General features: G+C 34.1%; 4 protein-coding genes and 1 pseudogene across 4 annotated transcripts in view; all 5 read left to right on the top strand.

Annotated features, from left to right (window-relative positions):
- Nucleotides 1-16474: 16474 nt before the first annotated feature.
- On the top strand, nucleotides 16475-20349 carry LOC140890250 (uncharacterized; the record flags this gene model as incomplete). Its single annotated transcript, XM_073298011.1, has 2 exons — nucleotides 16475-17213; nucleotides 18686-20349. Coding segments are annotated over exons 1-2 (2403 nt in total), but the record flags the coding sequence as incomplete, so codon positions are not given.
- Nucleotides 20350-20358: 9 nt separating this feature from the next.
- Nucleotides 20359-21240, top strand: LOC140890249 (probable LRR receptor-like serine/threonine-protein kinase At3g47570). Its single transcript, XM_073298010.1, has 2 exons — nucleotides 20359-20766; nucleotides 20894-21240. The coding sequence occupies exons 1-2, from the start codon at nucleotides 20403-20405 to the stop codon at nucleotides 21238-21240; spliced, it is 711 nt and encodes a 236-aa protein (XP_073154111.1). The 5' UTR covers nucleotides 20359-20402.
- Nucleotides 21241-30008: 8768 nt separating this feature from the next.
- On the top strand, nucleotides 30009-38678 carry LOC140890933 (uncharacterized; annotated as a pseudogene).
- Nucleotides 38679-62008: 23330 nt separating this feature from the next.
- LOC140890932 (uncharacterized) lies at nucleotides 62009-68904 on the top strand. Its single transcript, XM_073299107.1, has 3 exons — nucleotides 62009-62878; nucleotides 66160-68241; nucleotides 68380-68904. Exons 1-3 carry the CDS (start codon nucleotides 62083-62085, stop codon nucleotides 68721-68723), a joined length of 3222 nt encoding a protein of 1073 aa, XP_073155208.1. The 5' UTR covers nucleotides 62009-62082; the 3' UTR covers nucleotides 68724-68904.
- A 2209-nt stretch (nucleotides 68905-71113) lies between these two features.
- LOC140891481 (uncharacterized) overlaps nucleotides 71114-72089 on the top strand; it is a 4153-nt gene continuing 3177 nt past the window's right edge. Inside the window, exon 1 of the mRNA XM_073299990.1 lies at nucleotides 71114-71928. Coding sequence (XP_073156091.1) covers nucleotides 71163-71928 — 766 coding nt within the window. The 5' untranslated portion in view covers nucleotides 71114-71162. The remainder of the gene's footprint in view (nucleotides 71929-72089) is intronic.

Below are 72089 nucleotides of genomic sequence, written 5' to 3'. Positions count from 1 at the left end.
ATTAACTATTTTCAGTGCATGCGAATTTTATTCATTTTATTATGCAGTATTTTTAATTAAATGTTTGACTCAGATATTTAGTTTATTTTTAAAGAATGCATTTTTATTTAAGTATTTAATTGTTTATTTATTTATTTATTTAGTTTAAATATTTTTATTCTGTGCGTATATGTATGGGCATATATGTACATATTTTATTTAGTAAGTATATATATAAAAAAAAAAATTTTCCGCATATTTATTTATTATAGAGTTAGGGTCGTTTCAGTTGGTATCAGAGCACGGTCCTTGGAGGGGTCATTACTGCTATGCGAGCTCAGAAATCCATGCTACCGGTCTGTAAGTTTTAAGTGTTTATAGCATGATTTAATTTTTAGAATTTAAGTTAGTTTTAAATTTTAAACCACTTAGTTATGCATGACGATTTACGTAAAGAAATATGTGGTGGTGCAAAATGCCTCCGAGACCAGTTAACAGACGTGGGGGACCTCTACCTCCACCTCCACCTCCACCGCCACCTCCGCAGAACCCTTTATCGGCATTGGAACAGGCCAATGCTACTATGATGGCGGGGATTACTGCTCTGTTGGAGCAGCAGGTTGCACGTCCCAGACTGTCCCATGAGGAGGACGTGGCTGAGAGGTTCCAGAAGAAGGGACCCAAGGAGTTTGTTGGTAACACCGATCCTTTGGTGGCTGAGGGATGGATTCGCTCTCTTGAGTCCATCTTTGATTATATGGGGATCACAGACACCGACAAGGTGAACTGTGCGACATACATGTTGAGAGGGGATGCAGCCCTTTGGTGGGAGGGTGCAGCTAGGGGAGTTCATCTTCCTACACTGACATGGACAGAGTTTAGGCGTATCTTTTACGCCAAGTACTTCACATAGGATGTGCGCAGTCGCATGATCCGGGAGTTTATGAGTCTCCGACAGGGGGACAGGTCTGTTGTAGAGTACGTGAGCCAGTTCGAGCGGGGCTGTCGTTTTGTGCCTATGATTTCAGATAGTTCACCTGATAAGTTGAGGCAGTTTGTGGAGGGTTTGAGGGCGGATATCAAGCATGATGTGCGCATGGCAGACGTCCTTACATATGAGTCTGCAGTCAGTAGAGCCTTGCGTTCCGAGGAGGGTCGGAGAGAGATCCAGAGGGAGCAGCAGGGGAAGAGGCAGTTTCAGGCTGGGTACCAGCGACCATCTTCGCAGCCTCCTGCGAAGAAGCAGTATACAGGGCCGGCTAAGGGCCCGAATCAGCAGCAGAGGCCACAGCAGCAGAGGACGCAGCAGCAAAGGGGCGGGGCTCCTAATGCCATAGCTTATCCTACTTGCCCGAAGTGTCAGAAGATGCATTCGGGACCTTGTCTTTAGGGAGCGGGAGTGTGCTACCATTGTAGGGAGCCAGGGCATCAGATTGCTAACTGCCCCAGGAAGAAGAACACCGCTGGTAGGGTGTTTGTGATGCAGGCTGAGGAGGTAGATCCAGACACTTCCTTGATCACCGGTATATCTTATCCCTAGCATTTTAATAATTTTCCTTTGGTTAAGAATTTAGTCTTTAATTTGGAATTATTGTTATTTGGGTTATTTAACTGCATGTTAGAATAGGAAGCATATTTTACTTTTGATTAGAATTAAGAATTTGTAGTGACTCGCTGGGGAAAAATTTAGTAGGGGTATGAAACTGTTGGGAATTTTCTGCGTGCAGGGAGAATTCTAGTTGGAGGCAACTCCACGTTTGCGTTGCTAGATTCAGGGGCTACGCATTCGTTTATCTCCCTGGAGTTTATCAGGCGGGTAGGCATCACGCCTGAGAGTAGTGACAGTGGGTATGATGTTACTATGCCGTCAGGGCAGATTATTTCTACCTCGAAGGTTATTCGAGGACTGGAGTTAGAGCTGCAGGGACACTCCATTCGAGCAGATGTAGTAGTTTTGCCTTTGAGTGGTTTTGATCTTATTCTGGGTATGGACTGGTTGACAGTCAATGGAGCTTCGATTGATTTTCGTCGGAGATCAATGTCAGTGAGACCTACAGTAGGCGACCCGTTCACTTTTCATGCATCTCAGAGTAGTGATATTCCTCAGGTGATATCTCATATTCAGGCGAGGAAGTTGTTGAGACGGGGTTGCCAGGGGTTTCTAGCGAGTATCGTCACGACTTCAGAGCCATCCAGCAGATCATTATCAGAGTTAGAGGTGGTTCGTGACTTTCCGGATGTCTTTCCGGAGGATGTTGCCGGAATTCCACCAGTGAGAGAGGTGGAGTTCAGCATCGACTTAGTGCCAGACACCGTGCCTATCTCTAAGGCACCATACAGGCTTGCTCCTACCGAGATGAAAGAGTTGAAGGAGCAGATTCAGGAGTTGTTAGAGAAAGGCTTTGTTCGTCCTAGCTTTTCTCCGTGGGGAGCTCCGGTGCTATTTGTGAAGAAGAAGGATGGCAGTATGAGACTGTGCATCGATTACCGGGAGCTCAACAAGGTCACAGTGAAGAACAAGTATCCACTGTCGAGGATAGAGGATTTATTTGACCAGTTGCAGGGAGCTTCAGTGTTCTCCAAGATCGATCTGCGATCTGGTTATCATCAGTTGCGTGTTAGAGATGCAGATGTGTCCAAGACTGCTTTCCGGACACGATATGGGCATTACGAGTTCTTAGTAATGCCATTTGGGATGACCAATGCTCCAGCGGTTTTCATGGATCTCATGAACCGAGTCTTTCAGCCGTATTTAGATCAGTTCATCATAGTCTTTATTGATGATATTTTGATCTATTCTAGGAGCATCGAGGAGCATAGACAGCATCTTCAGACGGCCTTGCAGACTTTGAGGGAGCATCGGTTGTATGCCAAGTTCAACAAGTGCGAGTTTTGGCTTGAGCAGGTGGCATTTTTTGGCCACATTATTTCGAGAGATGGGATTGCAGTGGATCAGTCTAAGGTTGAGGCAGTGCAGGATTGGGGTATTCCGAAGAACGCTTCAGAGATTCGCAGTTTCTTGGGTTTGGCCGGATATTACAGGAAGTTCATCAAGGATTTTTCCTCTATTGCAGTACCCTTGACTTCCTTGACCAAGAAGAATGCGAAGTTTATCTGGAGTTCAGACTGTCAGAGGAGTTTCGAACGGCTGAAGGAAGCACTCACTACTGCACCAGTGTTAGCGATGACAGTACCACACGAGGAGTTAGTGGTGTACACCGACGCGTCTAAACTTGGTTTAGGCGCAGTGCTTATGCAGTGTGGTAAGGTTATTGCGTATGCGTCGAGGCAGCTAAAGATTCATGAGCAGAACTACCCGACGCATGACTTGGAGTTGGCAGCAGTGGTCTTCGCTTTGAAAATCTGGAGGCACTATCTGTATGGCGAGAAGTGCAAGATTTTCACAGACCACAAGAGTCTCAAGTACTTCTTCACACAGAAGGAGTTGAACATGAGACAGCGCAGATGGTTGGAATTGGTGAAGGACTATGATTGTGACATTAGCTACCATCCGGGTAAAGCTAATGTAGTGGCCGATGCTTTGAGTCGGAAGTCGTCAGTGGTATCATGTTTGACCGTACAGTTACCACTACAGAGCGAGATTCAGAGATTCGGCTTGGAGTGTTATCCGAGTGGCCATGCACCGAGCTTGTCAGTGCTGACGGTGCAGCCAGTTCTACGAGATCGGATTAGAGAGGGACAGCCTACTGATGAGGAGTTACAGCGATGGAGACAGAGAGATGAGGCTAGAGGTAATCTCTTGTATACAGTGGAGGATGGTATCGTTCAGTACCGTGGGAGGATGTGGGTACCGAACGTCGATCAGTTGAGAGCTGAGATTTTAGCAGAGGCTCACGCATCTCCGTACTCCATTCACCCCGGAAGTACGAAGATGTACAAAGATTTGCAGCTATTGTATTGGTGGCCCGGAATGAAGAGTGACGTCGGGAGAGTGGTGTCAGAGTGCTTGACTAGTCAGCAAGTCAAGGCAGAGCATCAGCGTCCAACAGGACTTCTTAGACCTCTTCCTATTCCGGAATGGAAATTGGAGAATATTACGATGGACTTTGTGGTTGGCTTACCGAGGAGTGCCAGAGGTTGTACAGCGATTTGGGTGATTGTGGATAGACTCACCAAGTCAGCTCATTTCTTGCCGGTGAGGACTACTTATACTTTGACACAGTATGCAGAGCTTTACATCAGAGAGATTGTTAGACTGCATGGCATATCAGTGTCTATTGTGTCAGACAGAGATCCGAGATTCACATCAGCATTTTGGAAGAGTCTGCACAACGCTTTGGGGACGAGACTTTTGTTCAGTACCGCATTTCATCCCCAGACAGATGGTCAGTCTGAGAGGGTGATCCAGGTTCTCGAGGATCTTCTGAGAGCTTGTGTCATTGATTTTCGGGGCTCTTGGGAGACTAGACTGCCATTAGTGGAGTTTACCTATAACAACAGTTTTCAGTCGTCTATAGGCATGGCTCCTTATGCAGCATTGTATGAGAGGAGATGCAGATCTCCTGTGCATTAGGATGAGGTTGGTGAACGGATTTTACTGGGTCCTGAGATTGTGCAGCAGACAGCTGACATAGTGACTCAGATTCGAGATAGGATGAGGACTGCTCAGAGTCGGCAGAAGAGCTATGCAGATGCCAAATGACGAGATTTGGAGTTCGCTGTAGGTGATCACGTATTCCTGAAGGTGTCACCTATGAAGGGAGTAGTGCGTTTTGGCCGGAGAGGCAAGCTTAATCCGAGGTATATAGGGCCATTCGAGATCTTGGAGCGAGTTGGCACGTTGGCCTATCGTTTAGCTCTACCTCCAGGGCTAGAGGCAGTGCACAACGTTTTCCATGTATCCATGCTTCGGAGATATGTCTCCAACCCGTCGCATGTGTTGGATTTCGAGCCCTTACAGTTGCCACAAGATCTAGTGTATGAGGAGAGGCCATTACGGATCTTGGCAAGGGAGGAGCGGAGGCTTAGGACGCGAGTCATACCGATGGTCAGAGTCTAGTGGCTGAATCACTCGGAGGAGGAAGCTACTTGGGAGACCGAGGCTGACATGAGGACTCGCTACCCGGAGTTGTTCGGGTAAGTACTTTAATTTCGAGGACGAAATTCAATTTAAGGGGGGGAGAATTGTAACACCCGGTATTTTTAAATACGTAAATCCGCATGCATAATTAGGATAATTAATTATTTAAATTTTAGATTTATGGGTTAAATAATTATGTGAATTATTTGTGCATGATTTAATTTATTTTTAAGCATTTAACCCATAATTAGAAATTTTTATGATTTTTAGTATTTTAATTATTTGATCGCGTAGACGGGACCGTGGACGGACGAGATGACAACTTTCTAGCCAAATTATTTTATGAGCCTTTTTAGAGCCCTAAAATATTATTTTGAGTTTTATTATCTCAAAATTCTTAGTATTTAATTTTATATAATTTTAGGAGTCCATTTTTATTCAAAATAAGCCAAAATATTGACTTTTTAGTATTTTTAAAATTCCCTAAATTTATAATTTCGGGATTTTCATATGTTTAACTTAAATTATCAGATTTTTACTTTTATTTAGAGTTTTAAAATTTTATGTTTGTTTATTTAAAACTTTTAATATCCTAAAAACCTATTTTATTAAAAACTCTAACCTAATCTACCCAAACCCATCGACCAAAAGCCATCAGCCGCCTCCCTCCCCTCCATCTTCATCTTCTTCCTTGATCAACAAGCCTAGGAGGTTCCATAGCTCAATTTTCTTAAAGCTTCGAAGGTGTGTTCGTCCCGTCGTCCCGGAAACGTTCTACGTACGTTGCTCAATCGATTTCTTCGGTGCAAGGCATGATTTCTTCTCTATTTTCGTACAATATCAGTGATATAGTGTGTGTGTGTATGCATCGATTTTTTTTATTTATGATTCTTTAAGAAATTCTATCGGTTTTTGAGGTATGCATATGGTGCTTGAAATTGTTGATCATGTTCACGTTTTTTTCATGCCATGGATCGTTCTAGATGCTGGTCAAGGTTGGGAGGATGTCTAAGGTGGGTCTAGGCTCAAGGGGCTCGAAGGGCTCGAGCCAAATGAGCTTAGAATCAAGCCAAGGGGCGATCGGCTCCATGGGGTGCGCAGCTAGGGTTTCGAGGAAGAGGGCTCGGCCTTGGCGGTTCAGGCTGCATGGGGCTGGGGACTTGGCTAGGTTAGGACCGCCCAGACGTGGGCTACGTCTGGGCGGCGGGGCTCCGGCCAGGGGTGGCCGAAGCAGGGCGGCAGCAGCCCTAGAAGGGCTGCTGCACGCGGCGGCCAAGGAGGAGAAGAGGGTGTGTTCGGGTTTTAGGGTTATGGTTGGGTCCGGGTCGGGTCAGTAGGTTAGTGGGTCGGGTTAAGTGGGTCCGGGTCCGGGTTTTGTGGGCCGGGCTCGAGTCTTTTTATTTTTAAAGTATTTTATGAATTAATTGGTTTTTGGGCCAATTAATTAGAAATAAAATTATTTGGACTCCCAAATAATTTTATTTGGACTTTTAAAATTTTAATTAAGTTAGTCCATTAATTTTATGGGCTTTTGAGCCCATAAAAGTTATTGGGCCAGTCTTTGGGTTTTTGGGCCCATTGGGCCAGTTTAAGTGGTTATTGGGCCTAGAATGTTTTATGGGCTTTGAATTAATTTAATTGGGCTTAGAATAATTTTATTGGGCTTAAGTATGTTATTGGGCCAGTCTCAGTGTTAATGGGCCAGATTTAAGTAAATGGGCTTGAGTGTTAGGGCCAGCAGTCCAGTACAATCCATGAGAAATTGCATGTGTCCTGAATATATATTTAATTATTTTTATGCATGGAAGTTATTTTAATATTTATATGTAGTAAGAAATTAAATTAAATATATATGAAGGGCACATATTTTATTTAAGTACATGCATTCATGAAATGATATTTTATGCATGATTTAATGTTTAAGGTTGAGCAAGAAAATATTTTATGTTGGAAGTTGAAGTAGTGTGACAATTTAAGGGGGATTCGTCCCCATATGATTGAAGGGCAGTTTACTGCCAATTTAAGAGGTGATTCGTCACCGGCCACGTACGTTGGTTTCCACGCTGATCAGTATTTAATGTATGATTTAAGGTTACACTACGGATACAACCATGCGATGTTAGAAAACTTAATTGCTCAACAATGTTATGTATTATGTTATTTTAAGTTAATTTAAGTTATGATATGTTATGTATTTTTGAAGCATGCTCATTCATGTATATGTATGTACTAGTATTGAATTATTTTAAATTATTTTCAAACCCTTGTTATGTTAGCATGTTGGGCCTCTAGGCTCACTACACTGGTATGGTGCAGGTGAGTACATAGAGGATGATGTAGCTCCCACCGGAGGCGAGGATGTATGAGCGGACATGCAGTGACCCCGTGACCGTGAAAGATGTCTGAGTCACATGCATGTTTTATTTTTGTCGGCATGATACATTTTATATTATTTTTCAGTGATTGTGAGTTTTGAATATTTTATTAACTATTTTCAGTGCATGCGAATTTTATTCATTTTATTTATGCGGTATTTTTAATTAAATGTTTGACTCAGATATTTAGTTTATTTTTAAAGAATGCATTTTTATTTAAGTATTTAATTGTTTATTTATTTATTTATTTAGTTTAAATATTTTTATTCTGTGCGTATATGTATGGGCATATATGTACATATTTTATTTAGTAAGTATATATAAAAAAAAAAAATTTCCGCATATTTATTTATTATAGAGTTAGGGTCGTTTCAGAAGCGATGGTCGGAGATGATGGATCAGGACTCGGAATCAACAAGTTCGACGGTACATATTTCACGTTCTGACAGTTGCAGATTAAAGATTATCTGTATAGCAAGAAGTTGCATCAACCTCTATCAGGAAAGAAACCAAAAACTATGGAGGTTGTTGACTGGGAGCTCCTTGACCGACAGGTGTTAGGAGTGATATGATTGACCCTGACAAAGAACGTGGCGCATAACGTGGCGGAGGCAAAAACCACGGAGGAGATGATGACCATTTTGTCAGACATGTAGGAGAAGCCATCAGCAAACAACAAAGTACATATCATGAAGAAGTTATTCAACTTGAAGATGGGATAAGGTGCTTCTGTGGCTAAGAACATCAATGAATTCAACACGATTGTCACCCAGCTGACATCGGTGGATATTAAATTTGACGATGAGATTCGGGCACTTATTCTTTTGGCGTCTTTACCAGACCATTGGGAACCAATGCGGGCAGCGGTTAGCAACTCTGTTGGAAAAGGAAAACTACAACTCAATGATGTTAGAGATCAAATCCTTGCTGAAGAAGTTCGGAGGAAAGATTCGGATGAAGCAACATTATCAAGATCTGCTCTAAATCTTGATAGCAGAGGACGAGGCAGAAGTGGTGAAAGAAGTTCTAACCGATGGCGTGGTAGATCCAAGTCAAGGAACGGAAAAGACAAAAACATCTTTGAAAAGAATATGAAGTGTTGGAGTTGTGGTGAGACTGGTCACCTAAAAAAGAACTGCAGATCAACGAAGAATAATGCCAATGCTGTCACTAATGAATTACATGATGCTCTGCTATTGTCCATGGAAAGCCCTGTTGATTCTTGGGTTATGGACTCGGGATCTTCGTTTCATACCACTGGTGATCGCGATGTATTTAATAATTACATCGCTGGAGATTACGGAAAAGTTTTTCTGGCTGATGGAAAACCATTGGAAATTGTTGGTATGGGTGATGTACGGATGAAGATGTCAAATGGATATGTCTGAAAAATCAACAAAGTCGGGCATGTACCAAAATTGACATGCAATCTGATCTCGGTGGGACAACTCGACGACGAAGGCCATAATGTGACCTTCGATGATGGTTCCTGGAAAGTGAACAAAGGAGCCATGATTGTTGCTCGAGGAAAGAAAAATGGAACACTTTATATGACTTCCAATTGCAGAGATACATTAGCAGTTGTGGATGCTGGAGCCAACTCAAGTATATGGAATTGTAGACTTGGACATATGAGTGAGAAGGGAATGAAGATGCTGGTGTCAAAAGGAAAGCTACCAGAATTAAAGACTGTTGAACACCAGCTATGTGAAAGCTGTATCTTTGGAAACAGAAGAAGGTGAGCTTTTCAAAAGGCGGTAGAGAACCGAAAGCAGCAAAGTTGGAGTTGGTTCATACTGATGTATGGGGACCATCTCTTGTGACATCCCTTGGAGGCTCGAGATACTATGTCACATTCATTGATGATTCGAGCAGAAAAATTTGGGTTTATTTTCTGAAAAATAAATCTGATATTTACGAGACCTTTAAAAGGTGGAAAGCCATGGTTGAGAATGAGACCAATTTGAAGGTGAAGTGTTTACGGTCTGATAATGGTGGAGAATATGAAGATGATGAGTTCAAGAAATATTGTGCACAGAACGGGATCAAGATGGAGAAAACCATTCCTGGTACACCTCAATAGAATGGTATAGCTGAAAGGATGAACAGGACCTTGAATGAGCGCGCAAGGAGCATGAGATTGCACTCCGGATTACCAAAATCATTTTGGGCTGATGCTGTTAACACTGCAGCATATCTGATCAACGGACCTTCGGTACCCCTTGACTGCAAAATACCTGAAGAGGTTTGGAGCGGCAAAGAAGTATATCTTTCTTTCTTGAAAGTGTTTGGATGTCTATCCTATGTTCATATTGATTCAGCAAGCAGAACAAAACTTGATCCAAAATCGAAGAAGTGTTTTTTTATTGGTTACGGAGATAATGAGTTTGGTTATCGTTTTTGGGATGACCAAAACCGAAAAATCATTCGGAGCAGAGATGTAATCTTTAATGAGCAAGTTCTGTACAAGGGCAAGTCAGACATTGGAGCTGGAAATGAAAGTCCTGAAGTCAAGAAGACTGATGAAGTTCCATTAACAGATATTCCTGTGAATGAATCGAAAAGTAGTAACCAAGGAGATAAAGAAGAAACTGCACAAGATGATGACCCACAAACTTCGGAAATTGAACTCAGGAGATCTTCTAGAACAATCAGACCACCTCAGAAATACTCCCCTGCACTTCACTATATTTTGCTGACTAAAAAAGGTAAACCGGAGACCTATGAAGAAGCAATGCAAAATGGTGATTCAACCAAGTGAGAGTTGGCCATGGAAGATGAGATGGATTCACTGTCATCCAATCAGACGTGGGAGTTGACAGAACTTCCGCAAGGCAAAAAGTCTTTACATAACAAGTGGGTGTACCGGTTAAAAGAAGAGCATGATGGTAGCAAGCGGTACAAGGCAAGACTTGTTGTAAAAGGATTCCAACAACAGGAAGGAATTGATTACACAGAGAATTTCTCTCCGGTGGTTAAATTAACCACTATCAGGACTGTACTTGGACTAGTGGCAAAGGAAGACTTACATTTGGAGCAGTTGGATGTAAAGACTGTGTTTCTTCACGGTGACCTAGATGAAGAAATTTATATAAAGCAGCCACAGGGATTTGAAGTACAAGGAAAAGAGAAAATGGTGTGCAAACTTAGAAGAGCTTGTACGGTTTCAAACAAGCTCCAAGACAGTGGTACAAGAAGTTTGATGGATTCATGAGTGAAAATGGTTTCCTGAGGTGTCAAGCTGATCACTGCTGTTATGTGAAAATTTTGACGGTTCTTATATCATACTACTGTTATATGTAGATGATATGTTGATAGCTGGAGCTTGTCTGGAGGAAATTGATAAACTCAAGAAAGATTTATCAAAGGAATTTGCCATGAAGTATTTGGGTGCTGCAAAGAAAATTCTTGGAAAGAGGATACTTAGAGATCGGGTGAATGGAATCTTGAAATTGTCTCAAGAAGAGTATGTGAAAAAGGTAGTTAACAGATTCAATATGGATGAAGTTAAACCAATGAGTACTCCTTTGGCTAGTCATTTCAAACTAACCAAAGCACAATCACCATCGACGGAGCAGGAGCAGGCTTATATGAATAAGGTTCCTTATGCTTCTGCTATCGGAAGCCTCATGTACGTTATGGTATGTACAAAACCAGACGTAGCACGTGCAATGGGATTTGTGAGCTGGTTTATGAGTAATCCAGGAAAGCAACACTGGGAAGAAGTTAAGTGGATTCTCAGGTATTTGAAAGGAACTGCTAGTTGTTCTTTATGCTTCAGGAGGTCAAAATTGGGCTTACATGGTTTTGTCGATGCCGATATGGGTGGTGACCTGGATGGCAGGAAAAGTACTACTGGGTATGTGTTCACATTAGGTGGTACGGTAGTAAGTTGGGTGTCTAAGCTGCAAAAAATTGTTGCACTTTCGACTACTGAGGCTGAGTATGTTGCAGTTACAGAAGCGAGCAAGGAGATGATATGGTTGAGATCCTTTCTGGAGGAATTGGGTCAGAAGCTTGAGGGTAAAACATTATACTGTGACAGTCAGAGTGCTATTCATTTAGCAAAAAATCTTGTTTATCATGCTAGGACAAAGAATATACAGGTTCGTTACCATTTCATCATATCAGTTCTGGAAAATGGAGTTTTGAAGCTTGAGAAGATTCCTGGAAGCAAGAATCCAGATGATATGCTGACGAAAATAGTAACCACTGACAAACTAAAGTTGTGTTCGACTTCAGTTGGTCTCCAAGAGTAACATTGGAGATATGAGCAACTGCACTAATAATGTGAAGACATGATTGAAATCAAGTCTTCAAGTGGGAGAATTTTTAAGCAATTTGCAATATCCAAATAAAAAGATGGGGCCCACGCGTTGATTAAAGAAATAAAAAATCTCTCATCCCACATCGAAAGTTTGAAGAAAGAAGAATGAAGGAAACATTATAAATAGAGTCATCTTCCTTCACTTATTGTATCCCAAAATCAAAAGTCTTTTAGCTTTGATAAAAAGAGAGTACATAGAAAAAAAAGTGTATTTTTTTCTTGAGTATGGGAATTCTCTTGTGCGAGTTAGAGAAATTATTTTCTCGGTATACTCGGGTTGGGAGTGAGTAATATTGAGTGTGTTGGTGTAATACACTTGTTGTAATATTTCTTTTAGTTATAAAAGTTGCAGTGCTCCGTGGACGTAGCCTAAATTTGGGTGAACCACGTAAATCTTTGTGTTCTTGTTGTTTTTCTATTTTATTCTGTCATCGTTTCAAGTGTAATCGCCCAACACGAGGCTCTCCAACAACGTCTACTCTTACACGATTTTCTTAGAAATCAAAAAAGGTAAGTGGGCTTTCATATTTCTGAACAAATCTTGAGCGAGTTTAAGTTTTTCTAAAATAAATTACATATGCTTTTGAAATTTCGAAAGGCATGATACGTATATCCGTTTCACTTTGATATGTTATTTTGAATTCATTGGATATTTGTTATATTATTCGAAGCATGTTAGAGTTATTTGGATTGCACTGTTAAGAGTCGATTTAGAAATGGTTAAGAAATTTCCGATGGTTTGATTTGATATGGCCCTGATGCGATGGGTTATAATAACCGTTCCTTTGGCTTTGCCCCTTAGAGGATTAACATATAGGAGACTGATAAGTAAACCATGGAAAATGAGATAATTATCAATGCAAAGTTTGCTTTGTATTTGTGTTAGATTCAACATGCTTAATTTGTTTCGAGATTATAATATATACATATGTATACTTTGGTTTTTATCATGTCCGATCGGCCCCCACTTGTTGATTGTTTACCAAAACACTCACCCTCTTACCTTCCTTCCCAGATACCAAAGATCAGTTGGAAGAGGATGAACAACATGCATTCTGGGGTTGGTGATCACGTTGTGGAGATATTATTAGTATATTTTGTGTTTTAATGTCGCTTCCGCTATTATCGTTTTTTTTTTCTTATTTTGCAAATACATTTTTGGTTATGTAAAAGACTGGTTGAATACTATTTTCTATACTACATAGTTTGTTGTTTTACGTTTCAAAATGTTAAACAACGCCAATGACACGTCTCGGTTTCGGGACGTGACACCAATGGATTCGTCGAAAAAGATATGTAGGGGAGTCGTTAAATTCAAAATTTATGGGTTGGGTGTGATAGCTATTTTTAAATCAAAAAGGCTTATTGGACAAGAGTTAGACCCTTGAAGTTGGCTCGAGTTCATGATGCGAATGCGGAGTGTCATGATGCTAAGTGTTAATGTCTATCACTTAGTTATGTTAGTGCATAACATAGACATAGTCGGATTGGCTAAGTGTATAAAAAATTTGGCACATTGTGGGAATGTCTGCTGCATAAAAGCATTGGCAGCATGGAGCTTGGTTGGGTGGACTAATCTTATTTCGAGTTGGACCAATGTTGGACATGTTGGTGGGCGTTTGGTGACATGTGGAGGCAGTTGGAAGGTAGTTTTGGACGCTTGGAGCCTGCACTAACAAGTGGCATTCAGACAGCATGCAAGTGTGTAGTAGTTGCACTTGGCCTCACGCATGTGCGACACCTGTTCTAGGCGGTTACTCGAATTTTTGCTATCATTTTTTATTGCATTTTTGTTTATATGTTTTGCCATGAGTTGCACAAGGAATTCATGAGTATGAGCTTACATTGTGTGCAAACCTTGGCTTTTCTTATTGTATTTTGGCTGCGTATGAATGCAAAGGTTGGGTTTTAACCCGTAATCTGTGTGCCTCTTTATATTGTTGTGTATTTTTGGTTTGTTTGGCTTTGTGAGATCATACATTACTAAACTTAAACACAAACTCGTGGGCAGATGCTGATTGAATTAGTGCGACAATTCAAGGCACACAAAGTTAACATAACTCCAAACTAATAGTTGCATGTCGCTGCGTTCTTAGCCCTTATGACAACAAGGCTGATTGCTTTTGTTTTTCAATCCTAGGGTTAGGGATTGTTCTTGCCCCATTTTGTTTTTAATCCTACTCCAGCTTTTTGCTTTTCTCTCTCTTTGTAATTTTATTTTGGTTGGCAGTATGCTTTCGAAGTTAAGTTTAATATTTTCGAACTTTTTTGCTAATGTTGGGTGATGGTTTTAATTTATTAAATTTCCCAAAAGTTGTGAGTTGCCAAGTGATTTCCATCCATATCGATCGGCTTTACAACTTTTCTTAAAAATTAAAAGCTCTTTCAAACAGCTTATAAGCTATTTTAGAGCTTTTAAGCTCTCAAATTTTGTTTGGCAAAAATTTTTAAAAACAACTTATAAGCTGTCAAAATAAGCTGTTTTAAAAAAAGTAAGAGGGAGGTATTGTTTCAAAAAGAACTTATTTTAATATTCTCTATCTTACCTCAAAAAAAAAATATTCTCTATCTCTATAATATCCTTGAATATTTTCATAAATCTCCATTATATCCTTCACCCTTAAATGTTAAATATTATTTTTAAAAAAAAATTACAAATCACATAAATTTTTCTAAAGTAAACTATTAGAACAATTTTATATTTTAATAAAGTTTTATTCTAAAACTATTTTCGTATGTGTATAACTCGAAACATTATTTTTATAGAATTATACCCTTTTGGATAATTTTGACAATAAAAAAATCTTATAATATCAAACATATCAACATTTTTAGGTTGTTTAAAATAAGTTTACCCAAACACTTTAACAACTTATTTTTAAAATAAGTTCTAACAGCTTATAAGCTCATAAAATAGTTTTTAAGCTCTAGGAGCTTACAAGCTCTTTTTAATAAGTTAAGTCAAACACCCTCTAAATTAAACTTGGAGAAAAAAACACATCTAGAACAAGGAATATAGTTGCATTGTTATTGCATTTCTATTGCTTTCTTGTTATTTTCTTTTCTCTTTTTTTTTTTAATTTGATAAATTTTTTTGTCATTTTCTATTTCTTCCAATGCCGTAATTCACTTTGTGGTGAAGATTTGAAATATTGATATTATTCTTAATGTGAGAAATTGATTCCGTATTTCGACATATATATATATTATATATATATATATATATGTTAATAATTACATTTTATACTTAGGAGACTAATTATAATAATATATATATATGTTAATAATTACATTTTATACTTAGGAGACTAATTAATTATTATAAAATTTTAATTTTTATATTTTCTAATACCATATTTCAAGATTGATGGCTTGACGACAAGAAATTCCTTAATATATTAATACGTGCGTTGCGTATATGATATATCATAGGCTGTTAAAAAAAACATTAACTAATGGGACCGGTTGGTGTTAGGTGAAGGTCGCCTCAATTATGAAATTAGCCGTAACAATTAATTTTAAAATTGACGGTGACATGAGAATAATCATCCGCATGGATTCACATTGGCAACCCTTGAGAATAATCTATACTGTGTATGAAGCCCAAATAAAATTACATTTTTATCATATATATCTATCTACATACAATATTTTAATAAGGTTAAAGGTTTTCGAGCTATAAGTAACTTATTTTTAATTTATCTATAATATAATATCTTATCTATTTTTAAAAATTTTAAAATTACTAAATGTTATTTTATATTTATCTATAAACTTTTGAATATTTTAATTAATCATATCAACATGAAATTAACACGAAAATTAATTAACACAAAAAATTTATATATATACATGTATCGCGTGCAAAAGACACTAGTATTTATTATGTTAACAAAAGTTATGGCACATTGTTATTATTATTATTATTATTAGGGAAAGCAAATTTTTTCTATTAATTTTTACTATATTGAGTTTTGCTAAATCCTTAGGTTGGGTGATAATAAATAATAATTCATTGTTGTAGATCTTGTGTTTTGCTTTATAAAACAGGTTATCGACCACTTGCTTTGAAGAGTACTTCTCGCCCGCGGTACTGAGCAGTGGAGTGCTTGTCTAAAACAACGTATAATTGTCTGGTTACATTAAAAGCTGTCACTCACCCGGTCATATTCTCACTCGACTGGTCACCATACGATTTACTCGTCAGCTATACACAGTTCTCAATCGTTCATCATTATAAGCATACCTTCACAACGGTTTTAAGAGATATCTCCTGAATATTCAAGCTACACAGAGCTGTCTTTCACTTTTCAGAAAAAGTATATCGTCAAGAGACTATTTAATTACTACCATTATCTCGTACAAAACATGATATGTAAAATGATATGTTCGTAAGCAAGTACTGATATATTCATCCAATATCTCGTACAAAAAATGCATCCGAAGCCTTTTCTCTCGATGTAGTGTAGAATGAGCCGATATGTCTAATAAGAAATTGTTTAGTCTTTGTTTTGCCTAGTAATAAAAAATAGTTAGTCCTTCTTCACTGTAGTACTATTGATGTTAATTTGACTTACCTAGTAATAAAAAAATAAAAATAAAAATAAAAAAAGCAAAACATGATTTAAAAAATCTTTGAAAACGACAAGCATCCATCTATATACGGGCAATCAATCAATGTTCAACTCAACTAAGCTAGCTTTGTGTACGTAGTCTCATGATATTGTGTCCCAGAAATAAATACAAAATAAAATGATCATAAGAAAAGTTTTGATAGTAGTGGTACTCTGTCTCAATTTGATTATAATTTGCGGGGGGGCAGACGATGAGTCATCCCTTCTGGCCATCAAGGCTCATTTAGCCTCCGACTCCTTGGCTAAAAACTGGACGCAGGGGACCAACTTCTGTACCTGGATTGGCATCATCTGCGGCCGGAAGCACCTCAGAGTCACTGGTTTGAATCTCTTCAACATGGGTTTACAAGGAACCATTCCACTACAAATCAGCAATCTGTCTTTTTTGACATTCTTGGACATAAGCAACAACAGCTTCAGCAGCCAAATCCCAGATGGGATCTGGAATCTGAGACGGCTCCGTGTTATGAACATGAGATACAATCAGCTTAGTGGTCCCATCCCGTCGAGTTTGGGTTCGTTATCCAATCTTGAATCTCTAAACTTGCGAGGGAATTCTCTCTCTGGCACAGTACCATGGAGCAGATTCTACTTTTCTAAGCTCAGAGCAATTAATCTGAATCAGAACCGATTCACTGGAACACTGCCTACAGACATTTGCCACCAATTACCAAACTTAGAATATTTACTGGCTAATGGAAATCAAATACATGGGGGCATCCCAAAATCTTTAGGTGAATGTGCACAGCTAAAAGAACTGGACTTGGCAAGCAATAGCTTCAGCGGAAGCATCCCCATCAATGTTGGAAACTTGTCTCTGCTCCAGTTTTTCTCTGTTGGACAAAATAAACTGACAGGTAAATGCTATTCATATTTTCATGTAGGATTTTTACGTTTTGGGGAATTTAATATTCTGAAATAAATATAATTAATTATTACAAAATATAAATATAATATTTAACAATAGAAATAAATTATTTTTTCCAAATTTAGAAATACCTATGTCAAAATTTTTCAATATTTAGAATATTAAAAATTAAAACTTTAATCATTACAACACAAATATTAACATAAATAGAAAAGATTCATAAAAAAAAAAACATTTTCTATTTACATGTAATTGATTACGCTCGAAATTTTTTTTTATACAGTTTAAGACTAATCAATTATTAAAGTAATGCTGAAAGCTTTTATCAAAATTTATATCAATAAACATTAACGAATAACTATTGAAGCATTCATCTTCTATTTTATTCTGTAATCTCGTATTTTCAATTTTAATAGTTTAACAAAAACATTCAAGGTTTACTGTTATCAAATGTTTTTTAAACTAGACTTGACTGGCCCGGGCGGACCCAAAGCATAGGCCACCTAGCCCGGGTGGATATTAATTTATAATAAATTTGAGTATAATTTATTAATAGCCCATTCACTCAATTTCAAAAATAAAATACTCCAACTAAACTTATAAAACAAAGTGGGTTAAAGAAAAAAAAGATCAATTAAGAGTCTATTATATTAATAGCTCCTAACCTAATTTCAAAAATAAAGAAATCCATTGCAACCATAAAACAGAGTGGGATAAAGATAAATAATTTTTTTTTGTTCACGTCTATTATTTTTATACGTAGAGGGATAAGAATGTGTGCGAAATATAGATATGAATTAAGCTTGAGAGAATAAATGAACCAAATTATTTAATTTTCTTTTGTTTCATATTTCTTTTGTTTGTTTGTTTTTTTAACTTTGTTTATGATTTATATAAAAAAATAAGTAATATAATGTTGAAAAATGGTTATTATTTAGAAAATAATTAGTGCTCATTTTATTATTTGATAGATATAAATTGAAAGTATTATTTTATTTTTAATAAATAATTAAAATCATTATATTCCATTTTAATAAAGATTTATTTTATTTTATTTCTTTTAGTTCATAATTATAATGTTGGATTTAATTTACTGTAAAGAATCAGGACTTCAAGTTTTAATATTTTAAGATAATATATGGTAGAATTGAATATATTATGTATTTTGGAAGAAATTATATATTAATGTATTAATTTTTAATGATTCATGTATATTATATTTTACTATAAATTAATGTACTATCTATATTTTTTCAAAGTTTAAATAATTTTTTAAGTTATTTTAAAAATCTGAATCGCACGTTATATGAAATGATATTACAATTGAAATGGAAGTTGCAACGAACCATGCATGAGCTCAATGAAATAGTTAACCTTGGCTATTTATGGCCTACTGTATGTAAAAAATCATATTATTTATGCAACAGAAAGTGTATGCAATGGAATTTTCTTTATGAACAGGCACAGTTCCATCGTCGATTGGCAATTTGTCAAATTTAGAGCATTTAGCTATAAGGGAAACCAATATCCAAGGAAACATTCCCTTGGAACTGGGACGTTTATGGAGTTTAACATGGCTGGATTTGACATCCAACATATTGAGCGGTGACATCCCACACTCTGTTTTCAATCTCTCCAAATTGCAAGTAATTGGAATGGTACACAATAATCTATCTGGCACTGTCCCTCCTTCCATCGGCACAAGTCTTCCGAATCTTCAACAACTTTTTCTTGGCGTAAATCGATTCCATGGAAGCATCCCGACTTCTATTTCAAATCTCTCCACACTCGTTTCTCTCGATCTCTCTTCCAACTCTTTCACTGGCCTCATACCAATATCTCTCAGGAATCTACGCCTGCTTCAAGTTTTTAATTTGGAATTTAATTATTTCACCAACAATTTATCCATACCAAGTCAAGATTTTTTGACGTCGCTTGCAAATTGCAAGAATCTCAAGATAATTAGCTTTGACCATAATCCCATAAGCGGAATGCTTCCGAAATCTATTGGGTCCAACAATCTTTCTGCATCTGTAGTTCGTTTACTTGCCCATTCTTGCGAGATCAAAGGCAGAATCCCGGAAGAAATCGGGAATCTTAGCAGCTTGATTGGGTTAACAATTGCAGATAATGAGTTAATCGGTGTGATTCCTGAGACTCTGCAACGTTTAACCAACTTGCAGCTATTTGCAGTGAATGAAAATAAGCTGGAGGGTTCCATCCCTCTTGGCTTTTGCAATCTGAAAAACATGTATGCTGCAAATTTTTCGGAGAATATCATGTCTGGAAATCTACCAAGTTGTTTAGGGTCTCTACCATTCCTGAAAATAATAGATGTTTCGGTTAATGCCTTCAATGCTAGCATTCCCACTACTTTTTGGTTGAATAAGGGGATTCAACAAGTATATTTGTCTAAAAACTTTTTCGATGGTTCCATATCCGAAGAAATAGGAAATATGGAGAGCTTGATGGAGTTATATTTATCTGAAAATCAACTCTCTGGAAGAATTCCAACAAGTATCGGGAAGCTTCAGAGTCTAAAACATGTAGCATTATCAAATAACAGGTTCGATGGCGAAATACCGGATTCTTTTGCGGACTTGAAGGCCTTGGAATACTTGGACCTATCCCTCAACAATCTCTCTGGTTCAATTCCCCTATTGGTGGAGACACTTCCAAATCTCGATTACTTCAATGTTTCCTTCAATCAACTCAGCGGTGAAATTCCAAATGGAGGGAATTTTGTCAACTTTACGGCTGATTCTTTCAAAGGTAATAAAGATTTGTGTGGAGCTTCTCGACTCAAGGTCAAGCCATGCAAAGAAAATATTGTCACGCAAAAACCATCAAGTAACAAGAGGCTTTTAAGGTTCATACTGCCACCGATTCTTTCAATTGCTGTTGTTGCCACAATCGTAATCTTGTATCTAAAATGTGGTGGTAGAAAGACCATATTTTTTCCAACTCTGCCCAATGTGCCTAGCAGCATACTCAACAGAATATCATATCATGAAATTGTTCGAGCCACCAACAACTTCGATCAAGGAAATTTGATTGGAAGTGGAAGCTACGGCTTGGTGTATAAAGGGTTGTTTTCTGATGAGAAGACATATGCTGTCAAGTCTTCAATTCAGACACGCAGCGAGCACTACAGAGCTTTGACACGGAGTGCCGAATAATGAGTAGCATTCGTCATAGAAATCTAGTTAAGGTCATTACCAGTTGCTCCAACCTCGATTTCAAGGCTTTGGTGTTGGCATATATTCCCAACGGAGACCTCGACAAATGGCTCTACTCACCTGAATTATCCTTAACTTTTGTTCAAAGATTGGGAATCATGATAGACGTCGCATCCGCAATAGAGTATCTGCATCTTGGGTATTCCTTCCCCATCGTGCATTGCGATTTGAAGCCAAGTAATATCCTCATGGATGAAGATATGATTGCATACGTAGGTGACTTTGGCATAGCCAAACTCCTCACAGAAGAACAGAGAATGGAGCAAACTAAAACTCTGGGTACAATTGGGTATATGGCTCCAGGTAATTCAAATTTAAGTATCATGCTATCCAAATTAATTGGTCGAATATATATTATATAATACATTTCATCCATAATTTAGCTACGGATTTTTCATATGTTTCAATGACGGCTTGTTCGTATTGTCAGAGTATGGATCCACGGGTACAGTTTCGACCATGTCGGATGTTTATAGCTATGGGATTTTGTTGATGGAAACATTTACAGGAAAGAAGCCAACCGACGAGATGTTTTCGGCTGAGTTGACATTAAAAAAATGGGTGTCTGAATCTTTTCGCGGTGATATAATGCAGATAGTCAACAACCCTTTGTTGAATTCAGATGGAGAGATCGGTATAAGTAAATATGAGAAGTGCTTGATCATATCGATCTTACAGGTCGCCCTAGAATGTGTAACAGAGATTCCTAACTTGAGGCTTAAAATGAACGACGTTGTATCGAAGCTCCAGAAGATCAAAACCGAATTTCTTCCCTAGATAAACTGAAATGGTTGGGATTATAAAACTTGTACTTTTCGTTTCTTGATTGTGTTTTTTTATGTGTAGTATGTAAGGGAAAAATTTCCAGTAAACTTAAACACAGAATCATCATGCTAAATCATTAAGATTAAATACTGTAAACTTAAGCGGAAGCGTACCTTAATTTTTACAATTGACTGATGTAGATCTGCGTGATTTGGCCTTCCAGATCAACACGATTTGCCTTGAGAGTTCCTTCAGTTCTCTCACGCTCTCTATCTATCGATGGGAATAGAATAGAATGACTGTGTCGATTTTAGACGTCGTGTGATCTGGGGACCATAACCCTATATTTATATTTTGGAATTCTATTTAAGCCCATCAATCAAATAGAAAAGCCCACTAATATCTACACATTAAATGCCACATCATATTAGATACATTAAAGCCCAATTAAACTGAAACCTTATTTAGATCACTTTTATGGGCTAACTTTATTTGACAGTCCACAATACATAATTATTTACATATAAGCCCAACATTGGATTTATGATCCAACAATCTCCCACTGGGCTATATGTGAAACTTTATAATTATGTTTTGCAAAATAACCAAATGAGCTCAACTTCGCTGTCATTACCGAAATGTATCTACTGCTAATCCGGTCCATCAATCATACTAACATAGGATCAAAGAGGCTTTTGTCACATTCATCGTAACTCGACCCATCAATGGTCACATATGTCAGATAACTGAACGACATGGATTATGATGTGGATGTGTAGCATGGAAATTTCATGTAACGTGATCTTAACATGCCTATTTCCAACTGGTCCACCCTTAACTTTAGTGAGATCAACCAAAACAGAGTCAGAGTGTGAATAAACCAAAACCTTTATTTCTGCAGAAATAACTTTTCCTTATGTATCCATAAATCAAAAACTGAATCACTGAAATATGTCTATAAAAGCATTTAAAATTACAAACTCCCACAAAACTGAATATCTTTAATTGACTTAACACCCATATAAATAATGTGCACACAAAACCTTTTGGGTGATAGTCCCTTAGCAAATGGATCCACAAACATGGAGTTTGTACTGAAGTGCTTTATAGACAACTATTCACCCTGGACTCTTGCTTCAATAATCATAAACTTGATTGGATGCTTTATAACACACTATAAAATCTACTGTCATTACAAAAGAGACTATAACAAGTGACTTTTTAGTACTCTTTTGTGAGATAACACCTTTTGGCAGTAGTTTAAATAGTCCAACATAGTTTTCACACTATCTAGACATCCCTTAAATCAGAGTCAGTATACCAAATGATCTCAAAACCGATCTGACCTCTGATATGTGAGCATATAATTCCTTCTATTTTCTGTAAATTTCATAATACGTAATTGACTATTTTTTAATAGTCTACTACTAAATTATTTGAATATTTGTCCAACATCCCATTCACGTATATAAAAGCTTTACGTGTATATACCTTAGTAATACATTAGATTCTCTACTGCTAAGTCATAAAGAATCTTTTGTATTTATTTTCTTTAAATCATTATTAAGGCAATGATTGAGACTAAACTGTCTCCCTCAACTTAGGGTATCAACTGGTTTACAATCTTGCATCCATATCGTTTTACAACTTTCTCGATATAGCTTTTCTGTGATAATCCAAGAATACATCGAGAGCAATCCCAATGTATCTGGATACCCAGTACAAAAGATGCATCACCAAGATCTTTCGTATCAAAACTCTTAGCTAGAAATCTCTTGGTGTCATGCAACATATCTATATCGTTGTTAACGAGTAGGCTATCATCACATACAAAACCAGAAAAATATTTACTCCCACAGACCTTATGATATATACAATCTTCGACCAAATTCATCTCAAAACCGAACGAGATGATCACATGATGAAATGTAAAAATATCATTTATTAATTGAAATCTAGTATTATGTCAATATATTCCTGAAGAGTCTTTCAAAGAAACCAAAGAGAAAGATCTGTACAATTATATCATCTTACTGTGTAAAACCTCATTAATGACAAGACGAACCTTATATCTTTTCACACTACCTTTTGAGTACTCATGGTTTTAAATATCCATTTAGAACCAATGAACTTCACACTTTAGGCAATGAGACAAGATATCAAATGTCATTGTCTTTCATAGATTTTATCTCTTTATATTGACATCAATCCATTTCGAGAGTTAGAATTTTTATGACTTGATAGAAATTGATAAAATCATTTTCTATCATGTCAATGTCGACATCCTCAAAAAACAAGCATTTTCCTAACTGAAAATCAAATTAATTGTGGGAACATAAAACTTTTACCCCTTAGATCTTTAAGAATCACTTTAATCAACTTTGTTAAGGATATATGCTGCAGTCATTAGTGTTAATTTGTCCATAAATGAGATATAAAAGTCATATCTAAAATAATTATCTATGAACGTTATAAATTATTGGGTCATTCCAAAAAGTCATATGGAAGACCCACTAATATCCATATTTATAAGTTCATAGACATCCAAATTCTTGTTGACTTCAGATCTCCTTTAATTTGTTTGTTTTCCCTTTATACATTTAACACAAATATCAAAATATGTTAAATTTAAAGGATTGAGAATTTCGTCATACATAAGTTTCTTTATTCTCCATCTGGAGATGACATAATATCTCATGTTACGACGTAACTGAATTCTCATTTACTGAAATTTTATCTTTGAGACTTTTAAATTTAATTGCAGGGACTCATTAAATGAAACAATTGTATCAACCGAAAAAAAGATTATTGTAACGAGATGAAAAACCAGAGCCAACCAATTTTGAATCATGAAACAACCTAAATTTTCATTTCTAAATGAGCAAGATAAACCGAATTTGCCCAAAATAGAAATAAAAATTATTTTGCCTGAAAGTCGGTACAATAAATGTTTCATTCAGATTCAAATAAAACTCAGGTTTTAACAATAATCTAAAATTTTAAATTATTTCAACTTTAACTGTTTTGTCATTGTACACCGATGAATCTTTCATCATCATTTGAACTTTAGCAATAATAATAATAACCCCGCATAGACACACTGATGATAGCACCAAAATCTATCCATCATATGTGACATCAAAGATAAATTAACCTTAAAACAAACCAAATTTAGAAACTTTATTTTCATGAGCCTTTTAGCTCTACAAAAGAAACAATATTATTTTCCGATTAACTCGGTTTCTTTTGTTGTTTCTTTTGAAGTGCTATATCTGCAGCTTACTTTATCCTTAATCATTTATCTTTATACCTCATTGAAAGTGAAGTTGTCAAGAACGTACAAAATTCACCCTTTCATTCTTGACAACCCTCATTTTTAATATTCTTAAGGTGATTCTTAACTGTAGTTATATCTCTTCGACATATTGCCCTAATGATTCCTAAATGACTACCTTAATGATCATCAAACATGCAATTTAATTTCTCATATCTTTCTATCTCCCTCCTTTTAAAAGAGGTACTCTGATTCAAAAAAGGTATGCTTAAATAAATCTTTATTGCAATATCTTTGATCATTATTCCAAAAACTATCAAGATGTTTACTTTTTCATAACTGGAAGTAACGATAATCTTTGAAAGTCAGAATAATGTTGATGTGGACAATAAAACTAGCAGAAATATTCAAATAATAACTGAACAGAAAATTATCAGTAAATTAAATATGCTCACAAAAATGCCCCAAATAATTAGTATTAAATTCAAATAAAGGCAATCTCCATCTCAAGATACCGGGCACTCCATTAATATTTCATCTTTGGACAAAATATTAACTTGTAAATGATATCTTGGTGTAGTAATCAAATACTGATCATAAGAACATATCAAATAATAAACCTTCCTTTGGGCCGATTTATTATTCATATGTAAAACCAAATAATAATCACATATTTATTACCACAACTGCACATGTAATTCTGTTAAATAATAACCTTCCTTTGGGCCGATTAATTATTTACATAAGTTACATGTACAAAACGTTTTATATTTTAAAACAAACTAATTTCCACAATAGAGGTCACTTTGGCGACATATTGCTTCAATCAATTTATCCCAAAATATATATACCTTAAATTTTCCTTTATTCAAATTTAATATCAAAGAAAATTGACTCTTTTCTTAAAAAATAAATTTTAAGTATTTTGGTCAAATTCAATTATTTAACCATTGATCGTACGATCAATGCCGACTGGTGGGCAAATCAGGCAATTTACTGGTCATGGGTGATCTTTTCGGGTTGAATTCCCGTATATTAAAAAATTAACTGACCCATGTATATTGACCCGATAAACTTAATCCATAGAAAATAATCAATTAATTCAAATAATGCAAACCTCATAAGGGATACCGAAAATTGATAGTAAATACACATAAAAACTGAATAACTATCACAATTTTACCCTTATTTAAACACATATGTAATCATATTAAATATTAATCTTCCTTTGGGCCGATTAATACTAATAAAAATTACATATACAAAACTTTTTATATTTCAAAATAAATTGATTTTAATCAACTCATTTTAAAATATATAAAAATAACATTATCATTATTTGAATAATTGAAAATTTAAATCTTTAAACCCAAAATAAAATATTGAGTTTATAACCAAATTAAACTTTATCAAAAAATATGTGATGGGTTAGAAAATTTTCCTAAAATTTGTAATATTTTCGTTTCCTTAATTTAAATTTTTTTTTTTCAAAAATTCAAAAAATGGCCCAAAAAATGAAAAACCCTAACCCATCATCATCTTCATCCACGCCGCCACCGCCGCCGCCCCTTCCCAGACAAATTCAGACCGGCCAGTGACAGCACACAGGGCGGCGACCATAACTGAACCAAAACCGGTCCCGATTGCCCAGAGAACGGCCGGAATTTCGGCCCCGATTGCTCTGTTTCGCGCACAAATTCCAGGCGCAACTTCGGCATACAAATTCGACTACTTCGCGGCATTTTCTGGCCAATAAACAGTACCATGTGAGGCGCCTTGACATGAGAAAAAAACCGCCCCATCATATGCCGCCGTAATCGGCCTGTAAGTCGGCCGATTTAAGCCAAATCCGGCGGCCCTGAAACCCTAATCAGGAATTCGAATTTTTTTTTTTTTTTAATTTCGAAAATTAATCCGAAAATTAAAAAAAATAATAATTATAATAATCTGGACTGAAAAAATTCGAATTCGATTTTCTATTTTCGATTAGACCAAATCGAATATAAACCGTATCTCAATGATTTAAACATGAGTGGCTCTGATACCACTTGTAAGGAAAAAATTCCCAGTAAACTTAAACACAGAATCATCATGCTAAATCATTAAGATTAAATACTGTAAACTTAAGTGGAAGCATACCTTAATTTTTACAATTGACTGATGTAGATCTGTGTGGTTTGGCCTTCCAGATCAACACGATTTGCCTTGAGAGTTCCTTCAGTTCTCTCACGCTCTCTATCTATCGATGAAAATAGAATAGAATGACTGTGTTGATTTTAGACGTCGTGTGATCTGGGGACCATAACCCTATATTTATATTTTGGGATTCTATTTAAGCCAATCAATCAAATAGAAAAGTCCACTAGTATCTACATATTAAAGGTCACATCATATTAGATACATTAAAGCCCAATTAAACTGAAACCTTATTTAGATCACTTTTATGGGCTAACTTTATTTGACAGTCCACAATACATAATTATTTACATATAAGCCCAACGTTGGATTTATGATCCAACATAGTAAAGTGTGTGTCTAAAACAAGTGTCTTTGGCAGTTTGGAGTTTGCAAGAAGCTTTTATATATACATGCATGGTATTCCTAAATGCTCAAAATAAATTTGGTCGACAACCTGATACATGGTATACAAACCAATAAATAATATTTTTTTTCATAAAGTCGGGTCAAATGAGATATTTGTTTTATAATTCATGTAAGATAATCTCATAAGATTTTTTTTTATTGAATGAAACTTATATTTCTCAATTCTTTCTTAAAGAATTATCAATTCCTGATAGATTCTTTCCAAAATTTGATAAAACTTATTCTTTGAATTTTGCCGACCTAAACATGATATAATATCAATTCCTTATGTACTCTGCTGTTATCTTTAGTAATGAGTTCAGTTGTGTTAGCAACTGGACTCTAGTCTTTCTCGAAGAGCTGTGTTAATTGACCAAAAGTATATTTGTACGGAAATAGTCCAACTAATCAGATTGGATATATACTTATCAAATAGCTCTACCGATTGTGTGTGTGTGTAATCGAAAGTAAATAATACAGTAATTTGTTTTTAGATGTTTAAAGACTCAATTAGTCAACTGCTCTTAGATCACTCATTCTTTCCAGAAGCTATCACTAGAATACTTTGACTAAACATTCCATCTCTGCTAGGACTTACCAAAGGAATATTTATTTGTTACATCAACATACCAAATTGTATTGCATTGTCATTATTTCATTGGTCCTCATATGGTATAAATAGGAAGTAGGTGATTGTATTTTTCAAGCGCTTGCAGATTGGAATCATGAATACAATTATCTTTTTATCATTTTTCTTGGTTTCTAAGTTGGACTAAGTGAACTCATATGTAAGCGAGAGTTTTTCATGGGTCGGGTCAAATTAAAAATTCCTCTTGCAAAATTAAGCTCGTTCTCACAAGAGTTTTTTTAAAATATATAAGATGCCTAATGTAGCTTTACATCCGATCCGTTTTTTGTTTGCAAACATTACAACTTTAATCTTGTAAATTTACAAAAAAAAAAAAATTTATTCCATTAATTTAGATTTTATTTGTTTATCCTTTTGTCCGCCTAAAACTATTAAATCCACTTAATATTTCTTATTTGACACTGATTATCTTCTACGTAGCTAATGTGACAAAAATAAAGCGTATATTACATACTATTGAGATGCAATAATTGTCTTTGCTGTGTAAAGCGATCGAACCATGGCGCCTGGGCTGTTGTGCTATTTAAAATATTTGAGTTGTATCATTACCACCAGCTATAACTTTTGGTAAAACGGCAAGCGTTCGATCCTACAATTGGTATCAGAGCCAAGGTAATAGGTTCGATTCTCATTTATTGCAAGTAGTGCAATTATTGGGATGAAGAGATTGTTGGGGTGCAATAATTGTCCTTGCTGGGTAGAGCGATCGAACCATGACGTTTGGTCTGTTGTGCGATTTAAAAGATTCGAGTTGTACAATTACCACCAACTATAGCTTTTGGTAAAACGGCAACCGTTCGGTCCTACACATACAATTAAAATCTACCTCAAAAAAAGACAGACCATGCACATATTTTTTCCCCCATTTTGAAATATTGAAGATCTTTGTGCTTTATTTTCTCCATTATTTTAATTTGTTTATATTTTAATATGTGTAATATATCACGATTTACAACATATATAACATATATTACTCTTTCAAAGCAACTGTACGCAAAATGAAGAATATATACATATAATAAGTTGTATGAAGTACACAATAATTATTTGAAATCAATTAAGGAATGCGAAAGATAAGAACATATGGAGATCACTGATGATTACAAAACATAGACATCGAGATTGAAGATAATAAAAAATATAGATGGGACAATAACATCATCAAGAAAAAAATAAATAAACAACCAACACGAAATTACAAAAAATTTAAGAGTTGTAAAGATTTTAAAAATAAAAATAAGGATTTTAAATAATATTGTATTCATTGATAATATTAGTTATATTTATCAGACTATTGTTCCGTTTTAAAATATTCAAGATAATCATCTTTGATTCAACTGTGGAATTATTTGACTACAACTAAAACATTCTCAGGTATGTGTTACTTGCTAGTTTAATAAAAAAAATATCAATCTCAGCCATTTTAAAAAATTCAAATATTCACATATTAAACAAACTACATATTTAATATGATGTTATCCAAATTATGATAATAAAAAAAACTATAAAACGGCATCCTCCAATTATTGAATACACATGTAAAAGAAATAATTAAAAACTATGTATTATATTACACACGTAACGTCGTACAATGTTCATTAGTGTTATATAATTAAACCAAGCCCCGGAAAAAAGAGGGTCTTCACTCTTTAGTTATATTTTTAAAAGGAAAAATTGCATATATCACCCTTGTGAAATCCCGTTTTAACTAATAACCCCTTGTGAAAATTTTTTAAGCTAATAACCCCCTGTGATTCTAGATTTGTAGCATACACACCTTTTTCAGTTACAAAATGACGAAAATACCCCTACATAAAATAAATGATAAATTAAATAGTTCATAAAAGTTAAGGGCATTTTCGTCATTTTTTAGCCAGAAGGGGTGTGTATGCTACAAATCTAGAATCACAGGGGGTTATTAGCTTAAAAAATTTTCACAGGAGGTTATTAGCTAACACGGAATTTCACAAGGGTGATATATGCAATTTTTCCTTTTTAAAATTACATTATATTTTGTCAACTCTCAATTAAAATTTTATCTAATCGGAGGGCCACAGACATTTAATTTCATTCATAAAAGTGGTCAGAACTCAGAAGTTGATCACGCGTCTAATAATAAATAAGTTCGTTGGTCGTCGTTTTCATTTCCAATCCTTGTTCATCGAGTGGACGTACGTTGATTTGTCTAGCATATATAGAAAAAAAAGCATACAAGTGATTTGAAAAATATAAAAACTCGAAACGGATCTCTGATCACAGACCCGATTCATTAAAAAAAAAAAAAATTTACTTTTTCTATCATAATTCATAAATATCATCAAAAAAATTTACTTTTTGTATCACAATATGGGCAGTCAATGGCTCAGCCACTCCTATAACGCCATAGCTTTGTGTACGTAGTCTCATAGAAACATGAGTCCCAGAATTTGTCCAACATTAATATTGATCATGAATCTGCTGATTATAATTTGCGGGGGGCAGACGATGAGTCATCTCTTCTGGCCATCAAGGCTCATTTAGCTTCCAACACCAACACCAACACCATATTGGCTAAAAACTGGACGCAGGGGACCAACTTGTGTAGCTGGATTGGCATCATCTGCGGCCGGAAGCACCCCCGAGTCACCGTTTTGAATCTCTTCAACATGGGTTTACAAGGAACCATTCCATTAGCAATCAGTAATCTGTCTTTTTTGACATTCTTGGACATGAGCAACAACAGCTTCAGCGGTCAGATCCCAGATGGAATCGGGAATCTGAGACGGCTCCGCGTTTTGAGAATGCCATACAATCAGCTTAGTGGTCCCATCCCGTCGAGTTTGGGTTCGTTATCCAATCTTGAATTTCTAATCTTGCGAGGGAATTATCTCTCTGGCGCAGTACCATGGAGCAGATTCAACTTTTCTAAGCTCATAGCAATTAATCTGGATCAGAACCGATTAACTGGAACACTGCCAGAGGACATTTGCCACCAATTACCAAACTTACAACATTTACTGGTTATGGGAAATGAAATAGATGGGGATATCCCAAAATCTTTAGGTAAATGTGCGCAGCTAAAGGAACTGGGCTTGGGAATCAATAGTTTCAGCGGAAGCATCCCCATGGAAATTGGAAACTTGTCGCAGCTCCTGTTTTTCTCTGTTGGACGAAGTAAACTGACTGGTAAGCATTTCTCATGTTATAATATGAAAAAAAAAAAAAAAAAAATTATGGCCAGTAGGAAAATTTGATGCTACCCTTTGAATCGAATGACCCAAAATATATAAAAGATCATTTTGCATTGATGCAAAATGATTTTGGGCCATTGATGTTGGGCACACGTGTGCTGCTCGTCTGCCAACATCAACTTTTGGGTCATTGATGCTGGTCCATTAACTTTTTCAATGTAGGTTTTGGTACATTAACTTTGCATTTTCAGTGGTTTTTGGTTTAACTGCATACGTGTCAGCTTTTGATTGGTCCACGTTATCATTTTGGACCAATCAAAAGTTGACACGTATGCAGTTGGACCCAAAACACTTAAAATGCAAAGTTAGTGTACCAAAACCCACATCAAAGAAGTTAATGAACCAAAAAACTTATTTTTCCTTAAAAAATTATAGTAAGCCATGTTTTTAACCAAATATAGTTTACATATTTTTACATTTATAAAATCGGTTTGGTTCTGCTTAGATGATGTTTGAGAAGAAAAATGGATTTTTTTGTAATTTGAGAAGAAAGATATTTCGATTATCCAAAAACAAACTAGGAAAAATTGATTTTTTGATCTTGTATGTTTGTCACTTTGTGATTTCAGTTTTTTATGTTTTCAGATTTCAGTTTTAGTCCGCTATCTTTATTTTTTTGGCAATTTTAGTCCTTTTTTCGACGTGGCGCTGACGTGACACCAATTCAGTGCTGATAAAAAGGACCGAAATTGCCAAAAATCAGAACATGCAGGACTAAAACATAAATGTAAAAACATAGAGGATCAAATCAGAAAATAACAAACATATATGACTAAATTTGCAATTTTCCCAACAAACTATGACTTCAAAGTTTGTTACTCCATTCAACCTTAATGATAACTAGTAAATAAAACCATTATCTATATTATATTATAGTGTCCCTCTAAACGCGATGAGTATTTGTAAAATTGGAAAGGCACATGCGATGCATATGTAATATAATAAATAAAAATTATGTACAAAAAAAATTGAGAAAAATAAATAATAAATATATATATAGTTGAAATAAATTTGTTAGTATTGCACGGGGTGTTTAAAGATGGTGAATAAGCACACCATCAAATCTCTTTTATTCTTTAAATAACATATGTTCTCAACCGTGTTTAGCAGCTAATAACTAACCTCGATCTTTATGAGGTATTAGACTACTGAAATAGTACGAAAATGGTCCATATCACTCGGTGAAAAGAATCAGTAGAAAGAACAAAATAAGGAACACAAGGCTTGTTTCCGGAAGTGCCAAGGACAAATCCTTTCTACATCTCTACTTCTTCTATTTCAAATAAAAGGTATCACTAGAAGACTTTGATTGGTACATTATACATACAAATCCACATCAATAGGATTTTTTTAACAACTTAAAATCTTAGTACTTAACACTTTGATACAAAGAAAAATTATGTGAAAAACTCTTTCCACCTATTACAAATACTCACACACTTTAACAAAGAGATACTATTAATTTAGAGTTATTTGCACCAAATACCCTTGTGAAATATTGAAAATGCACACTTCTCCCCTGTGAAATTTTAATAGGCATATTCAACCCCAATCTTTTATAAAATTAGCACATACGCCCCTTCAGATGAGTGATTGTTGCGCACACGCCCCTCATGCGACTGAGCAAATATTTTGATTTTTTTTTGCACCAAATACTCTTGTGAAATATTAAAAATGCATATTTGACCTCTTGAGAGTATAATTTTTAAATCTATTCAACACATAATACACAATTTTTATTAAAATCTAATAATAAAATATTTAGCAAACATTTTTCGTTTTATTATGTTTTATTTTAAATTTATATTTATTATGATTAATTAATTATTTTCTAAAAAATAATATTACTTTATCTTTCTATCATTATTTTATTAAACGTACTTCTTGTTTCCAATTTCTCAATTAAACATGCATTCATAAACGAGATTTAAATATCTAAAAGTACCAAAATATTAAATCAAAATAATAAGTTCATGCATATTACTTTTCAATTTAGGACTATATATTTTTGAACCAAAATCTAATTTTTTTTAAATGAATTTCAGAATTTTCATTAAATAAGAATACACAATATTTATTATGATCCAATTATAAAATATTTTTTCAAACATTTTTAATTTTATTTATTTTTTATTTTAAATTTATAATTCTTAATTAATTTATTTTTAAAAAAAATATTATTACTTTATCTCGTTCTCATTATTTTATCAAATCACTTCATGTTTGAACTTATCAGTTTAGTTCAATATTTTGGTACTTGAAATTATTTAAATCCTTGTTTATGAATGCATGTTTAATGGAGACGTTGGAAATACGAAGTGAGTTTAATAAAATAATGATAGCAGGATAAAGTAATAATATTTTTTAGAAAATAATTAATTAATTAATTATAATACATTTAAAATAAAAAAAATTAATAAAACAAAAAATGTTTGCTAAATATTTATAATTGGATTTTAATAAAAATTGTGTATTATGGGTTGAATAGATTTAAAAATTATACTCTCGGGGGATCAAATATGCATTTTTAATTTTTCACAGGGGTATTTGGTGCAAAAAAATATCAAAATGTTTGTCCAGTCGCATGAGGGGCGCGTGCGCAACAATCACTCGTCTAAAGGGGCGAGTGTGCTAATTTTATAAAAGGTCAGGGTTGAAAATGCATATTAAAATTTCACAGGAAAGAAGTGTGCATTTTCAATATTTCACAGGGGTGTTTGGTGCAAATAACTCATTAATTTACAATAGTTTGGGAGAAATGTAGTAGCACAAATGATCCTCCTAATCAGATAGACTTTGACCGTGTGCTAAATTGTATTTTGCAACATCTAAAAATATGTTTAAAAAAATCCATAATCTTATTTTTAGAGGTTGCAAACACTATCCTGAATGAGATCTTTTAGGCTCGACTCGAGATAGTACGTCACATTAAATGTATTGTACTTAATTTTAAATCAAAACTTCTATATTAAGAGACATTCTCGGACTTAAAGTAAACGATCAGAGACTGTTGGTCTACTGAAATTCTAATTGTTCTAGCTAGCACATGTTAACTTGGCTACTGTTTTATTTGTCCTAGCTACTTTTATCTCATTCTATAATCTTGTCGATTTTTCTCGTTGAAAGTCTGATTATAAGCTTTTAATATTTTTAAAACTACCCGTCTTCTGGTTTTTCTAAGCTAAAATTCACTACATCACCAAAACTTAAAGTACCTAATATAGGGCCCGTTTGTTTTTAGAAGCCAAAGAGAAAAAGTGTTTTTCTTTTAAAAAAAGTGCTTTTATTGTAACTATTGTGTTTGGGTAAATATGAAGTGCTTTAAAAGCACTTAATTAAGTTAAAATAAGTGATTTTTCAAAAGCTAATATTTGTATCTTTTCAAATGCTTTTTTATAACCCAGTTTAAAAAAAGTGCTTCCAATCTAATCATACAAACACAAAATTAATACAGCTTTAACTTAAAAAAATGCTTTTAAAAGTCAACTTAAACAAGCACTTTTTTTTAAAACAACTTTTGAAAGCAAACGGGCTCAAAGATAATGGTTTTTATAATTTTGAAGTTGAAGGTGATAATGAATTTTATTAGTTAGAATGTAATTTTTATTTTGTCCTTTGAAAATAGAAATAAATTAGCACATTTATAGGCTAGACTATATATGTAATTTCACGTTGGTATCATATTGACAGACCAAATCGGTTAGAAAAAGTGTCTCAAACTTTATATGTAACATATTATATATAAAAGTTGAGTACCTTAGAGTGAGGACTCCAACTTTTTTTCCAAAATTATACCTTACAATATATAAATAAGTAAAATTGGTTTTATTTATATATTTACATATTTTTCTCAACTAACCATTATAGATATAATAGAATGATAAATAAATTTTATATTTGGTTTTATATTATTTTATAAATGAAAAAAATAGTTTTAAAAATTATTGAAAAAAATAATATTTATATAGAACATATAATACTAAAAACATTATATGATTTTATACACACGCAGCGCGTGTGTGCGGTATGCTAGTATATATAAAAGATGGGCATACTATACTAACTACTTTTGAGGACACCAAAATATATTATTCCATAATTACCCCTTCCTATCCCTCATTAAACCTCTCAATCACTCCATGTTTTGTTTTTTTTTAAAAAAAATACATATAAAAATAACTTCTATTTCATTTTTCATTAGTATATCTTTTATTTTATAAAAGCTGAGTATATTATTAAAGTTGAGAAACTTTAAGTGTAACTAAACTCTTGTGTCTTGGTATACTTTTTTATGAATAAAAAAAAAATACTCTCTTCTCAAATTACGAAATCATTTTAGTTTTATTCAATAAAAAAAATTATAAAAATTATTTTAGTAAATATATTTCTTATCTAAAACTATAATATCCTAATACATTATAATTTTATTTTTATCTATTTTTAATTTTAAAATAATCAAATCATTATAAAATAAAAATTATTATCTCTTAGAATTTTTTATTTTAATATAATCTATAAATTTTTAATTGAAAAATTATTTTAATAATATATCTATTCTATTTTATTAAAGTTGAGAGGTTGATATGTCCAACTATTTTTTATTTTACCTTTTAGTATATATCTAATTACCCAAATATCATTTTACTGTGTCCATTGTAACTACTTATTTATTGTTCTATATTTTTTTATTATTATTAAAAAAACAATATTGCAGGGGAATCATTGATGCCGGCTTGATGTTCGCGCAAGATAGCATCCAGTTTTTTTTTTTAATAAAAATTGCTCGAACATCTCGTGAGATATCTTTAATGTTCGTGCGAACATCACGGAACGCCCATGTTAAACCCCGCACACTGCTGCTCCGGTGTATGACTTATAGATGAACTCAAAATATTATTAACGTTCATTTAAAAATAAAAAAAAAATGGCGTGGAGATTTTAGATCTTGAACTCAAATCTCTTCCAACTTTGGGAAGACTTGTGTAACTTGGCTATTTTATGTTCCACCGTATGTATAAAATTTATGCAATGGAATTTCTTGATGCACAGGCACTATTCCATCCTCCATTGGCAATTTGTCAAATTTGTGGTATTTAATGATAAGGGAAACCAATATCCAAGGCAAAATTCCCTTGGAACTGGGACGCTTATGGAGTTTAATGGAGTTGGATTTGTCATCCAACAGACTCAGCGGTGACGTCCCACGCTCTCTGTTCAATCTCTCCAAATTGCAAGTACTTGGACTGGTTCAGAATAACTTATCCGGAAGTCTCCCTCCTTCGATTGGCGAAAGTTTTCCAAATCTTGAACATCTTTTCCTTGGCAGAAATCGATTACTTGGAAGGATCCCGAGTTCTATTTCAAATCTCTCCAGGCTCGTTTCACTCGATCTCGCCACCAATTCTTTCAGTGGGCTCATACCAATATCTCTCACGAATCTACGCCTGCTTCAATGGTTTCAGTTGGGAATGAATTATTTCACCAACAATTTATCTATACACCACCAAGATTTTTTAACTTCGTTTGCAAATTGCAAGGATCTCAAGGACATTAACTTTGCCAGTAATCCCATAACCGGATTGCTTCCGAAATCTATTGGGTCCGGCAATCTTTCTGCATCTGTAGTTAGTTTAATTGCCCATTCTTGCGAGATCAAAGGCAGAATCCCGGATGAAATAGGGAATCTTACCAGCTTGATTGGGTTATTGATTGGAGAAAATGAGTTAACTGGAGTGATTCCTGAGACTCTACAACGTTTAACCAACTTGCAGCTATTTGCAGTGAATCAAAATAAGCTGGAGGGTTCCATCCCTCTTGGCTTTTGCAGCATGAAAAACCTGTATGCTGCATCTTTTTCGGAGAATAGCATGTCTGGAATGCTACCAAGTTGTTTAGGGTCTCTACCATTCCTGAAAATAATAAATGTTTCCTTTAATGCCTTCAATGATAGCATTCCCACCTCTTTTTGGTTGAATAAGGGGATTCGAATTGTATCTATGTCCAAAAACTTTTTCGATGGTTACATATCCGAAGAAATAGGAAATATGGAGAGTTTGATGGAGTTTGATGTTTCTGAAAATGAACTCTCTGGAAGAATTCCAAAAAGCATCGGGAATCTTCAGAGTCTAAGCAACGTAGCGTTATCGAAAAACAGGTTCGATGGAGAAATACCGGATTCTTTTGCGGGCTTGAAGGCTTTGGAACACTTGGACATATCCCTCAACAATCTCTCTGGTTCCATTCCCCGATCGTTGGAGACACTTCCAAATCTCAAGTACTTGAATGTTTCTTTCAATCAACTCAGCGGTGAAATTCCAAATGGAGGGAATTTGTCAACTTCACGGCTGATTCTTTCAAAGGTAATAAAGATTTGTGTGGAGCTTCTCGGCTCAAGGTCAAGCCATGCAAAGAAAATATTGTCACGCAAAAACCATCAAGTAACAAGAGGCTTTTAAGGTTCATACTGCCACCGATTCTTTCAATTGCTGTTGTTGCCACAATCGTAATCTTGTATCTAAAATGTGGTGGTAGAAAGACCATATTTTTTCCAACTCTGCCCAATGTGCCTAGCAGCATACTCAACAGAATATCATATCATGAAATTGTTCGAGCCACCAACAACTTCGATCAAGGAAATTTGATTGGAAGTGGAAGCTACGGCTTGGTGTATAAAGGGTTGTTTTCTGATGAGAAGACATATGCTGTCAAGGTCTTCAATTCAGACACGCAGCGAGCACTACAGAGCTTTGACACGGAGTGCCGAATAATGAGTAGCATTCGTCATAGAAATCTAGTTAAGGTCATTACCAGTTGCTCCAACCTCGATTTCAAGGCTTTGGTGTTGGCATATATTCCCAACGGAGACCTCGACAAATGGCTCTACTCACCTGAATTATCCTTAACTTTTGTTCAAAGATTGGGAATCATGATAGACGTCGCATCCGCAATAGAGTATCTGCATCTTGGGTATTCCTTCCCCATCGTGCATTGCGATTTGAAGCCAAGTAATATCCTCATGGATGAAGATATGATTGCATACGTAGGTGACTTTGGCATAGCCAAACTCCTCACAGAAGAACAGAGAATGGAGCAAACTAAAACTCTGGGTACAATTGGGTATATGGCTCCAGGTAATTCAAATTTAAGTATCATGCTATCCAAATTAATTGGTCGAATATATATTATATAATACATTTCATCCATAATTTAGCTACGGATTTTTCATATGTTTCAATGACGGCTTGTTCGTATTGTCAGAGTATGGATCCACGGGTACAGTTTCGACCATGTCGGATGTTTATAGCTATGGGATTTTGTTGATGGAAACATTTACAGGAAAGAAGCCAACCGACGAGATGTTTTTGGCTGAGTTGACATTAAAAAAATGGGTGTCTGAATCTTTTCGCGGTGATATAATGCAGATAGTCAACAACCCTTTGTTGAATTCAGATGGAGAGATCGGTATAAGTAAATATGAGAAGTGCTTGATCATATCGATCTTACAGGTCGCCCTAGAATGTGTAATAGAGATTCCTAACTTGAGGCTTAAAATGAACGACGTTGTATCGAAGCTCCAGAAGATCAAAACCGAATTTCTTCACTAGATAAACTGAAATGGTTGTCATCATATGGTAATAATATTTGTATGTGTAGTGAAGTGTACGTGTGTCTAAAACAAGTGTCTTTGGCGGTTTGGAGTTTGCAAGAAGCTTTTATATATACATGCATGGTATTCCTAAATGCTCAAAATAAATTTGGTCACAACCTGATCTATAGTATACAAACCAATAAATTTGGAAAATATTTTAAATATGCAAAGTTAGTTTTTGCAACAGTTTCTACATAGTATATTATATGCACGTAATGCATAATTGCATATGCCATGCCAATTCCCTATTTAATTTGATCAAATGAATGACATTAGGAGTGATAGATAATTTTAATTTAAAAATAAGTAGGAATGAATAATTATTTATAATATTATTCATAGCTCTTAATATATAATTCATTAATAGTTAATATTTTAGAGGCGATAAAGATAATTGGAAAAACAGATGTTTAATTACAATTATTATATCTGCATAAAAACTCTTATGTAACGGTATTGTTATAGATCAATTTTATGAGATGCATCTCTTATTTGATTCGATTTATGAAAAAATATTATTTTTATAGCAAAAATATTTAATTTTCATTTTGATTCATCTCACAAACATAAATTTGTAAAACTATCTCATAACATACCTACTCTTATATTTCATTTTCATATGCAAATTAAAATGAATAATAATATCAGAAATGGGAAGATGCTGGGTGATTCTATGCTACACCGGGTGAGATCGATACACTCCTTTTGTTTTTTTTATTAAGATGTTTGCGCGAACATCTTGCTGAAAAAAAATCATGTGAACCCCGCCTGTACTTTTTTTGTCATTTAGCATGATATTTTTTTTATCATTTAGCATGATATTTTTGAGATGTTCGCGCGAACATCTCAAAAAAATTAGGGAGTGTTTCACCCGATGTAGCATAGAATCACCCGAAGATACTTCAAAAAATGGGAAGGCCATAAAAAATGGATAAGATTGAACCTAACAAAATTACACAGGAGGAACTGACAAGGACAGTCGAAAATTTACAGATTGTAATTAAAAGGAAAGAGAAAACAAGGCTAGGATGATATATATATATATTATGAATTTTGTTATTATGTCGACGCATCGTATTCACGCAATATGTTCATCATTAAGGTGTCACCCAACTATTAGATTGTGATGTTGATATGTCATGTGTGTAATGTTACATCAATTTTCAAATAGTAAAATTGATAAAAAAAAATTAAAAGATACAAAAGACTAAACTGAAATTTGATCATTGAAAAGATACACACGTGATGCGTTCAAAAATTTACCTCGGGTTTGATCTGGTAAGTGAATATTCAAATCTCTCGCAAATTGGGTTGGGTCGGGCATGACGATATTCTGCATAGACAAAAACATCATTAGGGGGCTCCGAAAGTGTTTTCGGCGTGATCTCTTCGATGCCTAAGTCAGTGCTCAGAAAATAAGGAGCAAAGAACGAGAATAAAGTGAGTGAATATGTGAATAGAAGAAGTGAATGTGTAAAACCATAAAAAATACTTGGTATTTATAGAGGCTGGAGGGGTAAGTTATCTTGTTGAGGTAGAATTTGTGTTAGAGTAGGATTCAATTAGGATGACGGCTAAGGCTCTTGAACCGCCTTATGAACCTTATCTAAATCCCAGATTTGTGGGGATTTTTTTCATTGCAAGGACTCTCAAGTGTTTTAAGTCTTTCAAACTCTTATCCTTTGTATTGAGCTCTTATTAAGCTTGGGCCTTGACACCTAATAGAACTTATGGATGTTGGGGTATCTTTCCAGGACATGGGTTATAGGGTTCGGGTCAAACCAGACCCGTATATTTTTAGGGATATCAATAGTACCTCCCCCTTCTGGTATAAAGAAAGTATGAAATTTAGACTATGCGGTCTGGTCGGATCCCGAGCCCATGTAAGAACTCTTAAATTAACCAAGTACAAATAATATTCTCGAATCGGATGGTGACCACTCTGGTCTTACGTGAAAACTATGAAGACCGAGCGTAAGTAACAATCCTGAACTGTGTAATGACAGGTCTGGACACTTTCAAACAATAGTCAAACAAGATTTTATTATTTTCGAAGTGATTGAACTTTTGAGACAATTACGTCGTGCCGATCTGGTCGGGTTTTTGAGTTTGACCACGAATTGTGTGGTATGTGCCGACCTTGGTCGGAATTTTGATGGAGGCCACGAATTGTGTGGTATGTGCCGAGCTTGGTCGGGCTTTTGATGGAGGCCACGAGTGGCGTGGGATTACACATTGACGAATTGGTCGGGATTTTGAATTTGACCACGAATTGTGTGATATGTGCCGAGCTTGGTCAGGCATTTGAATTTGACCACGAATTGCGTGGTATGGTGTCTAGCTTGGCCGAGCTTTTGATGGAGGCCACGAATTGCGTGGTATGGTGTCTAGCTTGGCCGAGCTTTTGATGGAGGCCACGAATTGCGTGGTATGTGCCGAGCTTGGTCGGGATTTTTATGGAGGCCACGAGTGTTGTGGGCTTACACATTGCCAAATTGGTCGGCTTTTGAATTTGACCACAAATTGCGTGGTATGTGCCTAGCCTGGTAGGCTTTTGATGAAGGCCACGAGTGGCGTGGGCTTACACATTGCCGAATGGTCGGAATTTTGAATTTGACAACGAATTGAGTGGTATTTGCCAAGCTTGGTTGTACTTTTGATGGAGGCCACGAGTGGCGTGGGCTTACACATTGCCGAATGGTCGAGCTTTTGATGGATGCCACGAGTGGCGTGGGCTTACACATTGCTGAATGGTCGGACTATTGAATTTGACCACGAATTGCGTGGTATGTGCCGAGCTTGGTCGACTTTTGAAATTGACCACGAATTGTGTGGTATCCGCCGAGCTTGGTCGGGCTTTTGATGGAGGCCACGAGTGGCGTGGGCTTACACATTTCCGAATGGTCAGGCTTTTGAATTTGACCACGAATTGCGTGATATGTTCCGAGCTTGGTCAGGCTTTTGAATTTCACCACGAATAGTGTCGTATGTGCCAAGCTTGGTCGGGCTTTTGATGGAGTCCACTAGTGGCATGGTCTTACACATTGACGAATGGTCGGGCTTTTGAATTTGACCATGAATTGCGTGGTATGTGCCAAGCTTGGTCGGGCTTTTGAGGGAGGCCACGAATTGTGTGGCATGGGTTTACACATTGCCGAATGGTCGGCCTTTTGAATTTAACCATGAATTGTGTAGTGTGTGCCGAGCTTGGTCGGGCTTTTGAATTTGACCACAAATTGCGTGTTATGTGCCGAGCTTGGTCGGGCTTTTGATGGAGGCCACGAGTAGCGTGGGCTTACACATTGCCGAATTGGTCGGGCTTTTGAATTTGACCACGAATTGTGTGATATGTGCCAAGCTTGGTCGGGATTTTGATGGAGGTCACGAGTGGCGTGGACTTACACATTGCCGAATGGTTGGACTTTTAAAACGTCGAGCCATAGATTGAGCATTATTGCTAGATTGCATGTCCAATATCTGTAAAATAACCCAAATAAAAATACATGGCAATAGAATTCCAAAAAAATTTGATCACAAGAAAACAAACAAGTTATTTTGATAGTAGAAGATGCCTCATGATATTATTAAAAATGGTAATAAATTTCAAAAATTAAAATTTAATAATTTAATTCCAACATAAAAATAATTGAAATACTTATCTCGTTCATGCGTTGTCGATGATATGACTTTGGATGTAAAGCAAGATGACATCTTCTATTCTTTGATCAAAGAACCGACTTGATGTAGCGAGTGAAAATTGATCTCATCCATCAAGAATGTGTGTCAAGATGTTTTGAACTCATGATAAAAATTTCAAATAATTTCAACGGTTAGATATTTTTGAATGATTTTTTAAAAAACACTACTCAGAAATTATGCAAGCAGATTGTATTGTAGCTCGGCGGTCCGAGCCACCTTTCCCCAAGCTCCAAAATTCAGATCAATATCTTGACCATCCATATACTAGATAACATTATTGTTTATATTCATATCAAATTTGAACTCTATCCGACGGTTCAATTGATTCTAATGATTTTTGCAATTTTCTGATGCGCAAGGCATGCGAAAAACACACAGAAACTGTGCGAGTGAGCAGCTTCTGTCCGGCGATTTGGATCTGATTCTACAATCCACTAATAACAATCTTCACCTTTCAGAAACTTGAGAACATGATTATATATGTGCATACCAAATTTGAACTCGATCTGACGGTTCAATTAATTGCTTTTTTCAAGTTTCTGATGCGCAAGCCATGAGAAAAACACACAGACACTGTGCGAGTGAACAACTTCTGTTCGGAGGTTCAGATCTGATTCTACAAGCCACCAATAATGATCTTCACCGTTCAGATCCTAGAAAACATATTAATGAATATGCATATAAAATTTCAACCCGATCTGACGGTTCAATTAATAGAAATGATTTTGAAAGTTTTTGATGCGCAAGTCATTCGAAAAACACACAGAAAACATATTAATGAATATGCATACAAAATTTGAACCCGATCCGACGATTAAATTAATTGCAATGATTTTTTCAAGTTACTGATGTGCAAGTCATGCGAAAAAGACACAGAAATTGTGCGAGTGAACAGCTTCTGTTCGGCTGTCCAAATCTGATTCTACGAGTCACCAATCACGATCTCCACCGTTCAGATCCTAGAAAACATATTAATGAATATGTACAAAATTTGAACCTGATCCGACGGTTCAATTAATTTTAATGATTTTTTCAAGTTTCTAATGCACAAGCCATGCAAAAACACACAGAAACTGTGCGAGTGAACAGATTTTGTTCGGCGGTCCAGATCTGATTCTAAAGCCACTAATCACGATCTCCACCGTTCAGATCCTAGAAAACATATTAATAAATATTCATACAAAATTTGAATCCGATCCGACGGTTTATTTCTTCCCAAAAATATTTGGAAGTTGGCTAATGTGCAAGCCATGCGAGAATCCGAAATTTGCTTCTTCTTCTCTTTTTTTGTACTCACAATCTTAACCCTTTGTTTTCAAATTTCCACATACGGCGCCAATTGATGCGTTCAAAAATTTACCTCGGGTTCGTTCTGGTAGAGTGAATATTCAAATCTCTCGCAAATTGGGTCGGATCGGGCATGACGATATTATGCACAGACAGAAACTTCGTTAGGGGGCGCCGAAAGTGTTTTCGGCATGACCCCTCCGAAGCCTAAGTCAGTGCTAAGAAAATAAGAAGCAAAGAACGACAATAAAGTGAGTGAATATGTGAATAGAATAAGTGAATGTGTAAAATCATAAGAAATACCTAGTATTTATAGAGGCTGGAGGGGTAGTAAAAGGAGTAGATAGATGGATTGATCGAAGAAGAATTTTATTGATAGGATTGAAAGGTTACAGGAAATTGAAATACAAAACTATTGAAAGATTGAATACAAAAAATTGAATTCTTTAAGAGGAATTAAAACAGATACAGAGGAAAAATATTATATATATATATATATATATATATATATATTTCTACTATAAAAGTATGAATGGTGGACAAAGTTTTTCATTGTGAATTTATAACTTTGCCCCCTAATTGTGTAGAAATCAAAAAATATTTATGGGCAATTATGGAAAAATGAGGTAAAAAACAAGGGCAAAAAAGGATTAAAAATTAGTCAAACCTTAGGAGGATATTTATTGCATAGTAATGAATATGAATTTAATTTTTTATTTATATCTAATTATTACCTCAAAGTTAATTATTGATAAACTATGTATATTATATAATATAAAATTTCACACACAATATTTGGCTAATATTTTTATAATGTAAACTATTTTACTTTTGGAAGGTGAAAAAAATCCAAATGCTTATTGACTACTAAATGACACAAATCGGATGTCTAACGGTTACACACCATAAAAAAAATTGAGCAGCAATATTGTTAAAAATTAAATATAAATTATTTTTATTAAAATTAGTAATGAGATTAATTAAGAGTTATTTTTTTAATTAATTTGTTCATTAGCCTATTTTTTTTAATTTTTTTCACATTTTAAATTTATTCATTAGCCTATAAATTCCACTTTACTCCCTTTCTACTATTAATTGTGTCAAATTGTCACAAAATTTGTTATACATAAATTTCATATGTTATTATATGATTTTTTCATTTCATCCATGTATTTTCAATATTCCAATATAAAATTTTGTAATAATATTCGATCAAGGAATATATTATTGTAACCGAAAAATTATATTAAAAAGTTTTGAAAAATAAATAAAGATTTATGGTAAAATTTAGAGTAAAATTCATTTTGATACACGAACTATTTGTAAAATGTCAAATTGGTACATGCACTATTGAAAATAATTTAATTGGTACATAATCAATTTATAAAATCAATTTTACCCTTTATCTACATTATTTTAAAGTCTAATATTTTTGTTAAATTAAAATAGATACACATTTTATTTTTCAAAATTATTTTACTAATAGAATTATAAGAATAAATTTATATTTATTTAAATTTTATATTGTTAACAAGGTATCTTACTTATTGTACGAGACATTGTAAATATTAACTAATACAAACATGTACATACACATATATATAATGATTGATAAATTATATATTAAAAAATAATATATATTAAAAATATACAATAAAAGATATTTTTAGGTTTATCTATGTTATAATATTATTATTCATATTAATCAAAATAAAAATGATATATATGTGTGTGTCTTTTCATTTATAATCTATAAATTTTACGTTGAATACTTTTTCGTATACATGATATATAATCTTATTTTTATAGTATAATAATTAGTAAATATGAATTTATATTTACAATTATAATTAATATAATAATTTAAAAGACAAAAATGTGTATGTAGTTCAAATAATCAATTTAATAACAATATTCAACTTAAAAGCAATTTATGTAAAGGGCAAAATTGACTTTTGAGTTTGATCATATACCAATTGAACCATTTTCAATAGTTCATGTATCAATTTAACATTTTATCAATATAGTTCATGTACCAAAATAATTTTTACTCATAAAAATCATATAGCATTTTGACAAATTCTGATAAAATATTTTAAATAAATAGAAAAAAAATCCAAAAATCCAAAATTGTTTCAAATAGTATATTAATAAAAAGTTTTGCAAAATAAATAAATTATTATAGTAAAAATTATATATTATTTTCAAAAAATTTATTTTTTACTATAAAAGTATGAATGTAGGAGTAACGTTTTTTCATTCTCTATATACATATTTACCCTTTTATTCTATATAAATTATATAATAATGAATAAAGTGGAAGTTATAGGCTAATGACAAATTTAAAATGAGAAAAAATAAAAATAAAATAGGCTAATGAATAAATTAATTAAAAAACACTTAATTAATCTCACTATTAAATTAAATAAAAATAATTTATATTTAATTTTTAACAGTAAGGCTGTGTGTAATAGTTAGACTAAAATATTTTAAATAAATAGAAAAAAAATTCAAAAATCCAAATTTTTTTCAAATAGTATATATATTAATAAAAAGTCTTGCAAAATAAATAAATTATTATAATAAAAATTATATAGTATTTTCAAAAAATTTATTTTATAAAAGTATGAATGTAGGAGTAAAATTTGTTCATTGTCTATATACATGTTTACCCTTTTGTTCTGTATAAATTAGATAATAATGAGGTTATATAAGTAAAATGACAAAAAAAAGGGACAGAGATGGAAAAATACACAAAACAACTAGGTGTAATAATTTCTCACATATAACTTCCATTGGAGTCTATTTAATTCTATATCTTCCACTTTACTCTCTTTCTATTATTAATTGTGTCAAAATTGTCACAAAAATTGTTATACATAAATTTCATATGTTATTATATGAAATTTGAGAAGCAATACTGTTAAAAATTAAATATAAATTATTTTATTTAAATTAATAATGAGATTAATTAAGAGTTTTTTTTAATTAATTTGTTCATTACACTATTTTTTTAATTTTTTTTCACATTTTAAATTTGTTCATTAGCCTATAACTTTCATTTTACTCCCTTTCTACTATTAATTATGTCAAATTGTCACAAAATTTGTTATACATAAATTTCATATGTTATTATATGATTTTTTTTTATTTCATCAATGTATTTTCAATATTCCAATATAACATTTTATAATAATATTCGATCAAGGAGTAGATTATTGTAACCGACAAATTATATTAAAAAGTTTTGCAAAATAAATAAATATTTATGGTAAAAATTACATAGTATTTTGACAAATTCTGATAAAATATTTTAAATAAATAGAAAAAAATTCAAAAATTCAAATTTGTTTCAAATAGTATATTAATAAAAAGTCTGACAAAATAAATAAATGATTATAGTAAAAATTATATAGTATTTGTTGAATCCGATATTTTGGTGATAACAAACAACAACTCATTGTATAGGAATGTGCTGCCAACCATTGTATTTCAGGAATCTACTACAACTTCTACCGGAAGCTTGTCAACCGCCTTTGCTCTCGACCGGCTGAAGTCACAAGCCTATCACAAGCCTATCGACTGGCTTTCAAAACCAGCAGAGGATAAATCTATCTACCGGAAGCTTGTCAACCGCCTTTATCTCTCGACCGGTTGAAGTCACAAGCTTATCGACTGGTTATTCAAACCAGCAGAGGACAAATATCTCTACCGGTAGAATGCCAACTGCCTATCTAGATATCTCGAGACAAGTACCTGTGACAAGATGTTCTTTGCAGGATCCTTTATTAAAAGCAGAACCGGCGTTTCAGAAGATTTGTTGACTCCTGCAAATCAAGACAACAGGTTGTACCAAAATGGCAAAAACACAGAATGACTGCAGATAAAGCATTCGACCGTTTATTCCAGTTTTGGACCCTGGAAGTTGTCTGCAGTGTACGATCCTCATGCAGAATCATCAATGCATTTATGAGCATTAAATGTGCATTCAATGCAGCATCAGAACGTTCAAAATAAAGACGTTGATGATTGACCTATATAAAGGGAAGAGTGCTCAAAAAGAGAACAACAACAAGAACAACAACAAGTGATACGAGACAACGAAGAGAGACAAGCAACTCAGAAAAATTTCAATCACTTGACTAATATCAGAAGTCCTCATCTGATATACTTGAGCACACTTACAAGATCATTCATCTGCTGCTCAAATAAACCCTCGCCTACAGTTCACATATCTGATCGTCAAGGATCATCCTAGGGTTTTCAAGCCTCTCGACCGCTCTGCAGTCTGAGAAGCTCAACTCAACTATACTCAGTGTTGAAGAGACTTGAAGCTGCTCTGAAAGCTTCCACCAGTCTGATAAGAACTGAGAATCTTATCTGTGTAAATCTAGGAGTTTCGGATTAGGCATTGGATAAGTCCTAAGTCTGAAGTGGGTGTATTACAAGACGTTGTAATAACCAAAGTCTTCTAGTGAATTCCTTCCTAAGTGGAAGAAGGGGAGACGTAGAAGGATTAAGCCTTCGAACTTCCATAAAATCGTGCTTTAGCATTTACCGCCATTTATCTTACATCCTGCTCATACATTGCATTATAAACTTTGCATCACTAAAACCTCTGAACTATTTCCGCACTATTTAAGTTGTTCAAAACGTTTTAGAAGTTGAGAAAACTGATTAAGTGAACTAAACCTCACTTGATCATTTTAAAGAAGAAGAAGAAAAGTTTCAGAGTGTATTCACCCCCCCCCCCCTCTACCCTCTGAACCGATCCCAACAAGTGGTATCAGAGCGGGTTCCTTTCTCAACTGCTGATCTGAAGTTTTCAAATCATGACTTCTTTCAACAGAATTCCTATGTTTTCTAAAGAAGAGTATGATGATTGGAAAATTCGCATGCAGGCACATCTTGCAGCACAGGATGATGACATGCTATATGTCATAACAGACGGTCCTATCAAAATTATGAAGGTCAACCCAGCTCTAGCCGATGGTGCAGGACAAATGATTGAGAAACCAAGAGCTGAGTGGACCACTGAGGACAAAAAGAAGGCCAATCTTGACAATGTGGCCCGGGACATCCTATACAAAACACTGGACAAGAATATGTTCAGCAAAATCAAGTCATGTTCCACAGCAAAGGAGATTTGGGAGAAGCTCACTCAGCTGTGTGAAGGGAATGACCAGACAAAGGAAAACAAGCTCACTCTGGCCATTCAAAAATATGACAACGCCAAAATGAAGCCAGGGGAAACCATGGCTGAATTTGATGAACGGTTCAGTAGTATCATCTGTGATCTTATTGCTTTAGGTAAAACTTATACTAATCGTGAAATTGCTGTGAAGGTTATGAGAGCTCTGCCCAAAGAATGGGAGATCAAGACAGTGGCCATGAGAGAGTCAAAAGACTTGAGCAAGGTTGAACTGCATGATCTCTTTGCAGATCTCAAAGCCTATGAGTTCGAGCTCAACATGAGAACAGAAGATGAACCATCTACTTCTCAACCAACCAAGGCCTTAACCTCAACCGTGATATGTCCACCGGTCGAGGAAGCTCCAAAGAGATCAGCTGAGCAAATCAGCAATGAAGCCATGACACTCTTTGTCAAGAAATTTGGTAAATTTATGCGTAAAAACAATTCTAAATTTAAAAATTATCATAAATCGGACCATACAAACGATGGTCCTACTTGTTTTAACTGTGGAAAGCCAGGCCACTTCATTGCAGACTGCACCAAGCCTAAGAACAATGATCAGAAGCAATTCTCCGAAAGAAGAAGGGGTAAGGAGGATAAAAGGACGTTTAGAAAAGGAAGAGACCAAAGGGTTCTAGTAGCAGACGAAAGCAAAAGCAAGTGGGCTGAGTCTGACTCTGACAACTCCAATACCGGAAGCTCTTCAGATGACAGCGATGATGAAAAAGTGGAATGCCTTATGGCCGACATCGAAGAAGAAGCTGAGGAGGTATTTGACTTTGGCTCACCTGAATTTACTCACAGTGATTTAGTTACTGCTTTACACGAAATGGCTAATGAATACAAAGCATTATCCAAGGAGTTCGAGGAAGTAAAGGCAGAAAGAGCTGACCTAAAAGATAAGTCAAGCAAATCAAGCTGCATGCAGCAAAAAGAGCTTGATGGTCTTAAGGTCAAGCTAAGTCTGCTGGCTACTGAGAACGACACCTTGAAAAGAGTATTCCAAGCTACCTTGATTGAGAATAAAAAACTACTTGAAACCATTAAGGCTTGGAATAAATCTTCGGTAACCATTGACAAGATTCAAGAAATCCAAAGACCGGTACATGATAAAACCGGTCTAGGGTTTGGAACAAATGAACAGTCTATGGAATCCTGTATTCAGTCAAGCCTGGACAAAGGCAATCTTAACAAAATAAGATTTGTCAGGTCCAGCACGATATATGAAAACGATAAGTGCAGCTTTGACAAAAATCAGAAAGTATCGAACGAACGAAGCTCTAAGCATAGAGGGCTGGGATATGTGGATCCCCAGACCTCTAATCAAAGAGGAACTTGGATCAAACCAAAACCTAATGAAAGAAGAAAGGGAAACCAATCTAATTTCAAAAGGCCATGGAATGAGTCTAACTACTCTAAGAAAAGATGGTCAAAGGAGAAGCCTTACCAGTACTTTAATTGCAGGCCAGTTCAAAAGAGGTACAGGCTAACTGATGAAAATAAAAAAGGCAAGCAGCACACAGCAACCTCACAAGCACACACATTTACTGCCTATCGACCGCACAGATTTCTGGACACACACACGGGCAAACCTGTAAGGGTGTTCCAGGTGTGGGTCCCGAAAGGGCTAATCCGACCTGGACCCTACTAGATATGGGTACCAAAAGTTCTTCACTCTTTGCAGGTACTAAAAGTCCAAACGGGCGAGAAAACCACTTCTATCAAGGACACTACCTGGTATTTAGATAGCGGTTGCTCACGACACATGACAGGGAATTATTTTAGGTGGAACAAAGATCATCCACCTGGGTTGGTCATAGGTGACCCTTCTGCTCCTCGAAAAACACGTGGTCAAATGATTAATGAATTCTTGCATGCCGCTTTCATATCTCAGGTAGAGCCCAAGAAAATAGATGAAGCTCTATCAGATGCCAGCTGGATTGAAGCTATGCAAGAAGAGTTGAATCAATTCACCCGCAACAATGTTTGGCATCTAGTTCCTCGACCGAAAAATCAAAATGTGATTGGAACTAGATGGGTGTTTCGTAACAAGCTCGATGAACATGGCACTGTTGTGCGTAACAAAGCTCGACTTGTTGCTCAAGGATTCAGACAAGAAGAAGGCATAGACTTTGAGGAATCTTTCGCGCCAGTTGCAAGACTAGAAGCAATCCGCATCTTTCTTGCTTATGCAGCCTTCAAGAATTTTAAAGTTTATCAAATGGATGTGAAGTCTGCATTCCTCAATGGTCTACTTCAAGAAGAGGTGTACGTTGAACAACCACCAGGTTTTGTCAATCCTACTCATCCTCAATATATCTATAAACTTGACAAAGCTCTCTATGGATTAAAACAAGCACCACGTGCTTGGTATGACACTTTGCTAAAATTTTTACTGGAACATGATTTCCAAATTGGAACGGTCGATAAGACCCTGTTTAAATTTGTAAAAGGTGATCATGTGTTACTAGTACAAATTTATGTTGATGACATTATATTTGGGTCAACTAACCCCAAGTTGTGCTCAAAGTTCTCTAAACTGATGAAGGAGAAGTATGAAATGAGCATGATGGGCGAGCTAAACTTCTTTCTTGGACTTCAAGTAAAGCAACTTGAAACTGGAATATTCATCAATCAGTCCAAGTATGCCAAGGAATTGGTAAAGAAGTTTGGAATGGAACAATGCTCAACTGTATCTACCCCCATGAGTACATCAATTAAGCTTGATAAAGATGAAGGGGGAATTCCGGTCGAGGTAACCATGTATCGAGGCCTTATTGGTTCACTGCTCTATTTGACTGCCAGTCGACCGGATATCATGTATTCAGTTTGTTTATGTGCTAGATTTCAAGCCGCACCTAAGCAATCTCATTTCATTGCTACCAAACGAATACTTAAATATATTAAAGGAACTACTAATGTGGGTCTTTGGTATCCCAAAGATTCAAATCTTAATCTTATTGGCTATTCAGATGCAGATTATGCAGGTTGTAGAATTGATCGCAAAAGTACAAGTGGCACATGTCAATTCCTTGGAGATAGACTAATTTCGTGGTCAAGTAAGAAGCAGACATCAATTGCTACCTCGACCGCCGAAGCAGAATACCTTGCTGCTGGCAGCTGTTGTGCTCAAATACTCTGGATTCAACAGCAGCTTAATGATTATGGGATTCGGTCGAGTGAAGCTCCAATCTACTGTGACAATACAAGTGCCATAGCCATCACTCACAATCCAGTGATGCACTCTCGGACAAAGCACATTGATGTCAGGCATCACTTTATCCGAGATCATGTCTTAAAGAAGGAAATCAGGCTGGAATACATCTCTACCGATCAGCAAGCAGCAGACATATTCACCAAGCCTCTACCGGACGCTAAGTTTTCATATTTTTTCGAAATATTCTTGGCTTAGTAGATTTAAGTTAGTATGCATGTGTTTAGGGGGAATGATTGTCAATATGACATTAATAGATTAGCTGTTACGTTGCCATTAATATTGGCATATCATCCGCCTTTAACTAGTCTCTGACAGGCTTCGTACTAGCAGCTTGGTGCTTTGAACCAAATGACATTAATTGGGCGCCGTGATTATGCTCTTCAAAACTTTTTGAATTTCAAAAATACTTTTCATGACATCACCCTATGGCCCATAGGTTCCTATATATACTTCTTTACACTCGTATATCAATCTTTCACCTTTGCTAAAAACTTTCATATTGTATTAAACGCTCCATCGAATTACTCTCAAGCTTTTGCTTACTCCTTGCTCGAGTTCTTATCTACAGATATCATGTCGATCCAGAAGACTTGCCTCGCCATCAACTTTGATTCCGTTGTTAAGGCAAACAACGCAGGAATAACTGAGGTCTTCACCATGCTTGAAGCCTCTGGACTGAAGAAATTTCTGGAATGCAGCGCCATCTGCAATTTGCCTGTTTTGAAGGAGTTCTTCGCAACCGCTCAAATCGAGCATGGGACTATCAAATGCTTGATCAAGACAGAGGTCTACTCCTTCAATCAGAAGTTCTTCGCCAGCACATTTGATCTGCCCTCCAGGGGTTTGACAAAATGCACGGATCTTCCAGATGGTAACTGCTCTTATTGGTTGAAGGAGTTCTCAACTACTGATGCTCCGATCAAACTGCCGGCCCAGAAGACATCTCTCAAAGCTCCATTCAGGCTACTGACTAATATCGTGGCCAAGAATCTTCTGGCCAAGGCTGGATCTTACGACAAGGTGACGCTGGAGAAATTTCAATACATGGCTTGTATTGCCTCCAAGATCAACATAAACTGGTCAGACATTCTGTTCAATATTCTATGTGAAATGATCAGGGGCAAAGGGCAATCCGAGGGATTTGCTTTGCAAATCTGCCACATCTTGGGCGTCCTTGGAGTGGACTTTTCCAAGACTGAGCCTCTGCATCCCACCAAATGGCTCAACAAGTCTACGATTCTCAAATTCCTGAACAAGAAAGAGACTGCGGTCGACACCTTGCCCTCAACCGCAAAGGTTATTGCTATCCCTCAACCGCTTTCAACGGTTTCGGTTGTGGCCAAACCAGTCCATACCAAAAAGTCTGCCAAGCGTCAACTGATCATCGAATCTGACTCTGAAGATGAATCACGTGAGAATGTTCCACTGATTCAAGCTTTCAGCAGGTCATCCCCTTCGGTCTCCAAAGCAGCTGTGTCATCCACGCCTGCAGGCGAGAAGAAGAGGCAGCACAAGAAGCTAAAGTCTCTTTCTGGACTTGCTCCTACCCTGCCAACGGTCGAGACTACTACCGTTGTTGCTTCTACTGCTCCTCGTCCTACAAAAGGTGTGATAATCCGGGAAGGTGCCTCATCAGCTCCTGAGGTCACTCTAGCTGATCCCAAAGACAAAGGGAAAGGTGTGATGATCTACACACCCAAGGCTCAACCAGCAGCTACGATAGAACTCAATATGATCATCTCTCACGTGCTCCGTACTGTCAAGCGTCATCTACAACGTTTTGACAGATGGCATCACTCCCGCACTCACTTGACACTCGCTCAAATATTTCCTAAATGGAAATCTCTAAACGTCATTGAGCAGAAGATGCTTCTATTTGCTGATACTGAAGACATCGTGGAGGCTCTGGGAAGAAGACATCTCATAGACTTGAAGCTTCGAGGAAGCCTGCTATCACTGCTAATTAATGAGCGTGTCAAGAATTTCAAATCCAAGAGTCCTACCGCTGCCGATGACTTTGTGATTTTGACTGGACTACAGGATAGTCTACGTCAAATCACTCAACTACTTCAGCACTTCCAAGCTCTCAACAATGTCAAAACACCAGCTTCAGCAGCCTGTTTGCAAGCTTATGTGCTGGAAGCACAAGTGATGATGAAAACCTTTCTCACCCAAGATCAGGGTGAAGAAGACGTCTATGCTCTCCCTTCTTCAGATGGGATTCTGACCGATCTCATCACTGCTGACCTCTTTCAATCATATGCTCTAAGATCGAATGTAGCAGCATCTTCATCGGTCGACCCCTCCTCAACCGCAGTCCAAGCAGTTACTCAACCGGAAGCAGTTGTGATTGCTCACTCCTCTCCCGTGACGACCGCTCACACTTCTCCCGGTCATTCACAAGATGTTTTAGAAGTGGTTGCACAAGAGATACCTGTCACCTCTGTGACAGAGGCTCCTTGCAGTAGTGAAGCAACAGTGCCCCCAACGGAGATATCAAGCAATATTGTATCACCTGCATCTCCAGAACAGCAAGTGACTGATGCTGATCCAGCACTTCAACCGTCTCCATCTACTGAAAAGTTTATGGAAGATCTCATTATGGATGAACCAAGTGCTGATCCTGGTACTCCACCAACCATATTGGCTGCAGTCGAAACTATTACATCTCCAACTGTACCATTATTGGAAGGTCCATCGGGTAGCTCTCCAGCAAGTTCACCCGCACCACATCATCGTGAGTCTAGCCCGGTTTCACCAAGAAATGACTCAGAAGGACAAATGATTCAGACTGATGATTCTTTAATTGAAGCCATGGCCGCAGCTCTAGATCATACCTTGATAAATCGGCTTCATGAGCTCATGCAAACGGTTAGGTCCTTCTCTCAAGACATAACAAACTCATCCTTATCGGTCGATAATTCACGCCAGACGATGATTCGGCATTTCGAGACCGTGTCTCGAGACCTTGCTCGTCTGTCCACAGAGATCACTAATCATCATCGCACTCAAATCAACACGCTCTCTACCGTCTCCGAACAAGTTATCCGATCCGAAAATCGCCTTCATAAGCAGTTGAATGATCGGATGGACACTATGCAAGCCACTCTACTTGCTCAAATCGATGCAAAAATAGACACTATGCAAGCCTGCCTTGGCACTCAACTCACTGAGGTCATCCTTCGGCTCAACCAAGGTGATGCCAAAAAGGGGGAAGAAGAGCAACGTAGAGCAGCAGAGGCAAGAAGACGTGAAGAAGATTCCAGAAGAAAAGAAGAAGCCGACAGAAGAAGAAGAGAAGGCGATAGGTCAGGAGGAGCCAGTTGGTTCAAAAGATGAACAACTTATCTCTTCTTTACTTATCGCAGCCGCATCTTATTTTTTTCTGTAGGTGTAATAAAAATGTTTATTGTACTTAATGAAATTCATTCTCTCAATGAAGTTCATTTTAATGCTTTCATATTGTTCTTGGAGCACTTAAGTTTTGTCATCACCAAAAAGTGGGAAATTGTTGAATCCGATATTTTGGTGATAACAAACAACAACTCATTGTATAGGAATGTGCTGCCAACCATTGTATTTCAGGAATCTACTACAACTTCTACCGGAAGCTTGTCAACCGCCTTTGCTCTCGACCGGCTGAAGTCACAAGCCTATCACAAGCCTATCGACTGGCTATCAAAACCAGCAGAGGATAAATCTATCTACCGGAAGCTTGTCAACCGCCTTTATCTCTCGACCGGTTGAAGTCACAAGCTTATCGACTGGTTATTCAAACCAGCAGAGGACAAATATCTCTACCGGTAGAATGCCAACTGCCTATCTAGATATCTCGAGACAAGTACCTGTGACAAGATGTTCTTTGCAGGATCCTTTATTAAAAGCAGAACCGGCGTTTCAGAAGATTTGTTGACTCCTGCAAATCAAGACAACAGGTTGTACCAAAATGGCAAAAACACAGAATGACTGCAGATAAAGCATTCGACCGTTTATTCCAGTTTTGGACCCTGGAAGTTGTCTGCAGTGTACGATCCTCATGCAGAATCATCAATGCATTTATGAGCATTAAATGTGCATTCAATGCAGCATCAGAACGTTCAAAATAAAGACGTTGATGATTGACCTATATAAAGGGAAGAGTGCTCAAAAAGAGAACAACAACAAGAACAACAACAAGTGATACGAGACAACGAAGAGAGACAAGCAACTCAGAAAAATTTCAATCACTTGACTAATATCAGAAGTCCTCATCTGATATACTTGAGCACACTTACAAGATCATTCATCTGCTGCTCAAATAAACCCTCGCCTACAGTTCACATATCTGATCGTCAAGGATCATCCTAGGGTTTTCAAGCCTCTCGACCGCTCTGCAGTCTGAGAAGCTCAACTCAACTATACTCAGTGTTGAAGAGACTTGAAGCTGCTCTGAAAGCTTCCACCAGTCTGATAAGAACTGAGAATCTTATCTGTGTAAATCTAGGAGTTTCGGATTAGGCATTGGATAAGTCCTAAGTCTGAAGTGGGTGTATTACAAGACGTTGTAATAACCAAAGTCTTCTAGTGAATTCCTTCCTAAGTGGAAGAAGGGGAGACGTAGAAGGATTAAGCCTTCGAACTTCCATAAAATCGTGCTTTAGCATTTACCGCCATTTATCTTACATCCTGCTCATACATTGCATTATAAACTTTGCATCACTAAAACCTCTGAACTATTTCCGCACTATTTAAGTTGTTCAAAACGTTTTAGAAGTTGAGAAAACTGATTAAGTGAACTAAACCTCACTTGATCATTTTAAAGAAGAAGAAGAAAAGTTTCAGAGTGTATTCACCCCCCCCCCCCCCTCTACCCTCTGAACCGATCCCAACAGTATTTTCAAAAAAAATATTTTACCATAAAAGTATGAATGTAGAAGTAAAGTTTTTTCATTGTCTATATACATGTTTACCTTTTTGTTCTATATAAATTAAATAATAATTAGGGTTATATAAGTAAAATGACAAAAAAAACAAAGATGAAAAAATACACAAAACAATTAGGTGTAATAATTTTTCACATATAACTTTCATTTAAATGGAGTCTATTTAATTTTATAACTTCCAATTTACTCTCTTTCTACTATTAATTGTGTCAAATTATCAAAAAAATTGTTATAAATAAATTTCATATGTTATTATACAAATTCTCCATTAACATGACTAAAAGTGAAAAAAAAATCATTGTATTATTTCAGTTGATTTTTATAATTAATAATTAAAGTTTATTTTATTTTTATTATGAGGCCGTGAAAATCTTAATAATTATAGAATATAATATATAAATATATTGTATAAACAAAGTCTCACCACGTGCATCGCACGTGCTGTTTACTAGTATATATATATATATTTTCTACTATAAAAGTATGAATGATGGGCAAAGTTTTTATTGTGTATTTACTATATTGCCCAAAAATTATGAATTATGTGTATTAATTGCATGGGCATTGTGTGGAAAAATGGTGTAAAAATTAGGGTCAAATTTGGGATATTAAAATTGTGGATAATCAATGTGTTGCTTATTCATTAAACTGGTGCATTTATTTTTTTGAATAATTGAATACAACATTATATTTTAATTGATTTTCATCATATTCCTAAAGTTATTATAAATAAAACATGAGAAAAAAATATTTTTGAATTTTCATCTATTTTGAATAAAATAATTAGAATAAGACCATTAATTCATATATTATTATTATTATTATTATTATTATTATTATTATTATTATTATAATATAATCAAAATATATATTTACATTTATACCCTAATTAAATTTTGTTTTTTACTTTTATATCTCTACATATTTTTATATGATCTTACATAAAGTGTAGAATAAAAGTACAAAATTATTATTTCACAATTGTAAAACTATATCATTTTATTCACACTTTTAGATAAGTAATAGATAATATATATATATATATATATATAATAGATAATGGGTAATAGATATTTATTTTTTAGGCTATGAAATTTAGATTTGTTTTAAGGGATAAACCAAATTAAATGAATGTAAACAATATAGATATTAGTTTTATTGATAATTGGTTTTAATATTAAAATATCATTTCTTCTAAATCTTTTTTATATTTATTGTTATTATCATTTAAAAATAGAATTTTTTTAATTGTTTTTAGCATTTAATAATTTAAAAATAGCATTGTATATATAATTAATGATTGACACGTCAGCTGTTGCTATGTAGGTGTTTATGGTGGTTGCTCATTATATCAAAGCTCTATAATTCATATTTAATTAATTACTCATATAACTGATCTAATATTTCATTCACACAAACAAAAAATAATGTTATATATAATTCATCTAATATTTCATGTACACGATCAAAATATTTTTTACTAATTTCAATTTTATCCCAATTGCAACTTTTCAGTTACATATGTTGGCTTTCATTTAATTTTCAATTAATAAATAATCAATTTTATTTTTTAATTGTTAATCAAATCAATATAGTATATAAGAAAGTCATAAAGGCATAAACCACATTTTTTCTTTCTTTTATGCCCAAACTAATATCTCACATTTACATTTATATCTCAAACTATATATCCTCAATCCAGTAAAAAAATAACAAAAATATAATCATGAAATTACTAAATATTTAACTTCTAAATTTTATCATTTCATCTGTGTTTTAACTCTCTTTCAATAAATTATTTTATAATGAATTGTTAAATCATAAAAATACGTTTCTCAAAAAATAAATCATATTATCTATTATCTATGACTTATCTAAAAGTGTGAATAAAATGGTATATTTTTACAATTGTGAAATAATAATTTTGTACTTTTACTACACTTTATGTAAAATCATATAAAAATATGTATAGATATAAAAGTAAAAGTAAATTTTAATTAGGGTATGAAAGTAAATATATATTTTGATTATATAATAATAATAATAATAATAATAATAATAATAATAATAATAATAATAATAATAATAATAATAATAATAATAATAATATGAATTAATGATTTTAATTGAATTGCAGTTAATGTTTCCGTTAATTACATATTAACTAAATATTTGCACATTGTTTATATTAAATAAATTATAAAAACTTATTTTAATAGTGTTATATGATTTTATTTTTTATTAAATAATTGGAATTTGAATTTTATTTGGTTATTTCTTTAGGATTTAAAATAGTGACGGGAAGCCAAGAGAAACAATTTTAAAATTTAGACTTTCATTTTCTTATAAGGAATATTAAATAAATGATAAAAACTTATTTTAATAGTTTTATAGGATTTTATTTTGAATTCAATAATTAGAATTAGAATTTTATTTGGTTATTTCTTTAGGATTTATTTTTTGAGAAATGTATTTTTATACTTTAACAATTAATTATAGAAAAAATTATTGAAAGAGAGTTAAAATACATTTGAAATAATAAAAATTAGAAGTTAAATAATTTAGTAATTTCATGATTATATTTTTGTTACTTTTTATTGGATTGAAAATAGTTTGGAATATAAATGTAAAATTGAGATATTAGTTGGGTACTTGGGGCATAAAAGGAAGAAAAAAAATGTGGTTTAATTTATGCATTTATGACTTGCTAATATACTACATTGATTTGATTAACAATTGAAAAATGAAATTGATTATTTTTTGAAGTTAGATGATAAAAATTTGAGCAATATTGTAAGTCAAATTATATTTGGATGTAATTGTGCCATTAATTGTGTCATTAATCACCTTAAATTCATCTTTTAACATTTCTATCATCTATTTACACGTGATATGTTTAATTTTTAGTTGGTAAAAAAAATGGGCATCTTCATAATTCTTAGAAAATATTTAAAAAATTATATATAAAAGTGAATATATGTTTGACAAGAAAAAAATTATTTTCATCTCATTTACGTATTTAATCTATTCTATGTATGAAATTGTGAACAGAAGTAAAAAAATGTCATTAGAGAAATAATATTTAAGACTCGAGTATAAGACATTTAACAACTATTAGAAACTTAATACATCTAAAAAAATCAAACAATTATAGATTATTTGAAAATTTAATTATTGATAATTTAGTTTTTATTATAAATATAAATAAATTTAAATTTATTTTATATTATATTTAATAAATTAATACGTCGTTCACGTGCGTGGCACGTGCTACTTACTAGTATATATATATATATATATATATATATGCTTTAGATACACTTTATCCATAGAAGTTCAAATTTTATCTCCAACTAAAACTTTTAAATAAAGAAAAATTATTAGTTTTCACTAACTTTCTTAATTTTAGGTTTTGGCCACTAAGTTTTCAAAGTTTGTTTTTCGTACGCTAAATTTTATTTTTAGTTATTTAGACCTAACTGTTGTAGTGATACTGAAAAATGCTTATTTTGCATCGAAAAATGCTAACATGTGCATAATAAAGATGATGCGACATAAAAAAAATTGTTGACTTGTCAGACGTCACGTCAGCAATTGGACTAAAAATAGTCGAAATTAAAAGTTATTGTATCAAAACTAAAATTTGACAAATCAATTGACTAAAAATCAAAATGTGATGAGTTAATGGACTAAAAAAATTATTTTCTCTCAAATAGATTATTGTTTTAACTTAGAAATCAATAGAAGTAAAATTATTATTTAACAAATATTGCTTTTGCTGAAGTGCATGCAATAACTATTCATACTAAGTAATACAATCGAAACATGTTGTTTGAGATACAACATAGTTTAAAATATTGGATTAGTATTGTTACCAATGACTATATTTTATGAAAAAACAATAAGCATTCGGCCATACAATATGTATCAAAGTGAAGGTCATGACTTCGATTCAAATTGATTGCAAGCATAATTATTGGGAAGGAGATTATTGGGTACAATAATTATATCTCTTTGCTATGTACAATCAAAATATAGTGTTTGAACTGTTACACATATTAAAATATTTGAATTGCACAATTATATATCATCAACTATAGTTTTTAGTAAAATACAAAATGATCAGTCCTACGGTTTATAAAAAAAATAATTTATTTTTTTTTACGTTTATCGACAAATATATAACATATGTTATTGTTTTAAAGTCGTTAGTTAAAAAAATAAATTAAAACCAAGGTATAAAACATAAAACCATCGATTAGATACCACAAATCGATCGCAAAGAGAAAATTTAAAGACATAATATTCTCACTTCAATAACTAATTAGAGATCAAATCATTATAACCGAAGTTTGAAATTGATAGTAAAATATATAACACTTAATTAGAAAAGCTAAACAATTTAAGATATAATATCATAATTTCAGTCTCAACTAATAAAATGATGTTGCACGTATTTTTTAGTTATTTATATTAGTTATTTAAAATGGGATGATAGACCTTCCAATGATGATTACCTTTTCTCTTATATAATAAATTAAGACACAAACATGCATGTGAGAGATATATTGTTGGGATTTTTATCAACGAGAATTCTAGATGTGAGGATAGAACATTTGTGGATTAAATTAATTAAATAGTAGGCTTTCATTGGACTATTAGTACATGAGAATTGGACTGATATGGAAAATAGGGCGAGGCGAGGACCAACTTCGTAAGTCGAGTCTCCGCTACCCTCCAGATTACAAGTCCTCTTACTAATATATTCATGTAATGTCTTGGTCATAAAATTACTAGCTAGTAGGCACGGTATTACGTAGTAGTTATTCGGAAAAATATATATTTGTTTGTTCTGTAATTTACATTTTTAAATTTTTGGTTTTGTTAACAATGAATTTATATTTTTATTCATATATATAAATTGCATTTTTTTATTTTCAATTTTAGCAATCTTACCGTATATATTTGTATGAAACGCTGTCGAACATTTCACTAAAAAAACAAAAAAAGTACATAATTGTCACATATATTTGTTTTCAAGTGATATACTCATCTCATGTCACATACAAAAAATGCATGAGAAGCGGGTTTTTTTTTTCGATATGGCGCAGAATAAGCCAATAAGTGTAACAAGAAATTCATGATCTATCTATGGGCAATCAATCAAAGCTCAGCTTTGTGTACAAATTAAATAAAATGATGAGAAAAGTGTTGATAGTAGTGGTACTCTGTCTCAAATATCTGATTATAATTTGCGGAGGGGCAGACGATGAGTCCTCTCTTCTGGCCATCAAGGCTCATTTCCCCAACACCAACACCATATTGGCTACAAACTGGACACAAGGGACCAACTTCTGTACGTGGATTGGCATCATCTGCGGTCGGAAGCACCCCGATCGAGTCACTGGTTTGGATCTTGTGAACATGGGTTTACAAGGAACCATTCCACTAGCAATCACAAATCTGTCTTTTCTGACACACTTGAACATGAGCAACAATAGCTTCAGCGGTCAGATCCCAGATGGCATCGGGAATCTGAGAAGGCTCCGCGTTCTGAACATGGCATACAATCAGCTCATTAGTGGTCCAATCCCCTCGAGTTTGGGTTCGTTATCCAATCTTGAAGTTCTAATCTTGCGAGGGAATTCTCTCTCTGGCGCAGTACCATGGAGCAGATTCAACTTTTCTAAGCTCATGGGAATTGATCTGGACCAGAACCAATTAACTGGAACTCTGCCTACAGACATTTGCCACCAATTACCAAAATTAGAGCATTTACTTGCCGCAACAAATGAAATGGATGGGGAAATCCCAAAATCTTTAGGTAAATGTGCACAGCTAAAGGCAGTGGCCTTGGGAGCCAATAGTTTCAGCGGAAGCATCCCCATGGAAATTGGAAACTTGTCACGACTCCTGTATTTCTCTGTGGGACGAAGTAAACTCACAGGTAACCATGTTTCTTATAGCTTAACTCTTCCACATTTGGGACGAATCTATTATTTTGAAATAATTAATTATTAAAACATGTACGGTGTCAAGATTTTTACATTTGGGGGAATTCAATATTTTGAAATAATTAATTGTTAAAAATATAAATATAATACTTAACGACCTAAGAGTCAGTCATAAAGAAAAATTGATTTTAATACTAAAAAACTTAATTAATTTCGTAAAATAAGAAGAAAAAATTGCTTTTTTTTTGTTCTATATGTTTGTCGATTTGCGATTTTGGTCCTCTATATTTTCAGATTTTAGTTTTAGTCTGTTATCTTTATTTTTTTTGCAATTTTAGTCTTTTTTTCGATGTGGCGTTGATGTGACATCAATACAGTGCTGACGTGAAGCTGACGTGTAAAATGTCACGTAAGCATTTTCGAATTAAAAAAAATGAAATTGCCAAAAATCAGAACATTGAGGGCTAAAACTAAAATATGAAAACATAAAAACTAAAATCGTAAAATTACAAACATACAAGATCAAAATGACAGTTTTCCCTAATAAGAGTTTATTTAGACTTGTCGTTTCAAAGTAAAGTACTTGTAGAAATAACCATGTCAAAGTTTTTCTATATTTAGAATGTTAAAAATTAAAATTTTAATCATTACAAAACAAATATGAACATAGAAATTTAAAATGAGAAAATATTAATAAAAAAATTTCTTTTTTTAACATTTAAAAAAACATCATGTAAATTATATTTTATATTATGCTCGAGCTTTTTATACTGCTTCAAATTAATCAATGAGTATATCTGTGCTGAAAGTTTTAACAAAATTTATGCATGTCAATAGACACCAACGAATAACTATTGAAGCATTCATCTTCTATTTTATTCTATAATCTCGTATTTGTAATTTTAAGAGCTAAAAATTCACATCATATTGTTATATAAATGAAAACCGAAATAGTTAAATAAAGGGAAAATTGCATATATCACCCTTGTGAAATCCCGGGTTTGCTGATAACCTCCTATGAAATTGTTTTAAGCTAATAACCCCCTTAGATACTAGATTTGTAGCATACACACCATTTTCAGCTAAAAAATAACAAAAATACTCCTACTTAAATAAATAATTAAATTAATTTTGTTTTATAATTTTATATTTAATTGAATAAAATAATCAAATTTTAGTTAAACAACTATGAAAATTATATATAATTATTTTTTTATTAATATTTGTTATACACGAAATATTTTTTAATAGTAAATTTTATTATTACATTAAATTATGTAATAAGTTTAATTATTTTTTAAATATAATTTAATATTTAAATTAATTAAAGTGATTGTATAAATAAACTTAATTGAAAATATAAGTTAATGCATTGGTGTTTTCATTTAAATCTTCAATAAAAGGTGATAAATTAAAGAGTTCATAAAAGTCAAATGACATTTTCGTCATTTTTTAGTCAGAAAGGATATGTATGTTACAGATCTAGAATCACATGGGGCTACTAGCTCAAAAAACTTTCATAGGGAGTTATCAGCAAACCCGAGATTTCACAGGAGTGATATATGTCATTTTCCCTTAAATACATCTAATTAATATATCAATGACATGTTATTTTATAGAGTTATTTTCATCAAACACCCCTGTGAAATATTGAAAATACACACTTCTCCCCTGTGAAATTTTAATAGACATCTTCAACCTTGACCTTTTAAAAAATTAGCACACTCGCCCCTTCAGATGAGTGATTGTTGCGCACGCGCCCCTCATGCGACTGGACAAAGATTTTGATATTTTTTGTACCAAGTATCCTGTGAAATATAAAAAATGCATATTTGACCCTTGTGAAAATAATTATTAAATCTATTCAATCCATAATACATAATTTTTATTAAAATCTAATTAAAAAATATTTAGCAAACATTTTTCGTTTTATTAATTTTATTTTTAATTTTTAATTTATTATGATTATATAATTATTTCCTAAAAAATATTATTATTTTATATTATTATCATTATTTTATTAAACTTTCTTCTTGTTTCCAACTTTTCCATTAAAAATTCATTCATAAAAGAGATTTAAATACCTAAGAGTACAAAAATATTAAAACAAAATAATAATTTCATGTATATTACTTTTCAATTTAGGATTATAGATTTTTGAACCAAAATCTAATTTTTTTTAAAATGCAATGCAGAATTTTCATTAAATAATAATACATATATTTATTAAGATCTAATTATAAAATATTTTTCAAATATTTTTAATTTTATTTATTTTTATTTTTTACTTTAAATTTATAATTTACAATTAATTTATTTCTAAAAAAAATTATTACTTTATCTCGTTATCATTATTTTATCAAATCACTTCGTGTTTTTAACTTTTCCATTAAACATGATTCATAAATAAGGATTTAAATATCTAAAAATACCAAAATATTGAACCAAATGATAAGTTCATGAATGTTACTTTTTTGATTTAGAATTATATAAGCATGCTATTTTTTTTATTATTTATTAAAAATTGTGCAATTCATATTCTCGAAAAATTTAAATTTTTGTTCAATAATATATAGTCCTAAATCGAAAAACAATATGTTTGAACTTATCAGTTTAGTTCAACATTTTGGTACTTGAAATTATTTAAATACTTGTTTATGAATGCATGTTTAATAGAAAAGTTGAAAATACCAAGTGAGTTTAATAAAATAATGATAACATGATAAAGTAATAATATTTTTTAGAAAATAATTAATTAATGATAATACATTTAAAATATAAAATAAAATTAATAAAACAAAAAATGTTTGCTAAATATTTATAATTGATTTTATTAAAAATTGTGTATTATGGGTTGAATATATTTAAAAGTTATTTTCATAGGGGTCAAAAATACATTTTTAATATTTCACAGGGGTATTTGGTGCAAAAAAATATCAAAATTTTGTCCAGTCGCATGAGGGGCGCGTACGCAACAATCACTCATCTGAAGGGGCGAGTGTGCTAATTTTTTAAAAGATCAGGGTTGAAGAAGCTTATTAAAATTTCACATGGGGATAAGGTGCATTTTGAATATTTCACAGGGGTGTTTGATGCAAATAACTCTTATTTTATATTCTTCAGTTATCTACCGTAGTCCTTACAATTCTAAGAATTTGATACATTCGAAATTTTGTCTTTGCAATGATTCAAATTCAAAAGTTTCTTGATTTTAATCAACTCTTAATTAATTAGATATATATATGTATATATAATTTTCTTGATGCATGCACAGGCACTGTTCCATCCTCGATTGGGAATTTGTCAAATTTGGAGTATTTATCTATAAGTGAAACCAATATCCATGGCAACATTCCCTTCCAACTGGGAAGTTTATGGAGTTTAACGGAGTTGAATTTGCAATACAACAGACTCAATGGTGAAGTCCCACACTCTGTTTTCAATCTCTCCAAATTGCAAATACTTGCGCTCACAAAGAATAATCTATCTGCCACTCTCCCTCCTTACATCGGCACAAGTCTTCCCAATCTTGAACATCTTTTTCTTCACGAAAATCGTTTCCATGGAAGGATCCCGACTTCGATTTCAAATCTCTCCAGACTCGTTTCTCTCGAACTCTCTTCCAACTCTTTCAGTGGCCTCATACCAATATCCCTCAGGAATCTACGCCTGCTTCAATTGTTTAATTTGGAATCTAATTATTTCACCAACAATTTATCCGTACCAAATCAAGATTTTTTAACTTCCCTTGCAAATTGCAAGAATCTCAAGACAATTTATTTTTCCATTAATCCCATAACCGGAATGCTTCCCAAATCTATTGGGTCCAACAATCTTTCTGCGTCTCTAGTTAATTTACTTGCCTTTTCTTGCAAGATCAAAGGCAGAATCCCAAAAGAAATCGGGAATCTTAGCAGCTTGATGATGTTCAACATTGGAAACAATGAGTTAACAGGTGTGATTCCTGAGACTCTGCAAACTTTAACCAACTTGCAGCTATTTGTAGTGTCTGAAAATAAGCTGGAGGGTTCCATTCCTATTGGCTTTTGCAATCTGAAAAAGATGTATGCTGCAATTTTTTCGGAGAATAGAATGTCTGGAAAGCTACCAAGTTGTTTAGGGTCCCTACCATTCCTGAAAATCATAAATGTTTCGGTTAATGCCTTCAATGATAGCATTCCCACCACTTTTTGGTTGAATAAGGGGATTCAAGGAGTATATTTGTTTAAAAACTTTTTCGATGGTTCCATATCCGAAGAAATAGGCAACATGGAGAGCTTGGTAGACTTAGATTTATCTGCAAATCAACTCTCTGGAAGAATTCCAACAAGTATTGGGAAGCTTCAGAGTTTAACCATTTTAGCATTATCGACTAACAGGTTTGATGGAGAAATACCGGATTCTTTTGCGAACTTGAAGGCCCTGGAATACTTGGACCTATCCCTCAACAATCTCTCTGGTTCGATTCCCCCATTGTTGGACACACTTCCAAATGTCGATTACTTCAATGTTTCTTTCAATCAACTCAGTGGTGAAATTCCAAATGGAGGGAATTTTCTCAACTTCACGGCTGATTCTTTCAAAGGTAATAAAGATTTATGTGGAGCTTCTCGACTCAAGGTCAAGCCTTGCAAAGTAAATAATGTCATGCAAAAATCATCGAGCAACAAGAGCTTTTTAAGGTGCATACTGCCTCCGATTCTTTCAATTGCTATTGTTGCCACAATCGTAATCTTGTATCTAAAATGTGGTGGTAGAAAGACCATATTTTTTCCAACTCTGCCCAATATCCCTAGCCTCGTACTCGAGAGAATATCATATCATGAAATTGTTCGAGCCACTAACAAATTCGATCAAGGAAATCTGATTGGAAGCGGAAGCTACGGCTTGGTGTATAAAGCGGTGTTTTCTGATGAGAAGACGTATGCTGTGAAGGTCTTCAATTCAGACATGCAGCGGGCACTACAGAGCTTCGACACAGAGTGCCTAATAATGCATAGCATTCGTCATAGAAATCTAGTGAAGGTCATTACTAGTTGCTCCAACCTCGATTTCAAGGCTTTGGTGATGGCATATATTCCCAATGGAGACCTCGACAAATGGCTCTACTCACCTGAATTATCCTTAACATTTGTTCAAAGATTGGGAATAATGATAGACGTCGCATCCGCAATAGAGTATCTGCATCTTGGGTATTCCTCACCGATCGTGCATTGCGATTTGAAACCGAGTAATATCCTCATGGATGAAGATATGATTGCATACGTAGGTGACTTTGGCATAGCCAAACTCCTCACAGAAGAACAGAGAGTGGAGCAAACTAAAACTCTGGGTACAATTGGGTATATGGCTCCAGGTAATTCAAATTTAAGTATCATGCTATTCAAATTAATTTGGTCGAATATATATTATATAATAAAGTATATTTTCGTGCATTGATTTAGCTACTGATCTTTCACATGTTTCAATGACGGCTTGTTCGTGATCTTGTCAGAGTATGGAATCACAGGTATAGTTTCGACCATGGCGGATGTCTATAGCTATGGGATTTTGTTGATGGAAACATTTACAGGAAAGAAGCCAACAGACGACATGTTTTCGGGTGAGTTGACATTGACAAAATGGGTGTCTGAATCGTTTCGCGACGATATAATGCAGATAGTCCACATCCCTTTATTGAATTCAGATGGAATGACCAGTAGAAGTAAATATGAGAAGTGCTTGATATCGATTTTAGAGGTCGTCCTAGAATGTGTAGCAGAGATTCCTGGCATGAGGCTTAAAATGAATGACGTTGTATCGAAGCTACAGAAGATTAAAATCGAATTGCTTCACTAGATAAGCTGAAATGGCTGTGATCATATATATGATGATAATATTTGAGGAACAAAAACTTGTACTTTTCGTTTCTTGATTGTGCTTTTTGTATGTGTAATGAAGTGTACGTGTGTGTCTAAAACAAGTGTCTGGCGGTTTGGAGTTTGCAAGAAGTTTTTATATATAAATTAATACATGCATGGTTTTCCTAAATGCTCGAAGCCTCGAAATAAATTAATTTGGTCGACGACCTGATCCATAGTATGCAAATCGATTTAAAAAAAATTCATTAAGTCGGGTCAGATGAGATATTCATCTCATAATTCATGTAAGACAATTTCATAAAAATTTTCATATTGAACGAAACTTATATTTGTCAATTAATTCCTTGGAATCCCTTGAGATTTAATCGTAAATCATGATTTTTTTTGTTACGAATATTTTCTATGTAGTTGTGGGAATTTCGGACTTCGGAAGTTGGAAAATATTTTAAATATGCATGCAAAGTTAGTTTTTTGTTCAAAAAAAACTTGGTAAATCAATTTAGTTATATTTATAATGCATCTTATCTTATCTTATATTCTAAGTTTCGCAAAATTTCATAACTATATATTAAATTATTTCATGTTCTTATATGTACTTTAAAGATCGTTAGGATATATATATATATATATATATAAGAGAAATTATTTTTAATTAAAATCAGGATTTATAATTTAAAAATAATATTTGATTGAAAAATCTTGGTGCATGTGAATGATACTGTCTGTGAATTGCTTGCGTGTATATACCGATATAACAAAGAAAAGCCTCTTTAGTAGTTAGTAGCATTTTCGTTGACCCCTTCATTTTTAATAAAAGTTGTAGCAAAAATCAATATATTATAAACTACTTAAATTTTCTTAGTCATTGAACAAATCTCATATAACATGTATCTGAATTCTCTCTTTTTCCACAATTTAATAATATTGTTCACAACTTTTTAAAATTTAACCTATATTATCCGTCTATTTTGACCTGATTAGATAATAATTATTTATATTAACTAGCAAAAGTTGCACACGCTATGCGTGTGTGGTTAATATAATATAATATAAACAAAATTGAAAGTTTTTTTCAACATAAAGAAGTGAGTGCAGTTATTAATAATGTGGTAGAAAATAGTTCTTAAAATGCAAGATAGTTTATTTTTGTTTTTGTTTTTCATCTATTTTTATCTTTTTTCAATTTAAATATATTAAATTTTAAATAACCACCAAGGGTTAAATAGTAAATATATTTTGATGTCATCAAAACATACCAAAGTGGTTTTTAAAAGTGGCTCAAGTTTTATAAAATAGTAAAGATATGCATGTATTTGAAATAATATAATTTTTACAATACGATAATTATATGCACGTAATGCATAATTGCATATGCCTTGTCAATTACCTATTTTGATCAAATGATTGACATTTAGTATTGATAAATTATTTGAATTTAAAAGTAAGTAGGAATGAATATTTATTTATATGTCTTACTATATAATTCATTAATAGTAAATATTTTAGAGGCGTTAAAGATAAATGGAACGCCAATAACTTAAAGGCATATGGCTACAAATGGAGATTTAAACATCAAACCAAACACAATACTATTTTCAACACAAATTATCAATCCTTATTTATCATGTTTTTTATCATTCATTTAATAATTCTTCAATAATCCTATCAATTAAACCAAATACCGCGCAATTGTTTTAATAAAATAAACGTAGCCATCATTTCATTCTCATTTTTATTTCATTCCTATCATATTCCATTACATCGTATCAATGATAACCTTAGCAGCATTCTTGTTGACCCCTTCAGTTTTTAAACACTTCAATATGCTACCACTGATCACCAAAACTGGACTCAAAATTTTGTTAAATTTTACTCTTTTTTCAGTTGTGTTAAATTTTAATTTTATTTTATTATTATTATTTTTTGAGATTGTTAGATTTTACTTTTAACACGCGTACCAGAGATGTCAAATCGGGTCAGCGGGGCGGGCCAACCCATCAGGCCTAAGTGTAATTTAATGGTTTTTGGTGGGTCAACCCGCAACCCACCCCAACCCACCGTTAGGCGGGGCGAGGCCATCTTTAGGTGGGTTGGTAAAATGTCAACTCAACCCACCTATTTTATATGGCGGGACGGCCCAACCCGACGAATCTAACTCATTTTAACATCTCTATAAGTACCACACGACTTTCCAATCACGATCACCTTTACCTTTTCTCTTAAATAGAAAAAAGGGCGATCACTAATTAACTTTGTAAGTCAAGTAAAATCAAGTCTCCGATACCAGCAAGCATTCATCCATCTATATACGTGTGATGCTCAGCCACTATGGTAACCTCATATATATATATATATAGTTAGCTTTGTGTACGTAGTCTCATATTGATCAGTCCCAGAGATCGATAAATACAACAAAATGATGAGAAAAATTTGTCCAACAATATTATTGATCATAGTGGTGGTACTCTGTCTCATGAATCTGATCATAATTTGCGGGGGGGCAGACGATGAGTCCTCTCTTCTGGCCATCAAGGCTCATTTCCCCAACACCAATGTATTGGCTAAAAACTGGACGCAGGGGACAAACTTCTGTACCTGGATTCGAATCATCTGCGCTCGGAAGCACCCGGGCCGAGTCACCGTTTTGGATCTCTTCAATATGGGTTTACAAGGAAACATTCCCCTACAAATCAGCAATCTGTCTTTTCTTACGCACTTGAACATGAGCAACAACAGCTTCAGCGGCCAGATCCCAGATGGGATCGGGAACATGAGACGGCTACGCGTTCTGAACATGAAATACAATCAGCTCAGTGGTCCCATCCCGTCGAGTTTGGGTTCGTTATCCAATCTTGAAGTTCTAATCTTGCGAGGGAATTCTCTCTCTGGCGCAGTACCATGGAGCAAATTCAACTTTTCTAAGCTCACAGCAATTGATCTGGATGATAACCACTTAACTGGAACGCTGCCTACAGACATTTGCCAACAATTACCAAACTTAAGATATTTACTGGCTTACCGAAATCAAATACATGGGGATATCCCAAAATCGCTGGGTAAATGTGCACAGCTAAAGGTAGTGGACTTGGCAGTCAATAGTTTCAGCGGGAGCATCCCCATGGAAATTGGAAACTTGTCACAGCTCCTGTATTTCTCCGTCGGACAAAGTAAACTCATGACAGGTAACCATGTTTCATGACAGGATTTTTAAGTGGGAAAATGATACATGCATAACAAGATTATATTATACATTTTCTTTCAAATTACAAAACTATCCCGCTGTATTTTATTTGAAAAAATTATTTCAAAATTACATTAAAAATAGTTCTGTAATTTCAAGATT

The sequence above is a fragment of the Henckelia pumila genome, chromosome 3, assembly GCF_033568475.1.
Source record: "Henckelia pumila isolate YLH828 chromosome 3, ASM3356847v2, whole genome shotgun sequence".
In the NCBI taxonomy this organism is placed as follows: Eukaryota; Viridiplantae; Streptophyta; class Magnoliopsida; order Lamiales; family Gesneriaceae; genus Henckelia; species Henckelia pumila.
The sequence above is the reverse complement of the archived record's forward strand: the minus strand, read 5'-3'. Positions and strand labels throughout refer to the sequence as shown.

Excerpts from the sequence above, each read along its gene's own strand:
- LOC140890932 (XM_073299107.1), top strand. The coding sequence starts at position 62,083 with ATGGGCAATCAATCAAAGCTCAGCTTTGTGTACAAATTAAATAAAATG. Across the intron at positions 62,879-66,159 it reads GGGACGAAGTAAACTCACAG|GCACTGTTCCATCCTCGATT; the intron begins GTAACCATGTTT and ends ATGCATGCACAG. Across the intron at positions 68,242-68,379 it reads AATTGGGTATATGGCTCCAG|AGTATGGAATCACAGGTATA; the intron begins GTAATTCAAATT and ends TGATCTTGTCAG.
- LOC140890249 (XM_073298010.1), top strand. The coding sequence starts at position 20,403 with ATGAGTAGCATTCGTCATAGAAATCTAGTTAAGGTCATTACCAGTTGC. Across the intron at positions 20,767-20,893 it reads AATTGGGTATATGGCTCCAG|AGTATGGATCCACGGGTACA; the intron begins GTAATTCAAATT and ends TCGTATTGTCAG.